The 70312-nt window shown below is 52.4% G+C and overlaps 1 protein-coding gene across 1 annotated transcript; it reads left to right on the top strand.

The window, feature by feature from the left end:
• The first annotated feature begins 31565 nt into the window (after positions 1–31565).
• On the top strand, positions 31566–63218 carry LOC145530173 (uncharacterized). Its single transcript, XM_081551072.1, has 7 exons — positions 31566–31655; positions 32456–32594; positions 34286–34401; positions 38019–38126; positions 38234–38367; positions 48109–48184; positions 62845–63218. Exons 1-7 carry the CDS (start codon positions 31566–31568, stop codon positions 62980–62982), a joined length of 801 nt encoding a protein of 266 aa, XP_081407198.1. The 3' UTR covers positions 62983–63218.
• The last annotated feature ends 7094 nt before the right edge of the window (positions 63219–70312 follow it).

Genomic DNA, 70312 nt, shown 5'->3' with positions numbered 1-70312 from the left:
GTCCAGAGAACGAAGAAACGGGATGAATGCGGAGTTCTTATTAGAAACAATGAAAACAAAAGGCCAATAGAGCAACAATCTTTAAAGAACTGAAAGAAAAGAAAACTGTCAGCCTGGAACACGGTCACTGATATACCTGGTGAAACTATCTTGCAAGAACAAAGACAAAATAAAACCTTTTTCAAGGTATACATAAGCTGAAAGAAATTCATCGCTAGCGGATCCGCACCCACAGAAATGTCAAGAGAAGTCATTCGGGCATAAAGAAAATGGGATTAGAAATGTGGGTCTACACAAATGAGAGAAACACCCCAAATGATTCCTACGTGGGTAAATAGTCAAGGTTGGTTTTTATTCTTTAAAAGAGAGTTGACAGTTAAAACTCCAATCTTAACAATGCATTGTAGGGCTTACAGTATATGTAAAAGTAAAATTTATGACAGCCATCTCATGGGGGTTGGGATTGGGGAGATGGAAGCCCAGGAGGCAAGCTTCTTACACAAGGTGCTGTGAAATGACACAATGTGAAGGCAGACAGTGCTATGTTAACTTGAGAACTGTAAACCCTAAATAATGACTAACAGAACAAAACCGAGAGTTATGGCTAATAAGCCCACAAAGCAGATAGACTGGAGTAATAAAACTAATGAGTAGTCCCAAGAACGCAGAAAAAGAGGAAAATGGGAACAAAGATCAAACTGAGAGCAAATAGCGAGAAGATGGGCTTAAACGCCAGTAAAATCCACAATGATATTAAACGTGAGTGGTCCAAGCACCCTGACTAATAGACAAGCAAGACTCAGTGTAGCTCACGACAAACACACCTCCAGTATAAAGACAGAGACAGGTTATTAAAAGGAAAAGGATGGGAGACGATATGCCATGCTGTCACTAGTCAGAAGAAATCTCAAGTGGTTATATTAATATCAGACAAGTAGATGCAGAGGAAAGGACATCACCAGAGCTAAAAAAAGATGTTCATTTCATGGTGATCATAGAGTCATGGATCAAGAGGACAGAATCATCCCAAACATTTATACCTGGAGTAACAGAGCTTCAAAATACATGAAACAGGGGCTTCCCTGTTGGCTCAGTGGTAAAGGATCCACCTGCCAATGCAGGAGATATGGGTTCAGTCCTGGATCCGGGAAGATCCCACATGCCACAGAGAAAATAAGCCCATGCGCCACAACTACTGAGCCTGTGCTCTAGAGCGTGGGAGCCACAGCTCCTGAAGCCCACGTATCCTAGAACCCACGCTCTGCAACAAGAGAAAGCGCCCCAGGGAGAAGCCCTCCAGCTGCAACTGGAGAGTGACCCCTGCTCGCTGCAACTAGGGGAAAAGCCCACACAACAGCAAAGATCCAGCACAGCCAAAGATAAATATAAATAAAAGATTTAAAAAAATACGTGAAATAAAGACTGAGAGCAATTTGTACAAGAGGAGACAGCCAGGTCTGCAATGTGAATTGGCTATTTCAATATTCTTTTCTCAGTAATTGATAGAACAATTAATAGACAGAAAGGTAGTAGGCAGAAAATCAGTACAGACAGAGTGGACTTCAACTGCACTAACAGCCAACTTGACATGACTGACATTTATAGAACATTCCAGCCAATGACCACAGATACACATTCTGTTCAAGTGGACATGGAACATTTACAAAGATAGATCATATTCTGGGTCATAAAGCAAGCACCGGTAAGTTTAAAGGGATACAAGTTGTACATAGTATATTCTCTGACTGTGGTGATATTAAATTAGAAATCAACAACAGAAAGATCTCTGGAAAATTCCTGAGTACTTTGGTAACTAAATAACACATTTCTAAATAACTCATGAGTCAAAGAGAAATAAAAAGGGAAAGTTGAAAGTATTTTGAATTGAATGAAAATTAAAATACAACTTATCAGAATTTGTGGGCTGTCTCTCAAGCAGAAATTAATAGCACCAAATGCCTATATTAAAAAGGTCTCAAATCAATGCCTCCGTTTATAAATTAATAAACTACCAAAAAAAAACTCAGCATATTAAACTCACGGCAAGCAGAAAAGGGGAAATAATTAACATCAAAACAGAAATCAGTGAACCATACAGCAGAAAATTGATAGAGAAAAATCAATGAAACCAAAAGCCGATTCTTTGGAAGATTAATAAAATTGATAAACTTCTTGCCAGGCTGACCAGGACAAAAAGAGAGAAAATAAAAATCACTAGTATCAGAAATGAAAGAAATGCTATCACTACACAGCTACCGGTATTAATATGTTAATAAGGTAATTTTTTGAACACCTCTGTGCCTATAAATTCTTCAAGTTATATGGTATGGAAAAATTCTTTGTAAGAAACAAACTTAAGAGTTCATTCAAGAAGAAATAGATAACCAAATTAGCCTTGTATATGTATTAAGGACATTGACTTTGTGGTTAAAAACTTTCCCACAGAGAAAACTCCAAGCCCAGTGACTACCAGAGAACTCCACCAAATATTTAAGGAAGAAATAACACCAGTTCTACACAAATCTTGAGAAAAATCAAAAGGAAGGAATATAGCCTACCTTATTCTATGAGGCCAGCATTAACCTGACATGTAAACTGGATAAAGATATTACAAGAATAGAGAACTGTACACTAAAATCCCTTATTAACACAGATGCAAAATATTAGCAAATTCAATCAAACAGTAAATATATAAAAAGGAAATATTCATCGCCTAATGGAGTTTATTCCAGGAATGCAGAATTTGTTTAACATTTGAAAATCAATCAGTGTTATTCACCATATTTACACACTAAAAACAGAAAAGCCATAAGAACATTTTAATAGACACAGAAAAAGCACTTAATCAAATTTAACATCCATTTATGATAAAACAACTCCCAGTAAACTAGGAATAGTAGAGAACTTCTTCAACGTGACAAAGGATCTGCTAAAATCCTACCTACAGCTAACTGGGAAAGACTGAATACTTCTCTTCAGAGGACAGGAATCAGACAAGAATGTCTGTTTTCACTGTGTGTATTAGGGGATCTCATCTTTCCACTAGTGTCTCCATTAGAAAGAAAGAAAAAGAGAGAGAAGGAAAGAGAGGAAGGGAGGGAGAGAAGGGAAAAAGAAAAAAGAAAAGGCATTCAGATTGGAAAGGAAGAAGTGAAACTCTATTTGCAGATGACATGATCATCTATGTCAGAAGCTAGTAGAATTAATAAGGACATTTAGCAAGATTGCAGATGACAAGAGCAATATAAAAAATCAAATTTTTTTTATACGCTAGCAACAATCAGAAATTGAAATGAGGAACTTGCCTGGTGCTTCTACTGCAAGGAGCACGGGTTCTATCCCCCGTCAGGAAACTAAGACCTTGCATGGCCGGCCAAAAACAAAATGAACAAAGAAACTGACATGGAAACACAATTTACAATAACATCAGGTATATTAAACACTAATAGGTGGATCTGACAAAAGATGTGAAAGATCTGTACAATGAAAACCATAAAACTGTTGACAGACATTAAAGATGTAAATAAATGAAGATATACCTTGTTCACGGACTGGAAGACTCACTGTTGTTAAGATTTTATTTCTCCCCAAATTACCTGCCAGGCCCCTCTGTCCATGGGATTTTCCAGGCAAGAAGACTGGAGTGGTTTGCCATTTCCTTCTCTAGAAATTAATTAATAGATCAAAACAATCTCAATGAAAATTCCAGTCGGATATTTAAAAATAGTAGTTGGTAAATTCATTCTAAGCTGTTCGTCAAATTCATTCAGTAATGCAAAAGATCTAGAATAGCCAAATCAACTCTGAAAAACAAGAATAAAGTTGGTAGGTTAACGTTACTTGGCTCCAAGTCTCATGATAAAGCTATAGTAATTAAAACCATGCAACGTTGCTTAAGAGAGAGACAAGATAGATCAACGGAACAAAACAAAGACTCCGGGAACAGAGCACGTGTATGGAGACCTGCTTTTGACAAAAATCTGTTCATCAATACTATTAGAAAAATGCCCATTAAAACCATAATGATAATGAGGTAGATGAGCCTAGAGTTTATTGTACAGTGATATAAGACAGAAAGAGAAAGACAAACATCATATATAATGCAAATACATGGGATCTAGAAAGACAGTACTGATGATCCTACTTGCAGGGAAGCAAAGGAGATAGAGACATAAAGAACAGACTTTTGGACCCAGTGGGGGAAGGAGAGGGTGGGATGATTTGAGAGAATAGCATTGACACATATACATCACCATATGTAAAATAGATAGCCAGTAGGAATTTGATATATGATGCAGGAACCCAAAGCCGGTGCTCTGTGACAACCTAGAGTGATGGGGTGGGGAGATCTGTGGGAGGGGGTTCAAGAGGGAGGGGACAGATGTGTGCTATGGCCGATTCATGATGATGTATGCAAAAACCTTCACAATACTGTGAAGTAATTATCCTCTGAGTAAAAATTTAAAAAAATGTTTTAAAAAAAATTACGAGATGTTACTATAAAGCTATTAAAAAGGCAAAAATTATAGCCTGATCATAACAAGTTTTAGTGAGAAACTGGAACTTCAGTACATTGCAGTGAATGTAAAATGGCTCAAACACTTTGAAAAACAGCTTGACTGTTTTAAAAAGTGAAAGACAGGCACCATAACCACTCCACTCCTACACATGCATAACCTCCAAGAAAAGGAAGCATATGTTCACTCAGAGATTTGCACATGAATGTTCATAGAAGCTTTATTTGTGTAGCCCCAAACTGGAAACAATTCATATGTCCATCAATAGGTAAATGGACAAATTGTGGGGAGAAAATTGTGTTACATTCCTACATGGAATACTACTTAGCAATAAAAAAGGAATAAGCTACTCATAGTGGCAACTACATGCGTGATTCTCAAAATAATCATGATGAATGAGAGAAGCCAGGCTCAAAAGATCACATATGGTGATTCCATCTTTAGAGAACTCTGTAAAATGCAAACTAATCTACAGAGACAGACAGCAGGCGAGGGCTTGCTGGGGGAAGAGGAGGGTGGCAGGGAGGAATAACAAAGGGGGATGTTTAGAAATTTTGTATGGTAATGGCTGCATTCATGACCTTAATTGTTCTGATAGCTTCATGGCGGTATACATGTTAAAACATTATTGTGCACAATTTAAATATATTCAGTTTATTGTATGTCACATATGCATGTATTTTTTTTTGTTGAGTCGCTAAGTTGTGTCTGACCCTTTTGTGACACCATGGACTATATAGCCCACCAGGCTCCTCTGTCCATGGGATTTCCCAGGCAGTAATTCTGGAATGAGTAGCCATTTCCTTCTCCAGGGGATCTTCCCAATCCAAGATCAAACCTGTGTCTCCTGGCATTGGCAGGTGGATTCTTTACCACTGATCCACCTGGTCACATGTACACATATTGTTACAGAGGTGAAAATATCTTGAGGGCAAGAGGAGAAAGGGGCAGCAGAGGATGAGATGGTTGGATAGCATCACTGACTCAGTGGTGCTGAGCAAACTCCGGGAGACAGTGAAGGACAGGGAAGCCTGGTGTGCTGTAATCCATGGGGTCTCAAAGAGCTGGATACAATTGAGTGACTGAACATCAAAAACAACAAAATCTTGTCTTCTTCTGTGAGATTAACTGGGGTGGAGGTGAAGGGGTCTCCAAGATTTCAGGGTGGGACGGAATCTTCTGTCAACTTAGGCTTGAAAGAGCCTTGCGTGCCTTCAGTATTTCTGTGGCAGGACTGGGAACTCTGGACCATTCTCTGTGCCCTTTCTTGCCAAGGGTGCATGGAACTGGCTAAGTGTCGGTTCACCAGGGGATGGGCCCCACTTCTGGGGAAACACCTCAGTGGGTTGAGTGATGGAGGGTCAGGATGAGGTAGTGTGTGTCTATGACACAGAAGGTCCCAGAAACACCCCACACCTTCCATCCATGTCACTTTTAAATTCAGTTTTGCCTGAAAATGCTCTGAAAGGCTTATAGACCACCTGCCCCCAGACAACCCTGAGGGTAGAGGCCATCCCAGTTGAGAAAGGGAAACTTCTAAAAAGCCCTGTGCCTGGCTCTCTAAGCTTGTCCCAAGAACCTCGAACAGATGAAAAATTGTAGGTATTTGCTGGCCCCAGAACGCCCTCCCTTTCTTCCCAGGCACAGGCCAATAAACATCTGTCACCAGCGGCCGTTATGCCTGGCACATCCCGCTTTGCAGCTATTTTCGCTTTTTACTCACCAACTTCTCCACCGTTTCAGTTTCTTACGGACACAGGACGAATGATGTTTGCAAACTGTAAATTAACATTGCATAGCTACCATGAGGCTGTTATGATGTGATTTCCTTTGTGTTATGATCCCAACCCATCTTGTGTGAAACGTATAGGATTTAAGCGACGTGACAGAGCTGAAAATGGAGTCACCGTGGCCAATGTGAACTTCGTGTTAGTTGTTTTGAAACGTCCGGTATAGGACTGCGGGTGTCTTAGGGTGATAAGAGTGTTACTTTAGATAAGGAATTCATTTGGCAGCGTCCGCGGAAAGACTTCACTGGAACAGAAGGAGTAACTGATAGCGCCACGCGGCCGAGAGCTGTTCCAGATGGACGCTCCCGAGGCTCTGTTGGAGCAGAGGGAGACTTCCCACTCAGGCTTGTCGGGGGACCGCTTGCTGGACCAGTGACCACTGCTCCTGTTGAGACGCCTCCTCCCGGCATTTCTCTCTGCGGTGTCTCATTGCTCCTTTTCTCCTTTCCCTGTGTTGACTAACCTGTGCTGTGTGCAGGTTGGATGTGGTAAGCCGCGTGACTCATGAATTGAACACTGAGCATATTTTTGGGCCCCTGCAACCCTGTGGTTCTTGCTGGCCTAGGTGGGAGATGATTCCATCCCAGGGCTGGGTCACTGTCAGCATGGCGTGGCCCTCCTTCCTTCTGGCTGGGTTGGCAGGGGGAAGGACATCGGGGATGCTCCTGCCCCAGGCAAGAAATGAATAGGGTGGGGATGCGACCTCCGTGAGCCCCAGGTGGAGGCCCCCCAAGCCAGACTCAAGCCTGTCTCTCTGCACAGGGCAGGGGTTGAAGAGGTCACAGTGGCACCTGGGCTACCCTGGGGTGTCCCCTCCGCTGGCATCTCACTGCTGGGATGGGGGTCTTCCCTTTGACAGCTGCCCCACGGCCTATTCCTATCCTGAGAAGCCCTGAACAAGTGTTCCCTCTGCTGCCTCCTTCTTTTATTCTTAGAGGATGTCGGTCAGTGATGTAGGAGGTCAGAGATTGTGTTCTGGTGTCGTCCGTGCCGCCCAGGCCAACGCTAACCCCTAGACACAGGCCCTGACCTTGGCGTCCCATTTGAAAAGCAGATGTGTCTAGATCTCTGCCATTGAGAAAGGTCAGAAGAGATGAGCCCAGGCGGGAAGCGGAGAAGCAGCTCCTATTTTTCTAGCCCGGTCCAGCCGCAGACACCTGAACGCGAAAGCGCTGGTGCTCTGCGGTCCTGGGCCCCGAGACAGCCCTCTCTGGGCTGCTGCTAGATTCCCTGGGCCACCAGGGTTCGCTGTCCAGAAGGGGATCGTCGGAGCCTGGCCTTGGCCGCAAGCCCCCCACTCCCTCCGTCCAGCCCCAGGAGGCCCAGCTCCAGGCCACCACACCGACGTCACCCAGGCCCTGAGCGACAGGCCCTGGTGGATGGGGGCAGATGAATTACGGCGGTCAGCCGGCAGCCGCCAAGCTTTCCCTAGAGACTCAGGGACCGTGGAGGGGCCGAGGCGGGGTGGGAGCCCGCCTCTGGAGGGCTCCGGGGGCACCGAGCTTCCTGCCCTGGGTCAGTAAGCAGAGCGGATGGAGGGCGGCCATCTCATTAGCTTCATCCGACACCCCCCTTCACCCTGTAACAGAGCCCTGGGAATGAGGACAGGGGTGCCTGGGACTGTCTGGGGCCCCACTTTCCCTGGGAGGGAGGGGACAAGGGAGGTGCTGGGTCTAGGGTCGGGGCGGAGGAGAGTGAAGGAGAGCTGAAAAGTGAGCCCCGGGAGGAAGGAGACATAAAGTCCAGCCGCGGACACCTGGCTGAGGGGAAGGGAAGAGCAGACTCCCCCAGGCTCTGGATCTTTGTTCAGCTGAGTGATTTCCACTGACCCCAGTTGCCTCTCATTTCCTCCTTGGTTAAAAGAGAACCTGCAAGCCTACTCCCTGGATGTTGTGAAGCTACAACCGCCCTCCCCACCCCCCACCCCCCACTAAACCGTTCCCTATAGTTCCCAGCCCAGGAGGGCCCATCAAGAATTCATCCCTCTGTTTGCATTTCTGGAGGGAGAAGGTTGCAGGAAGGAAGGGATTCCTAACTTGCATCTCCCTAAATCAGCGACGTCCCTCCCCTCCCCAATGGTTTGGGGTTCATCCTCCACCCCAAACTCCCCAAGATCGACCTTCTCAGCAGAGCTGATACTCACAAGGCACAGAGGGGCCCCCTGATCGGCCAGCATCTCCCCCTGCCCTCCTTTTGGCTCCTTCTAAAACCCAGTGTGTCCTCTGACCCTCCTGTGATGACAAGGACTCTATGGAGAATAAGCTCTTCTGTCCACATCCACCCTCCCATCCCCAGCATACCTGGAATCCCAGAAGCCCACCTGGCTTGGTGTCCCCCCCAACCCCGGGCGGCTAGGGTGAGAGTTTACCATGGGAACCAGAGTCACAGACCACTGCTTTCTTGGGTTTTTGTTTTGTGTTGTTTGTTCTTATTAAAACAAACAAAAAAAGCAACTGAGAAACAAGAATCATTCCCATAATTGTCTTAAAGGTTAAAATATTATGACAGTTCCCTGATTGGGCTGTTGGAAGAATTAAATGAGATAAGGCTCCAGGGAACATCAGAGTGGCTTTCTGGAGCTTTCCAACTGTGCAGGAAAAAGAACGGCACTTCTGCCACCAGGATGCTTTGTCTCTGCTGTCTGTGGGGAGCTGTTTGGTACCCAAAGCTTGTCACTCATCAAACTCTGGCTACTGGCATCTTGCACGTGACAGATTCTCCTACAGGTTCTCCAGGGAGGCCTTGCATCTTGCTGGTGCACTTTTGGTCTTTGAGTGGCATTTTCAGTCATAAAGAACTTTCAGGGCACAATTCTCATTAGAATATTCAACCCCTTCAGACCGGCCACACTCCCATCCAGGCTCGGATCTCCAGCCAGGGCTTGGATTCCAAAGCCAAACTTCTGGACACAGCTCCTGGCCACTGCCCGCCCCAGTCTCTGCTCCAGGATCCTGTGCTGTGGGGTGGTGTGGCGGGGGTTCAAAGGGGGTAGTTTTTCTGTGCCCCCAACTTTGCCTTCTGGGCAGGACATAGGCCTTGAGTCACAAGACTGGAATCCAACTGTTTTAGCGCAGTGAATGCAGACAGTCAGAGCCTTCACATCTGGAGTGTAGGCATCTGTAATGTAGAATAGAAAACACACCTCCAGGGACAGTCGTGAGGATTCGATCAAATAAATGCCGAGTAAAGACTCTGGAGATGGCAGTAAATTGAAGAGTAGGCAGCAACCAGACGCCTGGGGTCCCAGCAGGGAGCAAACACCTCCAGGTGGGGGGTCTTTAGAGGTTCTCCAGCTGCTCATTTAAGAAGGGAAAGAATGCCCCTTCTTCCCACCCCCCACCCCCGTGCTTCCAATAGGCAAAATCCACATTTTATGGCCCCCAACGAAGTTGTGCTAGCTTGAAAATGCCGGAGAATTAGGGGATGGGGAAGTTGAGGCGGCAGGGGGGAAGGACTGGAGACCAGTGAAGCCAAGCAAGGGGAATCAGGCCTTAGTCACCTGCAGCGGCCACCCCAGCATCACCCCAGGCCACTTGGGTGCTTCTTGGCCACATGCTTACCTCTGGAGCAAATAGAGGGGGTCCTAATGCCCAAATGTGTGGTGGGGTTTCCTGCTGGTTGAGGGGGGCGATAAATGAAAGTCACTCAGTCGTGTCCAACTCTTTGCAACCCCATGGACTTTCCAGTCCATGGAATTCTACAGGCCAGAATACTGGAGTGGGTAGCCTTTCCCCTCTCCAGGGGCTCGAAACCTGGCTTCCTGCATTGCGGGTGGATTCTTTACCAGCTGAGCCACAAGGGAAGGGTTGGGGGGTAAGGGGGTGGTAAAAGGCACTGAAGGTCCCTGGCTGCCAGCCCACGATTTCAGTTGTTAGGGAGACTGTGAAAGGGCACTACCCCTGGCAGTGCCAAGGCTTGTTGTGGTCTCTGTACGGTGGTCTCTGCTCTGGGGCATGCTGGGCTCCTGGGCCGTGGTCATGGGCCACACTGCTCAGCTCAAGGGCTGTCCTGCCACTGTTTACGGCGCTATGGCTGCCTGGCACTCCGTCACTGGCTCTCCACATGTGCCTGTGGTCCACTGTGACCTTGAACTCCTAGCAGAAGCTCCTTCTATGCATCATGAAGGCTGGGGATAGGATAGAGGGAGGGTTTGTTATGTGGAGTCTTTGCCCTAATTTCTGTTTTTAGAACTGAATTTACCTAGGATGTGGACATTTTGTTGTTGTTTAGTTGCTGAGTCGTGTCCGACTCTTTGCGACCCCATGACTGTAGCCCACCGGGTTCCTCTGTCCATGAGGTTTTCCAGGAGAGAATACTGGAGTAGGTAGCCATTTCCTTCTCCAGAGAATCTTCACGACCCAGGAATCGAACCCCGGTCTCCTGCTTGGCAGGCAGATTTTTAACCACTGAGCCACCAGAGAAGGATATGGACATGGTTGAGCCAAATAACAAAAAGAACTTTGAACTCTTAAATTGGACCAGCAAACTTTCATATAGATCTAACGTTGAACTGTCGGAGCAATGGGTGTAAATATGCACCTTTTGTTCATTTTTATAGAACTTTTGAATACTAGGATTTACTTGCAGTATGACTAGGTTTAAAAAGTGTTTGTGCTTATACAAATAAGAAGTGCCATTTTTTTCCTGTTCCTGCAGCTTTAGAAAAACAACTTTTTTTCCTTGCTAATTATATATTATGGTGTTTTTGATAGATTTTTATCCACTGTGGGAAACTAACCACAGAGCTGGTAATCTTTCTTAAAAACAACCCATAGTAAAGAAGACATACGACTTATGGAGAAATATTTTCCCAAGGAATTAGAAAAGAAAAATTGCCTGTATTCTCAAATAAGATGCAGTTGAAGCAAAAAAAAAAGTGATCCCAATGTAAAGTTTTATGAGTTTGAACTTCAACAATTTGACATTCCTCTAAATTATCTCATGGAATTTTGGCTAAAATTCAGAGATGCAAGTAGTTCACAGTCTGTTTTTGTTGTTTTAGTCGCTAAGTCATCTTCTACTCTTCTGCGACCCTAAGGACTGTAGGCCGCCAGGCTCCTCTGTCCATGTGATTTCCCAGGCAAGAATACTGGAGTGGGTGGCCATTTCTTTCTTTAGGGGATTTTCCCCACCCAGAGATCAAACCTGTGTCTCCTGCACTGCAGGCAGATTCTTTACCACCTTATTGTAAACATGAAATGTGAATATTTGCTTAGATGTTAGCGTTAACTAAATCATCGTGACCTACACTGGCCACGTCAATGCTCACTGTTGGATTTCCATGTTTCCCAGGAAAAAGAAAATTTCCTTTTTTGAAGAAACTATTTAAAATGTCACAATTTCAGTGTTACAGTTATCAATGCAAAGTGTGTTTGGTACTCACTAATTAAAATTTTGTCCTGAATCCATTCCCAGCAGAGCCTAGCTGTGATTTCTCATGGCTACTCCTAGGTTTGTGTGGTCTGGCCTTCCACAAGCCCGAGGCAGACCAGTTTGTGGTTTTACGGGTTGGCCAAAAAGTTCATTTGGGTTTTCTATAAGATGTGCCAGAAAACCTTGAACAAACTTTCTGGCCAACCCAATACAAAATTGGAAGCTAGAAGACCCGTTTCCTAGGTTTGTTGTGTTAAATAAATGCTAAGGTCCAATAAAGCACTACACATGGTAAGAGTGTGCAGGACCCTCACCCTTTAGGTTCCCCCAAATCTGATACACAGAATGGAGTGTAGGGAGGAAAATGACACTTCTAGCTTCTCCCCAGATATAAGGAAAGGACGATTTAGCCGGAATTGTTGTCAAAGGCAAGTACATGTGCTCGCTGCACAGTGAGGCCAAACAAATAGAAACTTTGGAGTTTGGAGCAAACAAAGGCTTATTGCAAGGCCGAGCAAATAGAACAGGCCTCATGGTTGAAAACCCTGAACTCTCCAGTGATCTTCAGGGAGGAATTTTTAAAGGCAAAATTTGGGGTGATGACTGCTGGTGCACTGTTTTCTTCTGAGGTAACACGGTGTTCCAGGAATCTTAACCATCAACCTTCTGGTTCTGACCAGCCTGAGGTCTCAGCAGGTAGTGACCTGGGTGGGGGCCTTAGTTCCTGCAAAACAACTCAAAGATATGTGTCAGGTTGTTTTGTCCCTTGAGGAGCAGCCAGGACTCGGCTTTATTGCTATACTTGTTTCTTGACTGCTTTCCCTTTGTTTCTGTGTTCTCTTACTTCCCTACTCAGTAATTGCTTGAATCTGTACTTTGAAACTCAGGGAAAGTCCAGGAAACGAAAGCTTTTCTCTACACAAACAAGAAACAGAGGACAAGAAAAGGCTTTTGTACCCAGGAGGGCCCTGTGAGGTTTCAGAATGACTGGCACTCCCAACATCTTTGGATACAACTCTGTGGGTCCCATCAGGGAGATAGTAGAATGAATATGTACATGCCTGCACACACACACACACACACACACACATACACACGTGCTCACACCCTGCGGCTGTCCTCTGCTCCCAGCTGAACTAGGTAATTTTCCAACTTGAACTACCCCTTTAAGCCTGCCTGGAGATCCTCTTCCCCTTTAAGAGAAGACCCACAGTGTAGGAAAAGAGGAAGGGGCCAAAGGAATTACCATATTCTCTTTCCCCGGGCTGCCCTCCTGCTGCTACGAAATGGCTCTGTCTCCCGGAGGCCTGGGCACTAGAAAGGACAAACTGCTGGAAGAGTGGGAGCAGACCCAGCCCTGGGTCAAAGCGAGCACAACTCTCTTGTTCTCAGCCCTGGGGGTTCCCGGAGCACTTTGACACCTGCCCGGTTCCCCTAGGATCTTCTAGAGCGCCCAGCCCAGGCACTGCCGGTGGCTAGGAAGTGAAGAGGATTTCCATGCCGCAGACCCTAAATAGGGGTTGCAAAATTTGCCGGGCTGTGAGAGGCAACTTCCTCTGGGCCGTGGTTCGCCAGTGGCCCGTGGTCAGGCTGCATCCGGCCCCGTAATCCTGCACAGATGCTGAGGCTCACCACGGTTCCTCTGGCCTCCCTGCTCCACCCCTGCCAGACCATGATCTGTGCCCACAGTTTACCATGATTTGCCAGGTTTCAAAACATTTGCTCAGCTCTCTGATGCTTTAAGTGGCGTGTGATTACTCCCGGGGTCTGGGGGACCAAAAGGTCTGGAGGTACACTCTGCCTCTCCTGCCCGGGGAAAAGGGATCTCAATGTAGTGGCTACAAACCTCTCTAGGACAACTTAAATGTCACCCTTTGGGCAGCTCCTGAAAGCCTGTTACGTGTGTCCTGTTTCTTTAAGAGGAAACTCAAAAGCCAACAGAATTCTGAGGGAGGCTCACACACCCCTTACTGTTTTGCAAATGGCTCACTTAGCTCGCCGTAGGGCTGCCAGTGAGACTGGCGGCATCTTTCTCTTTGAGTCCCTGGGTCTAAGGAAATGAGTCCAGGGTCTCTGGGGAGGTTTGGCACCTGCAGTATCACTCCAAAATCAGTAGCTACTCCTTCGGGCAAAAGGAGCACAGTTGAACCAGGCTCTGCCAGTTGCCCATGGCCCACAGTTGCCTGCAATCCATCAGTTGCCCCTGGCCCGCTAATTCCCCAATTCTGCCAATACTCCATGGATTGCCAGATACCCATGGCTTGCCAGTTTCCCAATGTCTGCCAGTTGTTCGCAGTCTGCCAGTTGCTCAGAACCCGCCAGATACCTGTGACCTGCCAGTTGCCCATGTCCCGCCAGTTGCCCGAGACCTGCCAGTTGCCTGGGTTCACCAGTTGCCCACCATCCTCCGGAGCCCCAAGACCCACCAGATGCCCATGACTGGCCAGATGCCCGTGACCGGCCAGAGGCCCAAGACCCACCAGTTGCCCATGATCCACCAGCTCCCCATGGTCTGCCAGTTCCGAGACCCGCCAGTTGCCCGCGGTTCACTAGTTGCCCGCGGTCCACCAGTACTCCGTGACCCGCCAGTTGCCCACGGTCCTCTGGAGGCCCGAGATCCGTCAGATGCCTGTGACCGGCCAGATGCCCAAGAGCTGCCAGTTGCCCGTGACCCGCCAGTTGCCCGCAGTCCATCAGTTGCACCCAGTCCGCCAGTTGTCCGCGGTTTGCCAGAGGCCCGAGACCTGCCAGTTGCCCGCGGTCCGCCAGTTGCCCGCGGTCCGCCAGTTGCCCGCGGTCCGCCAGTTGCCCCCAGTCAGTTAGTTGCCCGAGACCCGCCAGTGGCCCGAGGCCCACTGAACTCTCTTCCCGCAGCTTTGTAATTGCCTCATCGGATCTGCCCTGATGCCCTAGGGGTCCCAGCCTTTCTTGGCTTCTCCATATAACCGCCATTCACCCTTGTTTGGGACTTCCCGCACCTCTGTGATTCTCAGGTTCTCATTGCAAGGTACACACCACATAGCGCCAATCCCAGTGGTTCTCGGTCAACTCTGTGCATCCTCTTGAGGATGTACTGAAATTCTGCCGTGGAAATTGACCCTTCTTCCTGCTTAGGGAAACTGTTGTGGGGGGGCTCCATAGACGCTGAGAGCCTGTCTGTAACCCCGTCTCTCCCCGGATGGTTTGTGTGGTTCTGGTCCCCCACCCGGTGAATGAGAGAAGCCAGTTTGGGATTCTCCCAAACTGGAGGACAAAAGACCCATTTCCTCTCATTGTTGTGGTAAATAAATGAAATAAGGGTTGTAGTGTGGTTCCTGAAAATACTGTGAATTGTGTGAGCATGCCAGAATCAACGCCCTCAGCAACCACAACGTGTGGGTGACCACACTGGCTTCTCGCCATGTCTGGGGAAAAACAGTGTTGCCAGAAAGGCTTTGCCTGGGCTGTAGCAGCAGCCGACCTCCCGCCGAGGTGAACTCCTTATATTTCACCCTTAGAAGCTGTTCCTTGCCGCCCAACTGGGGACACCCTGCTACTTTAAGAAGAGAAAGAGGGGTAAAGTCTTACATACCTCCTGACTCCAGAGGTGGGGCGGCCCCCGACTAGCCTGCTGTTTTGCAAATGTCTCTCCCCTGCGGGGGCAGAACTACTGGAGTGGGGGCAGCCTGATGCTCCAAGAAGGAGATCGGCAGCATCCTTCTCTTTCAGGCCTGGGATCTAAGCTGTTGAGTTTTGCAGGAGATTTGGCCCCTGTGGCTCCACTCTTTGAGCAAAGAGAGCACAGCTCTGCCGCACCGAGAGGAGCTGCTGGGTGGCTCGGGGGCCAGGGCAGTATGCAAGCCCCAGACTCAATCGGGGATTGCTAAGAAGTCACGGGTCTGAGAGGAGACAGCACTTGCCGGCCTGAGCTTTGCCAGTTGCCGGCCAGAGCCCGGCAGTGCTCTAACCGGCACACCGGTCTGCCCCGACCCCCAGGCTTTCAGGCTCTTCTTTGCCCAGATGCATCTCCCTGCAGCACAGCTTCCCGTGATTCACCACCATTCGCCACGGTTGGTGATTTCACGGGTCTCGGGTCTCGGTGATTCTCCGTGCCGCGGGTTATCCACGGTCTTTGGGCCACTTTGCGCGCAGTCTCAAGTCTTTAGGGGAGAGGCTGCAGCCAAATTGCTCCAGGCCCTGGTCCTGCACCTCCCCCATCTGAAACTCTGCTTTTCAAGAAGAACTGATACTTAACTCTTAGTCCACCCACCCTCCCCCAAGGCTCTTGGTTCCCAGGGAATTATTCGCCCATGGTGGGGGATGGTCATCTCCTGCTCCCAAAAGACTTCCGCCTTCTAGGCTGTTGGGGTTGAGTCTAGAGGTGATCTAGAGGTGGTTGAGTCCTGGGGGTCCCGTAAGCACTTAGAGATGATGCCAAGCTGGGCATCACACTCCTCCAGGCATAAGTCTGAGCAACGTCATGTGCTACAACCTGCCTCACGCCCACCCCCCCACATGCACACGCATGTCTGGGCCAGCTCCATCCACAGGAGGTGGACTTAGACTGTTTCCTAGTTACAAAGGTGGGGGGCCTCCAGCCCCGTTACTCTGAGAAGCAGTAGTCTTGCTCCCTAGCACTGGGCAGAGCCCTGGGTCCTGCTTTTCCAGAAGCCTCTCCCACGACAGTGAAGAGACAGCCCTGGCTGTCGGCAGTCTGGCCCTCATCTTAGAGTTGCCAAATCAGAGCTGGGGAACTTGGATGAGGCTTCCGGGAACCTCAGCTGAGGCTTTTATGGAAGGGAAGAGTGGGCAGGATCTGGAGGCACAAATAAGAACACAGGTCATAGCATGATCCCCCAAATCATGATCCGTTGTAAGGAGGTGCCTAACTGGCTCCACGGGGACCCAGAAAGAACCCCTCACCCCCGTCCCAGGCTCTGGCTTGAAAACTGCCCACCTACGGGGTCTCTGGGTTCCCTCCTGGAGCCTGGAGTGCGGATAGTGCCGCTGAGCCCAGGAAAGGAAAGAAAACGAATTTCCCCAGGGGAGGTGGTCTTTGGTCAAGGGGCTGCTCCCAGCTGAGGATGCTCTGTTTCTTTAAGACGGGGAAGAACTCTCCTGCTGGAAGTTTCAGGGCCCCAGCCTGGTTGGGCTAGTTTGCAAATGACCGTGTCTGAATCTGCCCTTCCCCCCTCCTCCTGCTCAGGCTTGGGGACCAAGGAAAGGGCTTTAGGGTCAAGGAGTCTCAGAGGAGGCGTGACACCTGCAGGTTTCACCCGAGACTTCCGAAGCCCCTTAGGCAATTACTAGTAATATTTACCTGTGGAGTAAATGCAAACGAGACTTTGGGAAGCACCCGTGTGCGCCTGGGCTGCTTGGTGGCCTGGAAAATATGATAGTTTAAATGCTATAGGCTCCACATCAGTGGTTTTGAACTGTTTGTGTTCCCACAAGAGGCCAGGGTCCTTGGCTGGTACGTGCAGCTGGCCGGTCACCCTGTGCTGCTGTGCTTCGGCTCAGCAAGCTTCCCCCGCACCCTGCAGCCCCCGAGGTCCCCGGGGGGCGACGCACGGACACCTGCTCCCCTTGCCACGGGGCCGCCGTGTGCAGCACCACGGCTCACTTGGACGGCAGGGCAGGGACCCCCGGGATGGCGGGGCTGGGGTCCTCCTTCACCGCACTCTCTGCAGCACGTGGCACGGCGGCTTGGGCAGTGACCTCGGGGCCACTTTGTGCCTCTCGTGGTATTTGCTGGAGTCGGGGTGGGAACTGCGACAGGCCTTTCTCCCTAGTTAGGGAAGCCAGGAGGCCCAAAGACCCCAGGTTCTCTGTGGAGGGTTAGCACAAACGGGTTTCTGTGTGGCATCCCCACACCAGGGTGCCTGCCAGGTGCAGCGATGCCCTACTCCATGGGATGAATATGGGGGAGCACATGGCTCTTATGACAGCTGGAGGAGAGGCATAACCCCCAGACTGGAACGTCCTGCTCAGATAATCCCCCGGGGATTCCTTGTCACCGGCGTGGCCAAGACTGGAGTCTCGAACCTTGGTGTGTTCTGTGCCTTCCCGGTGGGCAAAGGGGGCATGGGGAAGCATGACTGCAATGCAACAGGGAGAAGCGCCTTGCGGCAGGAATCCCAGGTCCTTGCTAGCTGTCTCTCGGTGCCTCAGTTTCCATATCCGCAGACAGGCATGACGAAGTGCAAGGGTGACGGTTAAACGAGCCATTAAATAGTAAACAGGCACTCAGAGAACCCGCCGGGCAGAGGGCACGGCTGGCGTTGTTTTCCGTTTGTCTGCTGACAGCCCCATGCCGGACACCCCCGGGGCTCTGCGTCTCCGCACCCTTGCACAATCATTTCCGCGGGAATCGATTCTAGAGGAAATGGCAGGGCTCAGACTCCTGCACACTTAAATGTCTGCTCTCTTCTGCCAGAGGGCTTTCCAGAAAAGTTGTGCCCGTTTAGATGGCAGGTGTGGTAACAAGTTGATGAGGGAAACTGCGTGTGTTCATGCGCGTGTGTGTGCGCGCGCGCGCGCGCGCGTGTGTGTGTGTGTGTGTGTGTGTGTGTGTGTACGGGGTGGGTGGCATTTTATGATGAATATTCCAAATAGTTTAGTAAAAGAATGTAGATCTTAAACAAACAGAAGTCCTGTGGAGACAGTCTGCCTGGTCCAAATCAGGCATTGCCCTTTTTGCTTTGCATCCCCCCACAGGGCAATGTTGGCCTGGGACCCAGAGTCCCCGTGGCCCTGTCTCCTGGATGCAGGTGGGGGCGAGGGGTGCTGGAGAGTCACAAAGCCGACGTGGCCTCGGCACACGGTTTTGCCAGGAGCAAGTGACTCTTGGCATGGAAGGATGAGACAGGTTTTTGCACTTTTTTTAGGGGGAACGCAGGTTCAAGTGTGAATCCTGATCTAGGGGAACGTAGCTTGGCACCTGTGCTCTGCTCAGCGCGGACGGCCCCCTGGCGGGCTGCGTGGTAGCCTGAGCCCCAGTCCCTGGTTCAGAGACCCCTGCCCCAGCCTTCCGGGTCAGGCCTCCCATGACTCTGGGAGCAGACGTTCAAGTCCCTCACATCGTCTGCCTCTCCTCGGTTCAAAATGCAGTCACAGCGCTGCCTTCACCACATGGAAAGTGGCAACGACTTTTGCCAAGGGCCCAGCCCCCTCCTGGGATCTGCCGCAAGGCCGGGGGTGGTGGGGGGCAGGAGTGCTCCTGAAAGGCGGCAGGGTGAGATGCTTCCTGTGGTCCAGGGGGTGGGGCACAAGACGCCCTGCCTTTTGGGCTGCCTTCCTGGACCCCCAACCCTTCTCTTCACTCAAAGGATGTGTAAGGACCCTGGGGAAGGGCGGAGTGACCAGGGGCTGCCTCCCAGGTTCCTCCAGCTGTGTGGGTTGGGGGCTCCCCTTTCTGGGTGCCAGGACAGCCTCTTGTTGGGGTGTACGACTCCAGACTTGGGACCCCCTATGCCTCCCAGCCCACGTTGCTCGCTGGGCGGAGAGGGGCAGCGTCTCCACCAGGCTCTGGGCACCTGCTCCACCTTCTGCCTCGGTCACCACTGGGCTGTTTGTTTTGAGCCTCTGCTCTCCGGTGAGCTGGACTGCGGGAACTCAACGCGGATGTTTTATTCTGAGACTGCAGGAATAGGATGCGGGAAACAGAGGGGCTTCCCTCGGGAGTCAGGGCCTTCCTGCTGGCCCCTCGCTGTCTGTATTTCTTCTGCCACAGTTGTTCCTGGGCGGGACTGGCCAGCACATCCTTCAGATAAGGCCCTGGGACAGGGCAGGGTGGAGCCTTCTGGTTTGCTGTGGACATGCTCTTCCCCTGTGGAAACCTCACCCAGAAAGGGGACTTTGAGGGGCCTTGCCAGTGAGCACCCAGTCACCTGGACCCCCTGCGTACCCCACCCCCATCTTCCTCTCTCCTCCACATTCTGCCCCCCACCCTCCCCCCTGTATTTCAGGCTCCCTCTCCAGTTTGGTGAGAGATGGCAGTTTACACACACCCACAGTTTCTTCCTGGCACCTCCATCCCCCCTAGTCTAATTGCATTGGGGTTTCTCCCAACTAGGACTTTGAGTTGGGGTGTGGAAACCAACCTAAATCCAGGCCTGGGTCTGCACTGTCTGTTCAGGGCGTGTGTGAGGGTCCTGTGGAAACCCCCGAAGCAGGGGGCTGGGAGGTACACTGAGGCCTTTCAGGGTCAGCTCAGGCCAGGCAGCCAGACAGTTTTGCTTGGATCTCCGGGGCTGCCACGTGGCCATACATTCTACTGCTCTGAGACCTGGGTGCCTCAAGCCAGCCGGAAAGTGACTTACGGCCGAAAGCAGGATTTGAACGACTTTTGCTGTGGGGAGGCCCCTCAGAGTAAACAGGGAGAATTTCTGGGAAATGTACATGACGCCAGACTGTCGGGAAAGGACGTGGTCTCAGAATTCCTGATACTCAGACCCGGCAGAGAGATGGCAGCTTTTCCTGTGTGTCCTGGCCCCTAAGGGGCTCTCTCTTAGTTAAACGATAAAGCTGCCCCTTGCTGATTCCTCCTTCCAGGGAGGGTGGGAGGTGCTCACTTACTTTCAGGGCCTGGGCTGAGCACACCGTCCATCCGAGATGGAAGCAGGGGTGGTCAGAGCCGAGCCTGGTGCACAGTTGGTGCAGGGCTCAGCTCCGTGGGTCCCAGAGGCAGGGAGCTTGCCCATCACTGGCTGTCTTACCCCCCAGCACTTGAAACAGTGCCAGCCTTAGGCATCCAATAGGTGTTTCTTGAATGGGATGAATGAATGCATCCACAAAACTGTCTGGAATTCATCTTTCAACGTTAGCAAGGCACAGGCTAAAGATGCGGGCCCTTGGGGGTGTATCTTGGGGGCAGGCAGCGCTGGGTGTCCTGGCTCCACTGCACGTGGCCCACCTATCGGGTGACTGGCTTGGACAGTCCACCTCCCCGGCCATGCACATTGACCCTCGTGGACACTGACCCTCCTAATAAAGCGGGAGGCTTTTTTGTTCTTAGCGGTTTGTCAGTCTCATTCTGTGTTCAGGGCTGACCTGGGGTGTGAATCCTGATTTCCATATTTTTGCAGAGGAAACTGGAGCTCAATGGGGTGAGTGGGCAACACCCTCAAAGGGCCTGGGCTTCCCAGAGCCTTCCCGAAGCCCTCTGCCCCCACCGGTTCACAAAGGCGTCGCTGTCTTCAGGTTGGAGCAGGCTTTGAAAGGTGGCCTTTGTTTGCTTTTCTTTATCATCAAATGTGCAAGGGCAGCTCTATTTACCTAAAGGCAAGCGCCTTTAAGCTCATCCTTTCCGCAAACACCTAAAGGGTATGTTGAACATTTGAGCCCATGTCTCCGAGGGCCAAGCGTTTGCAAAGCCGTAAGCCTGAGCAACTGAGTAGACAAGGGCAAGGTACAGGGGCACCTGTGGTGCTCAGAGATGACCCTCTGTGACCTGTGGTCAGCCCCAGTGACCCTGGTGGTGAAGTTCCCTTTGTCGGGTGGTGGGGGGAGCTTTAGGGGGGAAACTGAGGCCTCAAGATGTTTCTACACTCCAGATCAAGGAAGAGCATGCAGCAGGGGCTGGCATAAAGTGTAACAGGTCACCCTTAGAATCAGTGCCTCTGTCCCTACCCCACAATTCCCAGGATGGAGAAGCTTACAGCTCTCATCTACCAGGCCCTGAGCTATTCCTCCTGAACCAGGAGGCTGTGGCCAAGGTTTCATGCTCTGCATCCCTGTGGGAAGGATGGCCGTGTTAGATTAAGTCTCTCTGGAACAGCATGGCTGGCTGTGTGGGGGTGGGGAGGATGCCACCTCAGTTAGTGAGGCTCCACTGGGTACTCAGGCGCTGCTCTGAGGGCTTCACACATACACCTCCTTTCTCCTTCTCAACAAGCCTGGGGAGGCTTGTATGATGGTTATCCCCATTTTACAGATAAGGAAACTGAGACACAGAGGGGCATGAGGCCTTCACTCGAGGTCAAGTTGCAACAGATGGTATCAGATTTGAACCAGGCCTGACGTCACAGCCTGCGTTCTCACCCACCTCTTCCTTGGCTGTCAAGGCTGCCTCCTTGACAAATGTTTCATGTTGACCCCAGAGGGCCTGAGTCCTACCAGGGACAGGAGAACAGGAAGAGGGGGAGGAAGCAGGCCAAGTGCTGTGGGGATATTTTTATCTGGAAGATCTCTTTCCCACTGAGCTTGTGGACTGTATCTCACATTCTCATCTTTGGGATGGGGGTCCTGTCCAGGAGGAGACCGGGCTCTTGGTGGTGGGGACGGAGGGTGCTGGTCCGGGTGGCTGCGCTAGGGTGGCCAGCCTGGTCCACAGAGAACCCACGGGGCTCAACAAAGAGGCCGAGGGTGGAGAGGCATGTTTCATTTTACTCTCCGGCTGATTGTGGGGACTTTCAGAGCCCATTCCTCACGCTTTGGGGTGTACCAGCCAAGCTCTCAGGCATTTTTGGGACAACAGCAGTCAAGGTTGTCCACCCCTGTAGGAAAGGCATGTCTATGTCCATGGCAGGGCAATGGGGCACACAGCACAGACCTTGGCTCACTTCTAGCACTTACGTTGGATTTAATTTTGGTAAAGTACAAAATAAATGCATGCTTCTTATACAGTAAATGCAAATAACATAGAAAGCAAGATTTCTTGCCATCTTCACCCCTGGTGTCATACGGATTGGAGACACATGGTGCCTACAGCATATGTTTTTTTTTTGTTTTTTGTTTTTTTCTGTCCACTTACTCTTCCCTGCCGAAGAAGACATTTACTCTCCATTCTACAGATTCTGAAAAAGAGGTTAAACAACTATTCAAGGTACGTGGGTAGCAAGCAAGTGGACTTGCCTCTGTGGTCTAAACTCAGAGCCCAAACGCTCACCCACTGGCGAGACTACTGGTCTACCCAAGAGGTGGGACCAAACACTAGCAATCGGCACCGTGATTATGGGGTCTCAGCCCTTTCATTTGGGCTTCCCTGGCGGCTCGGTGGTAAAGAATCTGCCTGCGGTGCAGGAGATGCAAGAGAGATGGGTTTGATCCCTGCGTCCGGAAGATCCCTTGGAGGACGGCATGGGCAACCAGCTCCACTATTCTTGCAGGAAAATTCTATGGACAGAGGAGCCTGGCGGGCTACAGTTCATGGGGTTGCAAAGAGTTGGACAGGACTGAAGTGACTGAGCATGCACAGCACAGCCCGCTCAGTTCAGGGGGCTGGTGTTACCACCTCAACGTAGGGCGGCCCCTGTACAGAGTGGTCCCCACGACTCACCACATTCTGCCCTCCACTGGTTTCTCATCTTCTCTCATCCCTAGGAGCACCGCGGGTGGCAGGTATATCACTCCGCTGGAGACTCTTTCAGATGAGCTTCTGAGCTTTCCTCTCAGGCAGGAGTCACATAAGCGTGGTTCCTTCTGGCTTTTTGGTGAAGGGGCTGGGGGTTCCTCTGTTTCTGGGTGATCTCTCTGGGGCCACGGACGCCAGCACACCTAGGGTCAGCCAAGGAGGATGGGGTGTGCCCTGGAAGTCAACCTCTGAGGGCACACGGGCTCCAACTACAGGGTCCCCTGGGTGCCCTTGACTCAACTAGTGAGCTAGTGGCTTCTGGGTGAGCTCATAGACTCAGGGACCAGCAGACTTGGCCCAGGGAAGCCAACTGTGGGCTTTGGAAAGATCCAGACCTTGAATATTTAAACCGAAAGTGAGTCTGCAGACGGTCCCCTTTCCTTGGCTGTTAAGGAGACAGGTCTCTGAGATGGACCTTTCTGAAATCTAGCACAGATGTCTTCTCCTGGGGCCTCTTGGGTGGGGTGGCAGTTTTTCAACTGTCAGCAACCTTTTAGCTTAAAAAAAAAAGCAAACTTTCCAGTCCTGTTCTACCTGGAATACATTTTCTCCTTGGGGGCCCCTCCCCAGACCTCTGCAGTTCTGTCAACATAGCAAAGCCAGCCCCCTCCCTAGCCGCAGGCAGTTGAATGAAGCAGTTCTTTGCTCCACCGAAGGAAATATTTCCATGGAGTTGGGCCAAAAAAACCCCTTGCTTGAATCCGGGCTGGCCCACACCCAGAGCCAGGGGGGTTGGGGGGGGGCGTGGCTAGGCAACGTGGCCACCTTCTCCTGGTGTCAGGATGTGACTTCTAAAATCCACCTTGTGGTGGTGAGCTTCCTCGCCAAGACCCCATTCTTGGTCTGCCTCGTCCCCTAGTAAATGGATTTCCTTAGGTCCCTCTGTGCACGGGCACCCACTGACGTTCAGGTTCTTTTGCTGTTATCAGCTTGGAATTTGTTCACCTCTGTGATGGGATCAAGAGAGACTTTCCAGATATCAAGTGCGGCTGTGGGGCTGCTCCTGGACAGTGCCTTGAACTACTCAGGAGGGGAGTCCTGAGTCTCGTGATTTTTATTTACTTACTAGAAAAATATTTCCTATTTGAGGCCCATCAGAAAGAGGCTCAAATGGTCCGTCTTCTTGGATTGCTGCATTTTCAAAGAAAAATAAAAGCAATACATGTCAGTAGAGAAATCCATAAAAGTGGAAAGAAGACAAACCACTCAGAATTTATTTGCCCAGAACAGCTAATGGTTTGGGGGCAATTTGGAGGTATTACCTTCCAGCTCCTTTTCATTGGCTCTAATCATGAAAAGGATCTCTAAAGAGCAGTGCCCACCCTCTCTCCCCCACACTACACGCCCCAGAGTCAAATACATAACACACTGCCTGGAAGGCCAGCAGTCTATTGGGAAGTTAGCTTTATCCGTGGCCTTTCATGAAAGGCGCTGCATTTTATTTGTCTTTTAATATCTACAGTTTGGCAAACTCTTCTATGCAAAGGTTGGGGCTGTACCCGGAGCTCAGGTTTCCAGAGAGCAGCATGCTCCTGACATTGGGGTCCTGGGTAGAAAATCCACATGTGATCAAGAAGCTGTGAGGCTCCCTGCTTACCAACCCCAGGATCACAACACACCACAGGGACCACCAAGACTCTAACTTGCAGGGCGTGTGCGTAGGAATTGTGTTTGGATAAGTGAGAGCAGAAAGAAAAAAGGGAATCCCTCCTGTAAGTCCTTCAATGCCAAGCTCAAGTGTTTAGGCTTTGTGTTGAGGGCAAAATCAAGTTCTTAAAAGGTGGTTAGTGTAGGAGTCACAGATGAGTGTGTGTTCCAGAAGTGAGTGATAGTCGCTCAGTCGTGTCTGACTCTTTGGGATCCCATGGACTATAGCCTGCCAGGCTCCTTTGTCCATGGATTTCTCCAGGCAAGAATACTGGAGTGGGTTGCCATTGTTCTAGAAGAGTTATCATCAGTTCCAGCATCCCAGAAGACAGGATTGTGTTAGATCATTCTCCCTGAATCCCTGATGCCCAGTTTTATACTTTATAGGAGGCACAGAGGTGGTACCTGATAATTCCAGTCTCCTCCACCACAAAGCAGGTTCCCAGGAAGACCCTCTGTGTGCCCTTCTGCTTCTTTGGCTTGGGATAAGGTCTAGGGGGAGTGAGGGTGGTTCAGGGGTGTGTGATTTTGGGGGTTTTGAATTGCCAGAGGCTGGCACTGGAACTAGGCATCAAGAAGGCAGAAGCATCAGCCATCACTGTGGCCAGCCCCGGGATGTGTAGAAGGAAGACGGCCCAGGGGCAAGATCTCTGGGGAACACGAGCATTTTACCTGGAAGACTGAAAAGGTCCGCTTAGAGGGGCAGGCGCTCAGAGGTCGCTGAGCAGTAGAAGCCTGAGCGTGGTTTTGAATAAGGGAACACATTTACCCACGCCTGGAAGATGGCTATGGGAGGAGCTTGTCTTCATATCCTGGCTGAATCTTAGGACGTTTGTCTACTTGCCCACAAGTATGTACATGTGGATGGGAGACTGCTCACATGTCTTTTGAGGGCTCCCAAGAATGAATTTAAAAAAGAAGAAAAATGTATGCTTTGAATTAGATCTACGTGAAAAAAGAGAAAGAAAAAGAGGCAGCAGCTAAGCCGTGTGTCTGGGCCACTGGCTCTCCTCCAGGGATCTTCAGGAGAGTTGGGTTTTAGCATGTACAGAAAGAAAGTGAGCCGTTTCTCAAACTTGGATTTCCTTGTCTGTTTTGCCCTATCGATATGAATCTGAGCCCTCATATGTCTTTTTTCCAGCAAGTAAAGCTTGCATGACATTGTTCAGATTGAGAAGCAGTTTGGATCTGAATATTACCATAGAGTTAGCTCTTTCAAGTTCTTTTTTTTTTTTTTTTTTTTGCTTTGGACCAACAAATATTTAAAAAGTTAGGTTCTGAGCTCCAGAAAAGCCAGCAAAAACATTTAAACATATGGACTCTGCGTGTGTGTGTGTGTGTGTGTGTGTGTGTGTGTGTGTGTGCCTGTGTGGTTAAACCAAGCTCAGTAGAGATTAGTTTACAGCAGCCTGTCTTTCTCTCTTTGCCTTTCCCCCCCTCTATCTTTTTCTTTCTTTCTTTTAGGAAGCCAGAAGGATAAACATGTTGCCATGGAGTTCTGTTTAAAATAAAATACAATGGAAAGAAAAGCAGCATGATGAAGTAACCACATGGACGGCAGGATACACCTGATACTAATTACTGTCATGCCGAATGTTCTGGAAGACATTTGACTCGCCTGATGTATACATTCAAATCAAGCAGAGCAGGACTGGAAGGCTCCTTGGGGACCATCTTGTCCAACTCTTTCCTTTTTCCAGATGAGGAAATAGGGGCCCAGAGTGAAAGGCCTGGACAGCAGCCTCCCGGTTAAACAACGAGCAGAGCTAGGATTCAAACCCGCAGCGCTTTTGTCGGAAACACAGGCTTCCAGGGCCTTTTACCTTGGCCTGTCACTGAGACCTTGAAAAAGAGGAGTGGGATTTACTGTGAAGCTCTGAGCAGCAGGCCGAGGAGCCAAGGAGCCCAGAAAAAAAGCAGAGAGGCGGATTCTACGCCGGGAGGCCCACCTCTCCTCCCAGGGGCCAGGCCTCGAGGGCGGAGATGCGCATTGGCCATCTGGAGTTTCTCTTTCCAGGGCCTCTCGGAGGCACCCCAACCAAAGCCGGGGGCTCCTCCCAGAGCATCGCTCATGTCCTTTCGGGGCTGCAGGAATGACGCCAGGAGGCCGTCTCTGGAACAGCCTCCAGGGACCCCGAGTGCGTAACTACTGACGCTCTCTGGTGGCCGCCTCTGCTCCCACGCAGACTTCCCACGCACGGAGGGCGAGCTGGCGCCCCCATAACAATGCGCACCCCTCGCCTCTGCCCCCGAGAGGCTAGCAACCGGGCCTGCGGGTGTCTGATTGGCCACGCCGGCTTGACGACAGGGGCTCCTGGCCGCTGATTGGTCCCCGCTGGCTCCGGCTGTTTCCTAGCTATTAATATCGTGGCTAATAAACGCTCTCCTGTTGACGAAGATGCTCGGAGCCATGATTTTTTGAAGCTTTCTTGACACTCGTGGTTGGTGCGGGCCTTTCTGTTTTGCAAGTCCTGCGACCGGGGCTCTAGTCTCTGGGGCACGTTGCATGCTCTCAGCCAGGCTGTAAATGGGGTTCTCGTCCCCCTCTTACGTTATCTGACACTTTAAGGTAGCTCCTCGCCATGGACCCCAAAGGCCACTTTATCTTCATCTGCCCAACAGCCCATCTATAAATGAGCCCCCTGCCCAAAGCTCGATGTCTCGTGCGACCGGGTGGTCCATTTTCACTTCCCTGTCTCTAGTGGTGGGCTTACAAATAGCTCAATCCCTTCTTTTCTGCCCAGCAATCTCCCGACAATTTTATAGTCACCTACAGGATCGCCGGCCACGGCGCGGGGCGAGGGCGGGGGTGGGGGGTGTTGTTGGCTCTGAAGCTCCTTTGAAGCTTCCCAGAAGTGCATGGGAGCTCTTCTAACTTGATACCTCCTGCGGGGCCCCTCTGTCTTTCCCCTTAGGGACCCATCACTCACTCTTACCCCTCTTCTGTCACCAGGCGCTTCATCCTTGTCCTCCCGGCTGCCACCCACCTGTCGCCCTAAGATAGATCCTTAGTCCCTTTCAACAGCATTTTGACCTTTGCGAGAGGACATTTGATTGACGGTTCTGCCCACTCTGCCACTCGGTGCCCGGCAGAGCTGCCGAAGGCGGCACCTGTTAAGGATTAAATCTCATGTGCCAAGTCCCGGAGCCCGAGGCCGTGAAGCTCTGGTCTGAGGCAACATGTGTCGCTGCCTGTTTCCCCGGGGGCGGAGGGGGGGCTTTTCAAAGTTGTATGTGTGGGGAAGTGATCTCAAATTTGGAGGGGGGTTCCCTATGGATCTCCCGGTGGGACACGGAACTCCTCGAAAAGTACTTTCCCTATAGGGACACATCTCGTGTCTAGATTACCACAACTCCCTTTCTTAGAGGTACCCCCGCTTTTCTTTAAACGGACCTTCTGGCAGAGGAGCGGGGACATTGCCGGGTTCTGGGTACCCAGGCTGTGCGCGGCAGAGCCGGGAACTCACACCCCGGTTTTTCTGACTCGGAGGCGCACTATGGAGTCTCCTGATCAGAAAAGGACGGTTAGGCTAGAAGGGGGTGACAACCGCCGACTTACGTTTGGGAGCCGCTTGTCTTGCTTAGGGCATTTTATTTCCCAGGACAATAAGCAGAAAGCATCATTTTCGTTCCCTAAGCTGCATCCTCTGATAGAGGTTCCGAAATAGCCAGGTGTGTGATCTGCCGCCCCCAGCACCCCAGCTTTGCCCTCCGCCCGACGCCTGAGGACAACCACCCCTTGTCCAGGTCTCCCAGCAAATCATGCACAGAAATCTCCCCCGCTTGGCGCGCAGGGCTCTTGGAGGGAAAAACACCAGCGAGCTCAGGGTGTTGGTCATGGCGGCGAGGGGCACTGCGGCAGAATTTTTTCCTCCCTTCTTTGCTGCAATCTGGGTGCGGCTAGAGCAATTTGTCATAGAATCTGGGGGGCTCATTTTTCCGGCCAATCACTTTTGGAGAAATGAGCGCATTGCAGCAGAATGCGCTGACGTCAGAGACCACCCCTTCTGCGCCTCCATATAAACCCCACCCAGCCAGCCCCTAGCGCAGACGGCGGAGAGCTGGGATGGAGCGCGCCTTGGCCCGCTGGCCTGGGCCGCGGCTCCTCCGGAGAGCCCGAGCGCCCACGCGAGAACCTCCCTACCCGGTGAGTGGTTGGCCATCCTTTGCCCGAAAGGATGTGCAAAAGGAAGACGACACCCCCTTCTGGGCTGGGCTCCGTCCTACTGGACCTGCCGCGAGATAGATACCCGAGACCGTCTCCTGAAGGCGACCACTTCGCCTGGTCCCCGACCATCGGCGACGGAATCGTGTCGAGAAAGAAAGTCTCGAGGCACATTTTCCTGGAGGACGGGGAAAAAAAAAAGAATCACAGGGCCCCTTTCCAGTGTGGTCACTGAGGGCAGACTGGGTGGTCGCGGCTTCAGTTACGAAGAGTGGGAGGAATCTGATCAACCCTCTGTCAGAGGCCAGTGTGCCGCGGTCACTGCGGTCCAAAACCGAGATTTTCTGGGTTTGAAGCCACCTTGAGAATCGCGAGCGGTGGGAGACGTGGCGGTGGATGCATTCTGCATTCCCTAAGAAATGGGGGGGAAGCACCCCAAAAGCCAGAGTCTCTTGGGCATATTTTCCCGCTAGTTTTGGCCAGGTTCTTGGTGGCCGTAGGCGTCAGGAGTTGAGGTACTTATCCGCTAGGGGTTCCGAATCCAAGTACACAGGTATAGTGCAAAGCCTACTCCAGTCAAAATTCAGACAGTAGCATTGCTACCTGATATCATCTGGTTTATTAAAATAGTGGAGAGATATGGCGCCCAAGTGCAAGCCTTCCAGAAGCCCCCCCGAGGACGGGTTCCGTGCAGAAGGACGGCTGGTGGTGGTGGTGGGGCGGGTCAAGTGATTAGGGGCGCATGCAGAAGAGAGGCAAGGGTGGGTTGAGGTGGAGGGAAGGCTATGTCTTTGGGTCTGGAAGGGGCTGGTCAAAAGGGAAGAGAGAAATACAGAAAAAGGGGGCGTGTTGGGGGAGTTCTTGGCTCTGGGAGCGGAGAGCTGGGGGATCGGGGGGTCTTCTCGGTGTTGCGCGATGGTCCCTGGAAGATTCTGACGTGTTGTGGGCTTTTGATTTTTGATAGAGCCGCCTCTTGCCGTTTCCTTTGTCCCTGTCAAGCACCCCCCCACGCCGCCCCCTCCCCACGGTGGGCCGGCGGTCTTGGGGAGGGGGAGCGCGAGCGGGTTGCTACGTGGCAGGTTTCTGGAAGGTTTTCTCGCTGGCCGCCAGAGGGCGCCCGCGGCACTGCGGAATTTTGGGGGGCGGGGTGGGGAGGGAGGTGGCCTTTGTTCTCCTGCTGGAGGGGGTCGGGCGCGGGATTTCCTGGAGAGTTCTGGGTGCATCTACCTAGGGGAGAAGTGTTTTAAGACCCCCTGGTTCCCTGGGGGAGCGGTTGCAGGATTTCGCGCTGGGTCGCGATGCCGTGGTCGGCACTGATTGCGTGACCTAGGGCGTCGTGGAAGAGCGTGGACACAGATGAGTTTATTTCGGCCGGTTTGGGTTTTGAGGGTCTGAGAAGGTGTGGCTCATCTGGGTAGGATGGAGAAGCTGTGAAACAGCTAATTAGGCGCCATCGTGCGGGGGTCTTGAGATTCTTACTGTGGCGGAGAAAACGAGATGAGATTGGGGTGGGGTGGGGGGCTCGGTGGTGGTCTGGGTAATTTTAGGCGGTTTTGGCTGCCTTTGTTTTATTTCCTACTGGTACCGTATTTTGTATCATGTGTCCAGAGACACATAAGTGTGGGAAAATAGTGTATTGAAAACTGGGCCTTTATCATTTTAATTAATGGATGTGTAATTGCATTTTCTGGAGGTTGGCGCCAAGATTTCGGTGTTTTTACCCATCAAAAGTGGAATCTTGCTCTGGAAAGATCCCTATGGCGACTGTCCCTTTGAAATGCTCAGCTCTGTCTGGTGCCAGATTGACCCCCGCAGTTGGGGGGCGCAGAAGGACCTCAGGACCTATATGGGGCGGGGGGCGAGCTGCCTGATCCACAGGTGGATTCTGGCTGGTGTCGGCAGGCCTGAAGTTTAGGGGACCCAGGGCCCTGCGTGATTGGCTGGGGTGGGCTCTGCCCCCCCACTTCCTTAGGCCTGAGACCTGTTGGGCGCCCCCTCCACCTTATGCCAGCTGTGCCCCTGGCAGCTGCGGGCCGGGCGCGGGCGGGGGGTGGGGGTGCGCGCAGGTGTCTGGTCTGGGCTTCTGGGTGCTGGCCGCGCGCCCCCTAGCGGTCTGTGCCTGCAAGCGGCTCTCGGCCCGCCAACCCAGGCTTCAGATTGCGCATGCGCACACCGCGACCACTTGTGCCCTGTCAATCAAATCTTCTTTACCCCCTCCCACTTCTCTCCCTCCTCCCCCTCCCCCGCCCCTCCCTCCTCCCCCTCCCCTCTTCCTCTCCCTCCTCCCCCTCCCCCTCTCCCTCCTCCCCCTCCCATTCTTTCTCCCCTCCCATTTGCCTCCCCCCTCCTTTCCCCTCTCCTTCCTCTCATCCCCTCCTCCCCCTCCTCCCCTCCCCTCCCCCTCCTTCCCACCTCCCCCTCCTTCCCCCTCCCCCTCCTTCCCCCCCCCCTCTTCCCCCTGCCCCTCCTCCCCTTCCCTCCCCCTCCTCCCCCTCCCCTTCCCCCTCCCCCTTCCCCCTCCCCCTCTTCCCCCTCCCCCTTCCCCCTTCCCCCTCCTCCCTCCTCCTCCTTCCCCCTCCTCCCCCTCCCCTTCCTTCCTCCTCCCCTTTGCTCACTTCCTCCTCCCTCTCCCTCGGACTGCCCCCTCACTCCCTCTGCTGTTCCTGTGCCGGCCGTTAGAGGTCATCAAGACGGTTTCTAATTGTGCCCCCCTTCCCCTACCCCAGGGTCTGTCTTCAAGGATGACAGCTTCCGTCTGCCTCCCTGCCTCCAAGGACCACCTGTGGATGAAGAGCTATGCCCGGGTGCTTGCCGCTCACCTCCGACTAATGGTACCTCAACCCATCCTGGGGGCAACTGAAACCCAACACGGTGGGCAGAACCCCCCCACCCTTGCCACCCTGCGTGCACCACCCCCAGGCCCATTAGCAATTAAAAGGCAATTTAAACTTTTAATGAATTAGTTTTAGTTGTAATTAATTCATTTCAATTTTAACTAATACCTAGACTTGGCCTTCTAACCTTTGATCTGTTGCAGAGGATGCTAGAAGCAGGGGTTCCTGGATCCCACCAGCAAACAAAGCAACCACTGGGCAGTGACCGCCCCACCCGCCCCCACCCCAGGACGCCAAAGGATGAAGAGGACCCGAACTGACCAGCCAGATGTCCCTCTTGGCTAAGTGTTGAAACCAATGCCCTAGTGAGGGGGCACTGGTTAACCTCGGACTTTCGATGTGCTTCTGCCTTGATGCTTTGCTTTTCTATGTGCGTCTGCTTCTGTTAACCTTCCATCAACCTGGAGGTTTCACCATCCCCAGGGAGGTGTCAGTCTTTCTCAATCCACCCCGTTATTACCCCCAGGATGATCTGAATGGAAGAGTCCCTTTGGGAACTTCTCAGGAGGGAGACCTGGGCCACGGGCTCGACCAGCATCTCACTGGCAATTCCAAGGCCCAGGGTGGGCTTCTGGAAGGAGCATGTGCCCCGAGGCCATGCTACCGAACTGCCAGGGGCATCCCCACCTCCTCTGAGATCTCCTCGTCCTTTCTGGGGGACGGGATCGAGAAAAGCAACCTCCCAGGGTGTTGTGAGTGTTGGTCCGATTCTGGGAAGCCGGTAAGGCCAGGCATAGAAGAGGCGGTCAGTAAATGTTTTCCCAAACAGGTTGGTCGACCACGTCCCCCTCACCCCTCTCACCCATCTCACACTTCTCGTTTATTCTCCCACAGCACTCCGGACAACCCCAGTCCGCAGGGCTCTCGGCGCACCAGGTAGGGGCTGTATTCAGCCAGGTGTCGAGCTGACCTGAGTCAGGACATGCACGGCGCCTGTGGTCATCCCTGGAGCACTGTCTGCTCTGTGCCTATGTCATTGCTGTGTCAGATGTCCGTGTGAGCGAGGCCACTTCATTTACAAATGAGAATGAACGTGGCCTGGATTTGAGTAATTTTAAAAGGTGGAGGGCAAGAAGACCGAACTGAGCGCCCCTCCCCGTGGGATGGGAGTGACACACACGTAGAGTGAGGTCGCTGGGGCCGGAGGAGTGTGAGCGTTTCGTCACGTTCCTGGCAAGAGAAGGGGTCAGAGTTGGACCCTGGGTGCCATCGGGGGCTGCCCCTTACCCCCCACCCCTGGCCCAGAGTTACACTGAGAGTCTTTTGATTTCCACTCCAACGTTTGACAATGGGACAGCCTGTTTGAAATCCCAGCTGCCCGGGGTGGTCTTAGGGGTCTTGGGTGGCCCCAATGCTGGTACCATGTGCTGGTCCCACCTCTCAATAACGGTGTGACCTTAAATGCGTTGCTTAACTTCTCTGAGTCTCAGTTCTTTTCATGGCCTAAATGGGGATTAGGGGGGGAAAAAAAGCAACACAAAAAAACACCCGCATTTATCTACCCCACATGGTGCTTTTGAACAGCAAATGATGTAACCACTATGAAAGTGCTTTGTAAATTGCTGTGGAAATTTCGAGATACTTAACACCAGGAGGCTGTCCCTCATTATCACATGCCCAGCCTTGTCCCCCCCACACACCCCCCCCGCAGTAATAACAGCTAGCACCCACTAGGTGCTGTGTGTTTGCACTCAATAAATAAATTCCAGAAGAAATAAAAACAGAATTAATTCAACAAACATTTTCTGGACTGCCTACAATATGCCCCTCACACCAGGCCTGGAATGTGATACAAAGATGATGAAAACAAGTCTCTTGGAAGCTAATTGGGGTCCTCGTTTGGCCAGCACTTTCTTTCGTCCCCTTTTAAGCCAACCAGTTTTGTCCGGACGAGACAAAAACAACCCCGGGCCGCTTTAGAGAAACCCTTTAGAGAAACCCGGCTTGGTGTAGACAATAGCTCCCGGGCTTCTGAAAGGGGCTGATTGGATTATGTGGCAAATGAAGGTGGAAAGATGACTTGGGAGGTGGCAAATGAAGTGGGCGGAGATCTGCTGTGAGTTAATCCAGGCTATTAGGAGGGACCTTTTGTCTTCCAAAGGCTGGCAGGAGCTTTCACCACTGGGTTTTACATCCTTAATGTAAGGACGCATAATTTATGGTCAGTGAAAACCCAGGCCCCAGTGAGATTTGAGTAGGCTGTAAAATTGAGCGTCCTGCTACCAGTGAGTAATTACAGGGGACATTTATGTCTCCCTTTGCAGTTGGCAAAGGCCTTTTTGCAACCATCAATTCATTTGAACCTCACAACTCCCTGTCCGGACCCCGGGCTGGCCTGCACCTCCTAGGGGAACAGAGGCTGTCAAGCGGCCTTCAGATGAGGGCATCTGAGGTGTCTGCCATGGTAAAGGGAGAGGAGGACCCCCGCCCCGGGCCCTCCAGTCTCAGACCTGGCCCTTCGGCCGCAAGCGAGTCCCTCCAAATTCCTAACTTTGCTTTCTCAGCAGCTTCTGAGCCTCCGGGCCTCTGCTGGCCTCCTTTCCAGCCTCTCTCTCTTCCCTCCGCAGCCCCGCCTCCTGTAAAGCCTATCTACATACGCTGTCTTCCTTCCTCACCTTCCGTTTCCTCTCCAACCCACCGCTTCGTGGTCTCCTCTGGCCTGTTGAACTCCAACAGCTCTAAGGTAATGACTTTTCTGGAGCTTAACTCCGGACACATTTCCGGTTCCCGGACGCACGGACACGTATTCAGTGTTTCTCTCACGGTCTTCCCAGCTCCTGGTCCCTGGTGTTGACAGACAACCCTCTCCCCTCCACCCTCTGATCTGTAGATGGTACAGAGTCACCTGCTCCTGGCCCTCCTCCTTCTTAACCTCTCCTAGAAGAGTATCCAGCCCTTCCAGAACCTTCCAGAACCTGCCTCTTGGCATCTTCTCTGGGTCGGAGTCCAAACCACCTAGATCTGAGGCCTCCAGGTAGCTCAGTTTTTCCAAGGGTTTCCACCTTTCTCTCAGTTGCAGAGTAGTTATCTTTACCAGGCAGGTCAGGTGGACTATCCTGCAGGTAAAACCTCAAGTCCCACTATTCGAGGAACTTGAAATCAATTCAGTCAAGTGTTCATGAGAAAGTACAGCGAAGGTCGCCATCCGATTTTCTTGTAGGTTAAGTTCCCACAGGAAGGAGCAAAAGGGAGAAGAAAGAAGTGGGGGGAGGGGGGACGAGAAAGAAGCAAAGACTAGAAAAAGGCCCCCAAGGCAAAAAAATGGAGCAAAGGGAGACTTAGAAAATACGAAAACCCACCCCAAAAAAACACATCTCGAGAAAGGTTCCTTCTTGGGCTAGGTGAAAAGAAAGTAAACAGGAAAAAGGTTTTCAATTGATTATCCCAGTGACAAGTCCCAGGAAGCTTTCAAATCAAATTGCCCCATTTTAGGTTTTTAACTCCTTCTATCGGGTTTAACCTCTTTACCTCCCGCATCCTGGTTAAACCCTCCTCCTGGCCCCCTTGGCTGGTGATTAAATCCCAAAGGTGCATGGAGCCTTTCAGTCAATGAATGACCAGCAGAAAGAGCCCTCCCCCTCCCCCCAGCTGTGTTTTTCAGTTTTATTCCACTTTCTGCCCTTTTCCCTTAATGAACACAGGGCTAATCTTGGGCCTTGTCAAGGAAGAGGCTGTAGACCTTAATGAGGTAGCTGCTGGATTCCAATATTCATCTCATAAGGAGTCTTCTTTGTCTGAGAAGGAAAGACACACTGATTATCATAATGAGGTGAACTGCGGCTGCAGGGTAGGGGCGAAGAGGGTCTGAAGCCACACTTCTAATTTTGGTGCTGGAGCCCAGGGACTCATTTTGCTCCCCATTCAAGTTTTTGCCTCTGTCCCAGCTCGCGGTGCATGGAGCAAGGTTGAAAGTTGCAGGCAGCTTTGGGCCAGAGATGAGGGCTGCTCTGCAGAAGAGTTCCTTTGTTCGACCCTGTGTGCAGACCAGCCATGGGCCAGGGCAACTCAGGCCTCTGGGATCGGTTTTCCAGGAGCAGAGAGACGGAGATGCGGGTCTGGCTTGCCCCACACTCGTTCTTAGGGCTCCCCGGGGTTAAACATGGATTTAGACACTTCCCGAGTCAGAAAAACCACCTCCCATCCAGCCCACTAGATGACAATGTGGACGGCTGCCCAGATGGCCAGCTGCGGCCACTCCATCGCTTTCGGTGGTGGTGACCCCAGGTGTTGCCCGGACTTGGGGACTGGATGGGGTGAGCACTTCTGAGAATAGGGGGTCCTACGAAAACCTGCCCTCTTCTGTGCAGTTTGTGGAGAGTAAACTTACAGAGGAGCTCCTGGTGTTTCTGGAAGGATTTAAGTAGGAAAAAGAAAATCCATAGAACTCTTCACACCCTCAAATACATACCAATCATTAAAATATGTGCCCGGGAGTCGTTAACATTTTAGCATTTGAGAACCCAGAGAGGAGGTGGAAGGCAACTGAACTCATCTTCTGAGGCCACTGACAGGGAGGTGTCTGCACTGGACTGTGTTAACCTGTGTCCTTGTTTCTGTGCCCCCCCTTCTGCACCTGAACTGACACAGCTCCCAGCTCCTTGTGCGCACGGGACACCTGCCCCTCACACTTCCAGCCCGGGGGTCCTGCCCGTCTTCCTGTGTGGGCCCCCTGACTCGGGCCCCAGCCGTCTCAGCCACCATTGAGTCAATCCCGGAGGCTCCCCCCAGTTCTTCTGATTCTCCCGTTTTTTTCTGCTTCCACTGCCTGCTTCTGTAGTCCGTCCGTCTTCTCTTCCCGACTCCCATCTCCTCATCTGGTCCTCGGGGGTGTCCTAGGCCAGCCCACTCCTCCTTTGGGTGTCCCAGCACCAGCCTGGCACAAAGTGGGGCTCAGTAAGAGTATGTGGGATGTATGTTTGGACAGGTGAGTCAATGAAGGAACTTGACTGTCAAACCTGAGCTGCTGGATGGGAGTCATTGGGAGTGCAGCAAGTGTTAGTCTAAAGGGTAGAGGGTGGACCTCCTTTAACAGAGGGGTGGGTGTCGCCCCATCCCCAGCCCCTTTTGAGTGGGGGCCTCAGCAGTCTCACCCCTTCATGGACTCACGCATCCATCCCGTCATCCAACAGTTGATCCTTACTCAGCAAGCCCATGGCTCGGTCCCGGGCTGGGCACCTGCCACCCTAGCACGTCCCTTGATGGCCTCTGCCTCCCCGGGGTAGGGGGCCGGGGGGTTGCTTCTGCCCAGGGTGCCCTCTCGGCTCCCGGGCGCTGGAGCAGCATGCTCCTGCTTTGTAGAGAAGGCAGGCCGGGGGGTGCGAGGGGCAGGCCTGCTTTGCCTTGCTGTGGTCGGTTGGCCCCCTTTGAATTCAAAGCCTGGGAGGGGGCCCCGAACCTGCCCTTCTCCAGGGCTCAGATGCAGGTCCCAGCCAGCCAGCCCCTCCTGCCCTCCTGGCCTCCCAGCCTGTCTCGTAGCTGAGTGCTCATGGCTGTCCTGGACCCCCAGCCCTGAAGTTCAGGACTGAGGAGGGGGACTGGGGCAGCTGTGGTGTGTGTCCCCTTGGGCTCTGGCCGCACAAGGTCTCCCTCTTGAGTTGGGGGTCCTTGGGCTGGACCCCTCCCTCCAGGATTCCCTCCTCCTCCTGGGACTACATCCAGCTTCCCCTGCCCCACTTTGTGGGCGGGAGCCTGCCCACTACGAAGGGCCCCTGGCTGGGAACCTCCAGGGGACCTGCAGGCCTCACCTCTGCCTGGCTGCCCACCTGGCTCCTCTGTCTGGCGGCTCCTCCTCTGGCTTCCCCCCCACCCCCTGCTAGGTTGACTGCCCCCTCTGGGGCTCTGCTTGCTGGATCTGACCTGTGTGCCCGTCTCTGTGCCCCGTTCTCTGGGTTCAGGACCCTCTGGGTCTCAGCCATCTGACTCTCTGCTTAATGCGTTGGTTTTCCTCGCTGAGCCCACAGCTGTGGTTACCTGCGTGCTGCCCTGCCCACCTCCCACCTGCGTGCCTTTTCCCTGTCTCCCCAGTGCAAGGAGGCCTGCCTCCAGTGGGTCTCTAGTGCCTGGGGTGCGAGCCCCCCACCCCAGCAGGCCACCTCCCCCTGGCATCCTCAGGTACCTCTTCCCGTGGGCCTGGCCTCCTGGGCTCTGAGTGACCCTGGGCTGTAGCCAGGCTTTTGCCCTGTTCCCTTCTCCCCACCCTAATCCCCCCAGACCCCTTGTCATCATGTCCTGCCAGGCCTGCCCGTCCGAGCACCGTGTCCCCGTGAGTCCCAGGCTTGGCGCCCCTGCCCACCCCCGCAGGCCGTGTGGCCCATCTGGGGACTGCCCCCTGGCCTGTCGCTTCTCACACCTCTTCCCGTCCTTGGCGCCCTCACGAGCCACCTCCCTGCATTGAAAACCAGACGGCAGGTGAGAGACTGGGCTCTGTGCCTTTTCTGGGCCATGTGTGTGTGGCTTTTCTGGGGGGCTCGCCTTGCCATCCTTCTTACCTTCTGCCTGTTCCCCCCCCCACCAAGGAGCCCCGGCGGCCTCGGATTGTGAACGCGTGGACAGAGGAGGTGGAGGAACTGCCCTGGAGCAGCGCGTCTTCCGGAGGGTCACCCAGCGTCTCGCGCCCGCCCCGAGCCGCGACACTGCTGCCTGGATTGGGGTGAGTTGCGTGCTTGTTTGAGACACCACGATTTCATCAGGCTTACTCAAACATGTCTCAGTTCGAGGAGGTACACTGCAAACCTGGGAGGGGGTCACTTCCAAGGGCACGTTCTCTGCCACCCCGACCGTGGGGCTGGGCATTCTGGAAGCTGCCGGGAGCTGAGACCCTCGTGCACCAGTACGGTAAGTGGGAGCATTCCCTCAGGTCTGGGCTCCTGAGAGCCAGCGCGGGCCAGGCACACACATAGTAGGTCCTCACAGAGCTTTGCTGAGCGTGGTGATGAAATGAATAGCAGGACGTTTGCCCTCCGCCTAAAGCCCAGCTACGGGCCCCTCTGGAGACGCGAAAACAGTTGTGCTTGTCCGCCCTGGAGCTGGAAAGGCGTTTCTGCCCACACGCCATGGAAACGTCAGTGGCTGTGAGAATGCTGGTTTCTCACGCAGGAGGCTTTGATAATGTCCTTTAATCAAACAGTGGTTTTTCAGGGAGTTCTTCCCTTGGCCTCGTCTCCTCACCCTTGAAATTGCAGCGGGATGGGAATGTTTTTGTTTGTTTAAATAAAATCAGTAATGGTGGAGCACAAGAAAGCTGGGGTTACAGCTCCACGAGGCTCCCTGGGCCCGACATTTGTTTATGGGACCTTCATTTATTCAAGAAGCCTTAACGGAGCCTCGGGGCCCAGGGGTGGGGGTCTTCTCTGGGCGCCCGAGGCCAGGTTTACCTTAAGGGCCAGAGGGTCTAGTCGGATGCCCGGGCGGGTCCCATATGGTGCTGTGGCCCATGTGGCATCTAGGCCAGGTGGACGGGGGCGGGGGACTCCCCCGAGGGCATCTTGCTTTCTGTGGTCACGGCAGCGGAGCCCGCAGCAGGGCTCCTGGAGGGCCCTTGGGGTGGAAGAGTGAGCAGCTCAGTGGAAGATGCCTGGCTCTGTTGCATGTCTGAGACATTTGGGGTAACCACTGGGGTGAATGAATGAAGGCACTTAAATGGCCAGGATGGTCTGGGGGGGATGATGGGAAGGGCTTGGATATGGGGTCAAAGTTAACTCAACTCCCCAGATGTTTATGGAGGCTCAAGTGGGCTCAGCTCTGTCCCAGTCCTAGTGCCTTGATGCTCCACACAGGGTCTCTGTGAGAGGAAACAGGGACCACGTCAGAGCTGGGGGCCCTGTCTTGGGGTGCACCTGCCTATATGAGCCCTGCAGCCCAGTGAGCAGAGTGGCTGGACCCCCATACTCCCCAAGGGTCTCCAGTTTCCATCGCAGCTTCTGTAAGGCTCTTTCATCAACCAGATTTTGGGGACAACTCTTCCGCAGTCCTGCCCTCCTGCCCTGAATGGGGAGCGGGCTGGGGATGTTATTTTGAGCAGGCGAGAAAGGTAGACGTATCCATACAGGGGGCTGAACCCTTTGTCTGCTTGTTTCTACTCCCCAGAGAGGTTGCAGAGAGGTGGGGAGCATGTGCCCGGGCCTAATTCCAGGAAGGGGGCACCAGGCGGGCTCCACCCCATGACATTTACTCCGAGGCTGGCATTTGCCACCTGCAAACATGATGATGTGGAACAGAGCCCGGGAGGGGATCTTTACAAAGGGCAGGGTGCAGGCTCCGGGATGTTGTATCCGGAGCTTGCCAGAAAGATCTGTGTGATTCGTCGGAGCCAAATGCCCACGGTTCCTGGACGCCTCCCTGCTCAGGAACGTCTCGGGAGCCCCTCCAGGTGGGCTGGGCTGATGGGCAGAGTCAGGATGGAGGCCCATCTGCAGCCAGTCCCGGACTTTGCCAGCCCCCCGCCCCTTCTCCTCCTCGAATGCCGAGGAGGAGAAGGGGCGGGGGGCTGGCAGTCTTTGGACTGTTTGAATTTTAGAGGCTTTGGTGAATGCTCAGTCTCAGGCAAACATATATTTTGGATTTTGTGTGTCATTGTGCAGAAAATAGGGGCTTCCCTGAGAGCTCAGTTGGCAAAGGATCTGCCTGCAATGATCCTGGTTTGATTCCTGGCTCAGGAAGATCTGCTGGAGAAGGGATAGGCTACCCACTCCAGTATTCTTGGGCTTTCCTTGTGGCTCAGCTGGTAAAGAATCCGCCCACAGTGCAGGAGACCTGGGTTTGATCCCTGGGTTGGGAAGATCCCCTGGAGAAGGGAAAGGCTACCCACTCCAGTATTCTGGCCTGGAGAATTCCGGGCACTGTAGAGTCCATGACCCGCAAAGAGTCGGACACAACTGAGTGACTTTCACTTTTCACGCAGAAAATAGAGAGTAATAGGTATAATAGGTCAAGTTCTTCGTTTAAAGAAGTTGAAACGTAGCATCATCCATCTGCCATTGTCCAGTGTTGAAAGAAAGGATCATTTTCAGGAAAATTCTTTTTTGGTGGATTGGCCCATGCCTGAGCAGTAAGGGGTGGAAATGAGACCCTGGCCAGCCAGCCAGACAGGTGGGAGGGTTCCTGGCCGTTTGTCCTTGGGCTGAGCCAGTCCCCAGGGCCCCCTCTAGCCGAATGACTCCGGTGCCCACAGGTATCGGGAAGAGACGGTGGTCTTGCTGGAAAGCTGGTCCTCGGGCCCCACCTGCTTCTCCCACGGTGGAGGGGGGATGGGGAAGGGGGCTGAGAGCATAGCTCAACCTCTGCGTGTCTGGAAAGGAAGAAAATGCCCCTTTTCTCACCCTCAGTTTCCCACCTGCAGGTTGCTTGTGGGACTGATGGCAGCTTTCAAGGCCCCTGACCTAGTGCCTCCTGACTCATGACTCAAACCCCAAACGTATTTCCAAGCACATTTCTCCAAATAATGTCAAAAACTGGCAAGACTTAAGGGCAACCGGAGGCATGTGTTTCTTATTCATTCATTTACATGAAGGAACTTAAATGTGTTTTTTTTTTTTATGACCAATCTGACTTCCAGAAAGAAAAAAAAAATCACCCATCTTTAATGAGCTTGCTAATGAATTTTTCCTTGAAAAGAGGAAGGCAGCTTTACACAGAAGGGGGTGTGGAGGGAAACAAATTAAGGCTCCAAAGGGTTAAAGGGCAGTGGACAATGTAGAAACCGCCATTGTGAGCTGAATCAGAAGGTCTGGGGTGCTGGGAGCATTTTCTTTTTAGAAGACTGACGTTTAACAAGTTGCAAATGAGCCCCAAGAACTAGTTCCTTTTTCCATCTGCGGCTTTGAGCTCTGCCCTCTGTCCTAAAGAAGGACTTAAAGGAGTCTGACTAGCCTGGTCTCCCATTCCCGGTTTGAACAGATGGAAAATTCTAGAAAAGAGTTACTTACAGCTTTCCAAATGAGGCCATCTAAAGCATGGGTTCCCCATGTTGAAGGAAAGAGACTGTTCTGGTAGTGGAAGGAGTGGAGGCTTTCACTCTGGGTTTCAAACTGCCCCCCCAGTTTCCATGCGGAGCCCCAAGTCCCAGCTGCCTGCCTGTGGCTTCGGGAAGCCGGGCCATTTTTTTGGGGAGGGTGTCTAAGGCAAGGGTTATGCTGAGGTAGCCCCCAATCATCAGCAGGCATAAGTCAGTGTTTTGGGGCCAGGAGAGAAAGGAAATGAGGGGACCCTTGGAAATCCACCGGGAGGATGTCAGCCCCCAACAGTGTCCACTGCCAGGCACCCCCCGCACAGGCTGCAGCAGCAGCGGGAGGGGTCTCAAGTTTACTTGGATCCAGCAGAGGTTGACGGTCCCCTTCTCTGTGCCCAGGCGACCTGCTTGCAGTGCCCAAGAGGCTCATTTCTGAATGCCCACACATCCTCGAATTCCTGGTGCCTTCCAGATTTTAGATTCTTGGCCCCTTATCCCTGTCTTTGGGGAGCTCACTGAGGGCCTCGGCGGTTGTGAGGGCCCGGCAGGCAGAGCAGGTGCGGGGCGGCCGAGGCCGGGGCAGGCCCTGACTTGGGAAGGGTGTGTTTGCGTGTGTGTGTGTGTGTGTGTGTGTGTGTGTGTGAGAGAGAGAGAGAGAGAGAGAGAGAGAGAGAGAGAGAAGGAGAGGGGAATTAATTAAGGGAGAGGAGAGTGGTGGAGGGTGTAGTCATGACTCTCCTAATTGCTCTCCAATTTCTTTGGGCTTCAACAAAAATCCAGATGGAGGGTTCTTAAGTCCTCCTTCCTGGGAGTCGGGGGGCCGGGGTGGTGGGGGAGGAAGGCTGCCCACCACCTTCTGCCGGGCGTCTCTTTGCAGAGTGAATAGGGTCTTTGGCAGGGGTTTAAGGAGGGGACTTAGCCTGGGAGCTCCCAGGGCGGTGCAGATGGAAACAAAGGCCCCGCAGAAGGAATGTGGGGAGCCCCCCACGGAGAACAGCCACCTGGGGATAATTGGGAGGCCCAGTGCAGATGAGTTTTCCCAGGTTCTGTGAATACATTCTCTCAATAGAAGGTGCCCTTTCTTCACATGAAAAGAGGAAACCTCAATTACCTCCCCCTGAAACAGAGCGGGTGTGTGTGTGTGTGTGTGTGTGTGTGTGTGTGTGTGTGTGTGTTCCCTCCAGGGGCTGCGGCGGGCCCCTCGCCCCTGTGTGCGTGGCGGGGGCCCCAAGGCGCACAGACGAGAGGCTGCACAATGCACGTCCAACCAGCCGCCCCGTCGGCGCGACCCCGGACCAGCCTGGGCTCCCCCGATCCAGGGCTTTCTCTTTGCAAGTTTCTCAGGAGGGGGAATCAGGGTTGCTGTGCCCGTAAACAAGAATCTGATCAAACCGGGCCCAGTGCCCGAGAAACAGCCAAAGGAGACAGAAGTCCAGGGTGGAAAGTTGGGGAGGAGGCCGGTCAGGGGGGGCCAGAGACTGACCACACGTCTGTGCTGGCCGCCAGACTCACAGCTGCGCTGGTCCTTCCGGCCCTTTCTCTAGGCCATTTCGTGGGGAGGGGATCGAGTCATTCCTTCGGGTTAGGAAACTGGGGCTTCCGGGGCTCTGTGATCCATGGGGCTGATGCTTGCACTTAGGAAAGGTGAGAGACGGGGGCAGTTGGCAGGGGCCACAGGGTCGGGGCCACCCTGAGCAAGGGGACCCTCTGAGCTGGAGGGAATCAAGTTGGCATCCTCACTGCCCCCAACTGTCCCGAGGACTCAGGCCCCTCTAGAGGAACACAGGGCAGAGTCCCCGCCATGAGATGAAAGCTTCCTGGTTCTGAGTCTTGGCTCGTGTCTTTGTTGCTGCTGGCTTCTGGGCCTCGGTTTCCCCATCTGTAAAATGAGTCAGTGGCCTTTCAGTTCTCTGCATTCTGTGAGGCAGAAGAAGCCAGGGATGTCAGCACTAGACAGACAAGGGCTCTTTCACCAGAGGAGGGGATGGAGGTCCCCAGGTGTTCAAGTTGGGCCCCCACTGGCCTCCTGGCTGGGGGCAGGGACACCCTGCTACTCAGGCCTGGTCAGAGGAGAGAGTTCAGATTGGGCACTTTGGGTGCCCCAGGGTCAGGCAGCAAGCAGCTCTGCATTGGTCCTTTGGGGACCTGGTTCCAGCCTATGCTCAGCTCCCACTGTGACTATGACCTTGGTCCCCAGTGGGCCTCAGTTTTCCCATCTATGAAATAGGAGCAGTGCAGGATCATGGTCACCTCAGGGTCCGTGGGGCCCTTGGTTCCTTCCAGCTGCTCGGGGGTTTGTTTGCTGAGTCTTGAGAGTCAGAGGGCTGGAGATCACTGGTCTTCTGTGTCCCCACCCTCTTTTACTTCCAAGACAAGGAAAGCAGAGACCCGAGGGCGCCGGGTGTGAAGCCTATCGCCCTTGGCCAGGTAGCGGGGTTGGCAGTCGTCAGACAGTCCTCTCGGTCAGCTCTTTGTGAACATGGATCCTAATAAGGCTCGTGGCCCAGAGCAGCTCGGTGGACTATTCTTCCACGCAGGTGGGCCGCCGGCCAGCCCTGGAACACCTTTCTGGGCCGTGTAATGAGCCTGGCCGGTGGCTGCCATCCCAGGAGGGTGTGCCAGGCCGCACCCTCCCCTGCGACTTGCCCCGGGGCCTTTTGGTCACGAGACCCTCTGCAGCACCTCCATGGGCACCTTGGCCCACTCCGTGGAGAACTTCCTGAAAAAGCCATCAGGCAGAGAGACAAGTTCTGGAAAAGTGATCAGTCGCCGGGCCTGCCCCAGCTGCCCATCCCAGACTCGGTTTTACAAACATCTCTAGCTGTCTCTTTGTGCTTCGGTGCGGGGTAATACAGAGCACAGAAAACCCGCGTCAGGCCTGCACCCGGTGATTACCACGGTGAGCTGCAGCCTTTGTTTGCTGACCTTGGTTGTTACAATACCTGCAAGCTGAAATGAGGGATCGAGAAATTGCCAGCTTCAATTAGACCGGCAGCCTGCCTTCCCAAGTGCCTCTGCCACTCTATCCATTAACGGTAAACATACGCCAAATAGGCCTTAATTCTCTCTAATTGCCCACTCCTGAAGCAAAGAGTGAAATTCCAGGAAGAGGCGTATGTAAACATCCCTCATCCCCCGGCCAGCTGAAATTAGAGGACTGATGGGGGCCGGCAAGAGACTGGTGGGGGGACGGACATGATTTCAAAAGCTGTCCCAATTACCTCTCCTATTTTCATAAATGAGCCCGTAATGTTCAGGGCCCTGGCCTTCACAAAGGTACAGGAAATGAGGTCCGCCAAGAGCTTGCATCTGTTGGGGAAAGTTGTGAGGGGGGTGATCTCTCCTCAACAGGTAGGAGGGTGAGGCTGATGACTGTTTGGATAAGCTGCAGGCTTTTATTTCTGAGAATCACCATTTTATGAAAAATCATCCTTTTCCATCTTTCCCCTGCACTCAACACCCACAAATGATATATATATATTTTCAATTTCAATACAGTATCTATTGTATAGAAGAAAAATAGATTAATTAGTAAATAGGTTTTGGGGGAGAAATATATCACAGTAGGAAAAATTCTTTAAAAATTTTATTTCTTTAAATTTATTTTTTAATTGCAGGAAAATTGCTTTACAGTGTTGCGTTGGTTTCTGCCCTACAACACAAGTCAGTCATAGTCATATATATACACACACACACGTATAATTATGACTGATCCACAAATGATTTGTACTAGACATGCCAGATCAAGGAGGTCCCATTTGCCCCTAGATTAGAGGAACTTTAAAAATCTTGAGAGGCAGTATACGTGTAGCTGACTTATGATGCTGAACAGCAGAAACTAACACAACATTGTAAAGCAGATATCCTCCGATTAAAAAAGATATATCGTATGGTAAACCATAGTGGAAAAGAATATTAAGAAAAGAACGTAAATATATGTATCACTTTGCTGTACTACAGGAAGTAGCAGTGTTGCTAATCAACTATACTTCAGTAAAAAGAAAAAGAAAGAAAATGTCTCCTGAGAAGCAGAGCTAGGATTTGCTAACCCTCGTAAGCCCCGGAGGATGATTTTGGTGTAGTTAGCAGGGCTTCCTGCGTGGATCGTGAGCGCAGCACGTGTGTTTATGAGGTCCCTGGTCAGTTGCTTGCGACAAGTGTTCCTCTGGACCCTAGAAGGAGGCTTGTGTTTCCCTTTGGTTCCAGACACTGACTCATCTCTGCAGTGTCTTCGTCGGTTACAATTGCGGTTCCAATTGTTGCGGAACCAGCATCGCAGTGCTAGTACATCACCGCGGCCGCAGGGCTGGGACACGCAGAGCTCAGAAACCAAGGCATGACTTTTCCGGGGCAGTGTCTTCAGTCGCAGCCTGGGGGTCTGCGTGAAAGTTAATTGTGAACAACCAGGAATCCCTGAGGGCTCCCGGGGTCCCTGGGGAGGAAGAAGCAGGAAAAAACCCCGATGTCCTGAGCTGCTTTGGATTTCCCCAGTCCTATTAAAAGACACCAAAGAGAACCAAACTGGAAAGACACAGCAAAGCCCTTTCCTACCTCTTTGTCCTGCGGGAAGGGGGCGGTGACTGTGGTCTTGCCGTGTGTTCCAGGAGCCTGTTCGTCCTCTTAGGACTGTGGTGATGATGACAGGCCCACCCCTGGGTGCTCATGGGTCTCTGGGGAAGGGCTGGAAACTCTCCCGGGCGGGGCGGGGGGGCAGGGTCCCACAATATGGCACCCAGGGCGCCCTTAGATAACCAGTCTACCCTGGTCACCCATGGGCTGATGACTGCTTAATTAACACTGATTTTTTTAAAAAGACTTCCTGTTTCTTGCTTATAAAATCAACCAGTTAGGGGAATAGAGTGTTTGGGAACCTCAAGGTTAGGGTAGGAATTCTTAGGAGGCTTGGAAGCAAGAGGTGAGCCCCCTGGGCCCCTGGCCAAGTCTTGGGCACCTCAGTGAGTGAACCATGGGCATGGAGGTTGCAGCACCCAAATGGCTTAAGTCAGGGCAGGGGGCTTGGAGAGGACCTCTTCCTTCCTCAGGTTTCCTTGGAGGGCTACCGGACTCTCCTTGTTCTTTCTTCCTTTTCTCAAGTTTTTATTTCTCATTCTTGCCTCAATTTGGCTCCCTCCTCCCCTTACAGTGCTGATCAAACCTCAGTCATCAGATAAAAGGATTAACAGGGACCTACTGTATAGCATAAGAGAACTCTGTTCAATACCCTCTGATAACCTATCATGGAAAAGAATCTGAAAAAGGATACATACATGTATTTGCATCACTGAGTCACTTTGCGGTACACTTGAAACTAACACAACATTGTAAACATCAACCATGCTTCAGTATAAAATAAAAAACTAAAAAAAAAACCCACACCAAACCTCCCTCAGTCATCACAGACCATCTGTTGGTCACACTTAGCTACCAGAGCCTCCTGGGTACATGTTCCACATCAACTCCCTTAAAATATTTTTAAAAATGACTAACCTTTTTTTTTTTTTCTGAGCAGTTTTAGATTTATAGAAAAAGTGAGTGGCAAGTACAGGGAACACCATCACCTGCCCTCCCATTTCCCCCAAGGTTAACATCTGGCATCAGCGTGGCGCACTTGTTGCCATTGACGGGCTGACCGTGATAACGTAGCTGTTAACTGAAGTCCATGGCTTCTATTGTTCAGGGTTGCTTTTTGTATCCTACAGTCTGTGGGTTTTGACAGATGTATAATGACACGTGTCTGCCACTGTTCAGCTCATTCTTTTTAAACTTTAAGGCAAATACTTGACGTCAAAGATTTGACATGCCTGGTCAGGGCTTTTTATTTGGGGCTGGTGAAAACTTGTAGGTAGTTGTTCAGGTGAAGCTGTCTGTCCAGGCAGCCCTGTGCTTCACCTTCCATCGCATGGTTTTAGGACATGCTGCTCATTCAGGACCGCACAACCCTGGCGTGGCCCACAGCGCGCTTCCCGAGTCTCAGCCAGGGCCCGATGACCTCACCCTCAATCATGCACATGCTACCCTGCACACGCTACCGTGAACACGCTACCCCTGGCTCAGCTGTGCCCCGCAGCGCCCTTCTTCCTGGTGGAATGCGCTTCCAGGAAGCCATCTATGCAGCCTTTCAGTGTGTCCGGCTCCAGCGCTCACTCATGCAGTGACCCCGAGCCTTCAGGTTCCGTGAAAAAGCGTCTAGCATCACTGATGGCATCAGCCCACCCTGAGGGCCCTGGGGGCAGGAGCCACATCCACGCCGCCACACCAGCCCCTGTCAGCTCCAAATACACCTGGAGCTGGAAAAGGGGGCACTTGGCAGTTGAGAGCGCTTGTGAGTGAGTGTAAAGAAAAGAGAAAGGCTTGGTTTCCTCACTTCCACCCTTGAAGTTGGGGGCATCTCTGCTTCTGTTGGGTGAGATTCTCTTTGAGTGACCCAGTGCTTTCTCGTTCCAGCCGAAGCCATCATCTGGAATCCTCCGTGGCCCAGGACCTCGAACCCACCACCCCAGCACCCTCTAGCTCCATAATCGTAAGTTGGGGTGTGGGGGCCACATCTGAGGCTGGTCACCAAGGGAGGTGGGCTGCCGCCCCGACAGCCTCGTGGGGAGGGATGGGTGAGCACTGGTCGGTGGTCCCCTCCCAGGGAGGGGGTGCCCAGGGAGCCAAGCTGAGTGTGGACCTCGGGGGCTCACGTTCAGCGGCACACCCCCACCCTCCTCACGACATCTCTGTGGCAAAGGGATTCTACAGGCGGCCTCAAGTGCCGGACCCCCAAAGAATTCCTCCTCTTTCACAAAGGAAGTGAACGGCCCTTTCATGACCGAGCCCCACTCTGGCTCTTGTGTGGCAGGGCAAACTAGGATGGAAGTGGCCTAGCTGGGGGCCCCTTCGACGGGCCAAGGAGAAAATGCGGGCAGTGGCACCAGCCTCTGAAACCGTCTCCGAGCTCCAATAATCTTCACTCGCCTCCCCCCTTGAAATGTCCGAACGGACAGATTTTCTGTCTTCAAAGCTTCCGGCCAAACCTTTTCAAGCTTTTTATTGTTTGGGACTGGGACGCTTAGCAATACTGATGGGTAGTTCCTTTTTTATTTGCCTTGAAAGGCCAAAATATTTTCTTGTGTGTGTGGCCATAGACAAAGCCGTCTGCTTTCAGATGAACTCTATGTCCGTCGGCTCCCACCAGGGAGGTTGTATATACCATGTGTGTCTCTGTGTACTCTTGGGTCTTGAAACAGGTTTCTCATAGGGATGACCATTCAAAGGGGTCCTTGGGGAAGCGCCTGCCCCACCAAAGGCCTGGGGAATCTGACTCCTGTCTGTACAGGGTGTGAGCCCCGGGGTGGGGGTCTGGCTGCACTAACATGTTTTCTGCCTGTGCCTGCATCTGCCATGCTTATGTGTCAAGGACTGTGGGTTGTGTGCACCTTGGTGGTCAACTGGATGAGAGGGAGTGGGAGGTCAGAGATACTGTGAATGTCCTGTTGTTCTGGTTGGGAAGTCATTTTGCTGGGCTCTGTTACTTGATCCAAAGAAGTGAGTGGATGAATAAATGAATGCAGGCATGAAAGAATGAATAAACAAATAAATAGTGTAAAGAAGTGTACCTTGAATGAGATCCAGTTGGATACATAGGAGATCAACAGATAAGTCGATGAAGCATGGAATCAATATGTAAATAGGGCCATGCAGAAACCAGTATCAGGTTATCCTGAACTAAGGCACATGAGCAATGCAAATACATAGCACCTATAGTTTGTCCATAAAAGAAGAAAAACCTACATGACAGAAAGAAAGAATAAGGAGTCTGGATGTGTAAACCAGGGGTGAGGCTGGGATGGTGGGGCCCGTCAAAGTGAAAAGATGCGAGAGAGGGCACCAGGGATTGAATGTGACAAGGAAGATGGAAAGATGCAAAACAACACATAAAAAATAAGGAAGGGAACTTTTAAAATTAGGGGGTGAGAAAAATACTCACCAGAAGGAGGACTATGTCAGGTTATTACAAGCCAAGCATTAGGATTAATCCAAATACGTGCTCTTGGCAGTAGAAAAAAAGAAAAAAAAAAAAAAAACCACCAGAGGAAGAGCTCAAAGAATAGTTAAAAATGAAAAAAGACCTAGGGGACCAGAGATGAGATTCAACTTTAACCCGAAGTTTTCTAATTCTGGGGACACATAAATAAATGCTGAAATGAAAGAAAGTGAAAAAAAAAAAAGAAGGGAAGGATGAGTGAGCAGTGGACATACCTGGATCCAGAAGGGAGCATGACAGAAAGGGTTTTGAGTCATCCAATTCTGCGAACTGAGGTCTGTTCCATGAAAGGATTAACAAAGAGTATAAAATATCTAAATAAAAATCTAGAAATGTGGAAGAAAAAGTAACGGGTGTGAAGTCCAGAAAAACATTAGTGGGTGAATAGATAAACATACAAAAAAAGGCAGTGCTGGGAGCTGGGAGTTGAGTAATAGACGGTCATGAATCGAGAGTTGTGGTTAGTCTGACCCTGAAAGCCACAGGACTATCAAAAAATAATAAGTATCTCAATAAACAAGTGAGCGAGCATCTAAAGAAACAAAGATGGCATGGAGTGAGGTGGGGGAGAGGCTGTGGTCACACCAAAGCTCCAGGAAAATCAAAGAAGACAAGTGAGAAAAAGTGAGAAAGGAGATGTGGAAAGTTGCAATGAAAGAGAGAAAGAATAACAAAAGGTGATAAATGAGTAGATCCTTGGAAGAAGGCGAGGCTAGGAATCCAAACTGTGGATCAAAATGGGTCAAAATCTGAACATGCACTCCATTAATAGAGGAGTAAATACCTAATAAAAAGAAAAAAACAGGAAAGAAGAATGGTGTGAGTGAATGAATGAAGGAAAGCAAGAAGGAATGAATGACTTGGAGGTGGAGCTGAAGGGCCTGGGGATGCTGTTTGCAGGTGACATTAGGCTCCATCAGGTCGTGGCACCTGAGCTCCAGAGAATGCAAGAAAGAGAGAGAGTAAAAGAGAGAAACAGTGAAACTGAAAATGGGAAAGAAATGACAAGTCAGAAGTCAAATTAGAAATGCAAAAAGAAAAAGGAATATACTAATAGGTAGATAAATGCATACATAAGAGAGAGTTGTTCTAGGAATAAGAATGGGAGGAGGCGTGAACCACGCACATGGATGGATTCATGTCTGGGCTTCTGAGATGGGTCACCACCCACCCAACCAGGAGGCAGGTCAAAGCTGAAATCCGTAAGGGAGGACCTCAGAGAGGCCAGGGAGGGGAGGACCCATTCCCTGTAGATTATCATGTATCCAATTAGGTACCCTGCCATCTAGAAGTGTGAAAACAATTACTAAAGAGAAAGGAAGCCTGAATGGGTGCATGAATGCATGAATGAATGCGAAAAAAAATTTGCAGTGACCAGTGAGGCCGATGTTGCAAGGGGTGTTAGGGTTCATCCACTTCCTGGTGCCCAATCTCCAAAAGAAAGGCAGTAACAAAAAAGCCTGAAAGACTGGTAGAAGAGAACAATTAATTAAGATGGGAGAAAAAAAAATAAAAAGTTTTTATAAAGGAGTAGAAAATGGTAAGTACATCGGTGAAGTCTGTGAGAGGGGACTGGTTTAGCACAGATCATCCACATTCATTCAGATCTCTGGCCCCAAAGTTGATAAATAATAAAAAGAACGATAGCATAAATAAAAGCCTGAAGGAATAAATGCATGTGTTCCATGAGAAGGCAAGGAAAGGAGTTTGAAAAATTGAAGGGGAGACTGGGAGAAAGAAAGATATAGGAGAAGAAATGAAAATAGATGGATAGAAGGAAAAAGGCACTTCCTGGATAAGTACTTAATAAACATATTATTCATTAAATATAAAAACTAGTAAAAGCTGAGTTCATCAGAAAGAAAGAATAAATAAGGGGATGGCTATGTGGACGAATGAATGAGAAAAGGGACTTTGATGAATTTGCCTCTGCACCTGAGGCTCTTGAGAATAAAAGAATGCCAAAAGAGCCAGTGAGAAAGGAGGAGGGGCATAGACAATTATGACAAGACGGATATCAGCAATAAGAACACTGAATGAATAAATAAATATGTACATAAATTACGAGAGAGAGGGCCATGCTAGAACAAAAAGATGAGAAGGCACCATGCACCAGGAATTATGAGTGATTCAAAACTGGGCTCCTGAGAGTTAAACAAGTCCTCCTGCAAATCACCGGTATGAGGAATTAATGAACCAAAGGGGCCCTACATGGACCGGTGCCGAGAAGGCTCCAGGAACTACAGATGATGGTTAATCCAATTCTGTGCACCTGAGGCCCATAAACAAAAGAATAAATGTTGAAATAGAAGAGTGACAGAAAGAATGAATGGCGCCGTGAAGGACTGAGTTAGAAATGGAGACGCCTGAGACGGCCCAGGGGATCGTCACCCATCCACCCCGGACACCTGGGGCTCCTGAGAGTGAAAGAGAAGCAGAGGAAGAGACGAGGCAAAATGAAACTTCAGTGAAAGAGAAAGGTGGGGGACCCAACAGGAAGGTAGTGAACATGTGGGTGTGTCCAAGAGAAGGGTCTGTTAGGATTAGGGGTGAGGTGTCATCAATCCTAATGATGGATAAGGTCATCCAGTCCCCTTTTCTAGAGCGAAGGAGGATGGAGAGATAAAAAAAGAAGAAGCAAAAAAAAAAAAACCAGAAAGGAAAGATGGTAAACCAACCACCAAAGTGATAAATGGTTCGTTAAGAGAGGTTGTCTGAACAGGAATGATAATTAGTTTACATATTGCTCCTTAAATAGATAAACGCATTACACTTTTCCGAGAATAAATGAAAAATAGAGCAAATATCCAGCCCCAAGACAAGGCTGCACCTCCAGCCTTTTATTATCTTTATATCATAAAATATAGGCAATGGAGGTGCATAAATAAAAGAATAAATGGCAAAATGTAAAAGGTGATTAGTGGCGAGGAAGAAAGATTGCAAAGGCAAGTAAGCACATGGGCCGATGGTGGTTATTTTGCACGTGGAGTTTTGACTGCTATGATGATTTCCCAGGATAAGAATGAAAGGAAGGGCAAATGCGAGACTGCATGAATGAATGAATGAATGAATGAATGAAAGAGGTGGTGTTGCATGTGGGATCCTGACTCATCTTTCTTCACCTGAGTTTGTAAGAATGAAGGAACGAAAGGAAGCGTGAGAGAATAAGAAAGCAGGAATGGAAATAATGTATAAACAAATAAATAGGAGAAGGGAGACCTTCATGAACCAAGGGCTATGATTAAAGTCATGCTGTTGAAGTCAGTAAATGAAGGCATCCAATCTAAATGGATGAGTGAATGAGTGGAAGAAATGGATGCATGGAAGGAAGGGAGGAAAGAAGGCAAAGGAAGAAGGGAAATGGAAGGAAGAGAGGGAGGAAGGGCTTCCTGTTTGGGGCCCCCGGGTTCCCGCCAGCTGGATGGAGTGGGTGGCCCTTGGCATGCGGTGTGCTTGTGACGTGCACTTCCCTGGCGGGGAGGAGCTGGCTCAGGGGGACCTTTGCCTGGAGCATCACTGTCAAATCTTGGCTGTGGGGGCCATTTCACCTCATTGCTCTCATTCCGTTTTCCCCATGTGTAGACGTGGAATGGCATCGGCTCCCCGCTTGGGTGGATCGTGGGGGCAGATGCTGCCCTGCTTGTTGGCAGCGCCCCGTCTAGAGCCCGGGAGAGGCAGAAGGGCTCGGGCCCCGGGAGCCTGCAGAAGGTTGCGGGAACAAGGGGTGTTGGGTCAGGTGGGTGTCCGGGCCCCTCCCTGGGCGTGGGTCAGCTGCGAGGGAGGCTTTTCCCGCCAGGGGGCAGCAGAGGGTCAAGGAGCAAGGGGCCCTGGGTGGTACGTCGTCCTGGGAGGGGTGCCCCTTGCCTCCAGGGCCCGCTGCGCTGTCCTGGGACGGGGTCGGGGGGCCCCCTCACCTCCAGGACCTGTGCAGGGGAGAGGCGGGCGGGAAGGGGGCCGGCTCGGCCGCATCACAGAAACCTTGTTCCCGCAGCTTTCTGAAACATGTCCGGGAGCCCTCCAGCCGGGTCTTCCGTGGGTGGGCTGCTCTCCCTTCCCAACTTGGGGGGTCCTGGGGCAGGTGCATCTCAACCCGGGGTTGGCAGAAGTGGTCCCAGGACCCCATCCCCTCCCCCCTGGCATCCCCGGAGCCCGTTTCAAGGCCTTGCTACCTTCTCAACTGTTTTGCGATGTACTCTGTATTTCGGCAAAAAAAAAAAAAATGGCGTTTGCATGGTGTGTTGTTGAACTTGTCTTCTCTCCTCCTGACCCGCCCCCGCCCCGCCCCTTCCCGGGGCTGTTTGTATGGATAGTTTCTAATCCCAGGGACTCCCTGGGTCTGTGTAGTCTCTCTTCTCTGTATTGGTAGGATTTGTGCACCTGTGTGTGCTGTGCCTGTGTCTGTCTATTAATCCAAGGATCAAAGTCCTTCTCGACTTCTCGATTCCAGTCTGGGACATTAAACAAAAAAAGTAAAATTGGATTCCTAACCAGTGCCCTGAACGCGAGGAGCCCACTTGGCTGGACCCAGGATTCGTGGCTGGGAGCACGGGGGAGCCCTGGGAGCAGGGGGGAGTCTGGTGTAGGTGGGGCTGGAGCATTGCCTGGTGGGCCGGGCTGAGGGGATGGTTACCCTAGGAGTGATTCTGGGCCCTGGGTGGGGACAGGCAGTGGCCGTCACAGGTATGGGGTCTGGGTGGGGTGGGGTGGGGTCGGTAGTTCTAGTCCAGGCCAGCGATGCCGCAGGCGTGCTTGGATGTCCGGTGGCAGGGAGGCGGAGAAGCAGGAACCACAGCTACAGACAGGGTGCAGGGAGGGAGCCAGGGGCCCAGTGGCAACCTCTGTGCTCTTGGCGCCGGCCCTGAATGGACGCAGGCGGCCTTTAGGAGACGGAGGATGTGGAGTCATGTGTCAGGAGCCACCCTTCCCTGCCTCCAGCGCCACGTGTCCGGGCCACGTGAGCAGGGCTTCGTGGGCCTGAGGTGGCACTGGGGCTTCAGGGCTCTGCTCTCTTCTCTTTTGGAATCTGGGGGCCCCGGGTTCTGCCTGAAGCCTGGGGTAGGGGGGCGCACTTATTAACCCCAAAGACAGCTACTCAGAGAAGGGTCCCCAAAGAGTCCCCCAACCAGCCCAGGTGTCATCACGTGGGCCAGAGTGGGGGTGGGAGGGGCTTGGGGCAGGAAGAGCCTGGGAGGGTCTTTTTGAAGAACCCGTGTGTGGTTGTTTTAAAAGGCAGCTGAGGGTCAAGAAGATGGAGAAAGTACTAGGTGTAGAATGGGAGGGGGTCACAGCCAAGTTTGCAGAGGACACGGGGAGGGACAGAAGCAGACCCCTAAGGAGGGGGCCCTTCTCCCCAGGACCACGGGGCTGTCCAGGGTCACGTGGGTGGAAACAGGCAGGTAGGGGAATGTCCCGGGGGAGGGAGGGTTGGGATTGGATGAGTTCTGTCCTTCCAGGAATGCTGGGGGGCTGAGGGTCACTGGGTCAGGCTCTCTGAAGGTCTCCAGTTCTGGGACGTTGGGTTTCAGCCCAGGGCTCCGAGGGCCGCAGAAGCCGGGGGTGGAAGTTCCACATGGTCCTGTCCGTGCCCGACCCACGAGGTCCAAGGCTGGGTTCCAGCGCTCCTCTCTAATCACGGCCTGTCTCAAGTGCGTGCTTCCTCTTTCTCCTTTTCAAAGAAAGAACAAATTTTGTCTGTTGACTTTGACCTTTGCATGCACCCCTTGCACAAATCCTTCCCTTGAAGGCACCAGGAGCTACAAGTCTCCTTGGATTTCTGTATGACTCCCAACTCAGGGAGGCTGGCCTTGGCGCTGGCCTGCCAGCGGGTGGAGGGTGCAGATGGGTCAGCGGCCCTGTTGTGATCTTACTGTAAATGGTGTGGATAGCACATGACCTGGAGCAGATCACCCATCACTTGGCATATCACTCATCTTTATTTCTCCCCTTCAGATTCTGTTTATAAGCACACTATTTTTTAATGGACATCTAATTTTTTAAAATGAGCATCCATTTTTTAAACCCAATTGCTATTCTTCACCACATACACTTTTTTTTTTTCTTTTTGCATCCCACCTTTTCCATTTAATATTCTGCTGTCAACATTTTCCTTTCTTCCATATACTTCATCACCTCACTGGCTGCCTTGTGTCTCATTGAGCGGCTGTGTCAGTCATTCACCACATCAACCTGCTATTATCACTCTTGCTATGCATAATTCATCTTTTTTAATGTTACAAATTATGCCACAGCTAATAACTGAGCACACCCACTTTTTTTTCATTCTTATGAATTATTTTCCCACACCTAGAAATGATCTTTGCTTTGTGGTATGTCAATTTCTCCTGCTAGGCTGTGAACCCTTAAGGGCAAGGAGCTTGTTGCATTGATCTTTGTATCTCTAATGCCTGAAATGTTGTAGATACTAAATGTTAGATGAGAGGACAGAAGGGAAGATGAAGATGTGAGTGAGTGCCTGATTGGCTGTTGGAGGAGAGGATGGGAGAATGGATGAATAAATGGTGTGGTGAATGAACAAATGAATTTTCTGGTATTGAGTTTATTGATGAAAGGCCAGGAATTTTTGTATGACTACCAATTTCAGAAGGCTTGTAGCATTTTATGATGTCCAGCAATGTATTAGCATTTTGTTAAGATGTTGCTAATTTATCTCTGTTAAAAAGTGTTTTTCTGTCATTTTGACTTGCACTGCTTTGATGACTAATGATGGTTGAACATTTTACTGTGTTTGTGAAAAAAAATTGCATCTTCTGTGAACTGTTTGTCCAAGTCCACTGGGTCATGGCTTTGTGATGAGACTGGCCAAGGATGGAATGAGGGTCCTTGGGATGTAGTGAGCCCTTCATCACTGGAGTCATTCAAGGGACAGGACAGGCAGATACTCAATGAGGGTAGCTTTAAGGAGATTCAATTAGTAGGGGTGGGGTTGGCCTAGATGACCCTTCAGGTCTCTTTGACTCTTCCTGGGAAATGGGCATTGGGATGATATCCTCCCTTTGGCAGCCTAGTGACGTTTAAGGCTGCTTCTCTTGGGTGGGTTTGTGCATTTATGATTTATAAACTCTCAGCTCACCCTCTGTAACTCTTGTGGTACAGGAATCTCTTTGACCCTCCAAGGTCCAGACAACTGTGCCGCCATCTTGAATAGTTAAATGGTGGCCTTCTTGCCTGCCCCCCGCCCCCATTTCAGTTTGAGGAAGACAAGCCCTTGGATCACCATCTGCTGCCTCTCAGAGCAATCAGCTGAGGCAGTCTGCTGCCCTTCACGTTTCTAGTGTCCTCTGATGTGTGAGCAAATGTCCCGTTGGCCTCCTTGGTGGTCTTTGGGGTTTAATTAAGTATGTCAGATCAGGTCAGATAGTGAATCTGCCTTCAGAAATGGGGCAGCTCAATTCCATGAGCCAAGGAGTAGAATGACCCCCATGTTCTCCTTGGGCTTCCCTCATGCTCCACCCCAGTGGTAGCCAGGTCTCAGAGGTCATCATGGCCATTTGGGAAGGGCATGTGACCCAAGCAGGGCCCACCCCAGCTTTCCAGAACACCCTCGGCTCACAGCCGTGGGCCGCGTCTTCCCACCGACCATCTACTATAGCACTGAGCACTGTTTGCCTGTGTCAGAATTTCTCACCCACATGTTTGGGAGGCCAGCGACGATTCCCAACATTACTTGGATCCGTTCATCCATCCATCCATCTGTCCATCCATCCATCCGTCCATCCATCCATCCGTCCATCCATTGCATTTGGCCTCTTGACCTGGTGCTTTGGCCCTTCCCTCTCCTGAAAGCAAACCTTTTCCTTGTGGGCAGGCTGTGTAGCGCCATGGGCTGTGGTTATGAAGTGAACGCCCTTACTTGTGGCTTCTTCCTCCGGGGTCACTGCTCTGAGCATGTCCCAGCTGGATGTCATCTGCCACCATCACCCACACGGCTTCCTTCCCCATGGCGCCTTCCCATGCATCACACACTACGAGGGATCCAGGGCCAGGGGCCCAGGGTGGCCCCCCTCTCCCACCCGTGAGTGGAGATGTCCCCCCAGGCCACCTTGCCTGGTGCATGGTCCCTGCCATGAGCTTTGCCCTCAGCCTCTCCGCTTCCTCTACCAGATGACAGCGGTTGTAACTCATCCTTTCATCCCTTCCTTTACTCACCCCCAGCCCACAAACATTCGAAAAGGTCAGCTGGTGCTATACTAGAGTTGGGTCACAAGGTTGCATTCTGACACCCCCTCTCGAAAGAAAAGATGAGCGTGTTTGCTGGGGGCCAGTCACAAGGCAGGATCCTTGATTTGGTGCCCATCCCTTGGCCAGAGTTCTGTCGAAATTTTGATTGCCCTCTCCAACTTCGTTCCTCCGCAAACTGGGTTGATTAGTAATCAGCAAGCTGTGTTCCCTGGGTGCTCAGAAATCATAGCCCAGAGTCTCAAGAGGCCAGAATGATAGCTGGAGTTGGGGGGGGTGTCTGAAACAAACAGCTGATTCTGGCCATGAGCAGGATTTCGAGTCATTAGGACACCCTCATCTTGCACAAAGGGCGAGTTTCAAAGTCCTTCCTGTCCCTTGGAGATTAGTTCATTCTGGGCTCTATTTAGAGAAAATTGGGGGAGACGATTGCTGGTTTGGATGGTGAGGGTGATGCCCCCCTGTGAGGTCCGCACAGAACAATCTATTGGCACAACAGGGCATCCGGGCTGCATGGCGCTTGGCAAACCCGGGATGCATCCGTGAGCATCCATCCAGGTTCCCAGCCAGGCGGGGCTTCCCACCTTAGATCTTGGGGGCTCGCCTGGGAATTCTGCATTTGACTTACTGCCTTGGACAGCGGGTGTAGTGGACAAAGCCAGGACCCTGGAGCTGGACAAGCGTGTGGTTTAAACTCATGGGCACAGCTGAGCCTGTCTTCTGGACAGAGCATGGCACCCACCTCGCAGGGCTGTTGTGAGGATCCGCTGTAACCAGGGTTTTGAACTGTGATCCTGTAGGGCGGTGTGCGTGCCCCCGGGAGTAGGCGGCGGGTGGTAGGATGACAGGCCAGGAGGGGCAGCCTGATTCAGGCAGCTTAGTGGGGAATCTTTCTAGCAAGCACACAGTGGGTATCATGGGATCGAATGCTGAATTCATATGGCATTTGAAAGGGAGGTAGGAGTAATTTTGGGGTTAGGGTTAGGCTGGGGAATGGAGATCGCTCTGGGCAATGCCCTGAACCCCTGGGGTACGCGTTCGCACCCACCTCTGGAATAGGTTGTGTCTTGCCTACCACTGTGTCTGGCCTGTGGGCGGCATTTACCCTCCACAAGAGACCCCTCCCAGCAGTATCCTCCACCCAAAATATTAGGCGCCAGTTGTCAAAGACACTACCCCCCACTGCTCAATGTCCCCTCTCCCCATCTTCAACATTTGGGCTCAAATGTCAGCAGCCTGGGTGCCTAACACAGTACCAGGCCAGTGGTAAGTGTCGCCTTCCATTTCTGTCGGAAGGATGGATGAGTAGATGGTCAAATAACACAACTGTAACCCAATGTAAGCAGCGATTGTTTATAACTTTGACTAAGAGATTGTCCTCTGCTCCTGATTAACCTGTTACCAGTTACTGTATCTTATGGACCTTTGTATGATACATGTTGTTGGAAAACCAGGACTCTGGTTTCAGATGTCACTTGGTGGAACTTTCACTGTCCGACGAGCGGGTCGATGTTTTGTGTTAGAAATGAGAATCTGGCTAATGTGTAACTAACTGTGCAGTGTCGGTCAAGGCATTTCTCCTCTCTGACCATCGGGCTCCTTTTGTTCTCCTTTTTTCTAAGCCGTGGGTCACCGGAAAGCTTACCTCACAGGGTTGTCGTGAGGGCTCAGGGTTGGGTGAACGTTAACAGCGTTCATTAAATGCTGGCCGTCACTGAAAGTGATCATGTGTTGGGGGCTGTCTGGAAGGGAACAGGGAAGCTTTGGCTAGTTCTAAATGAATAAAAAGTTGGTCTTGACCTTATACTAAGATTGTATTTCCGACAGTCACTGGGACACGTGAGACAGAGGTCAAGTGGCCTGAGAGTGTTCAGTGATGCAGGTCCAGGGTAAATATTGGCTCAGTTAATGAGTGATGGCTTTTCTCCTTCCTTGGAGGCTCCGTTCCTCTCCCCCCACCCCACCCTGGGCGCCTGTTTGTGACGTGCAGGTGACTGTTCCTGCCAGGTCTGCGGAGGGACTTCCATGAGTCCCCCGAGGGTATTTGTCAGGGGGAAAGAGCAAGGACAGTTTCGAGAGAACCCAAGGAGGGGTTTCTGGGTAACATCTTAGGGACCAAAATGCCCTCTTCTGCTCTTTAGGGGAAAGGCTCCTGCTTGATTGGCATGTGGGCCCATTTCACAGATGAGCGAGTTGTGTCCGAGCCAGGATTGAACAGTCTTCCATGAGAAGCCGGAGGGTGCTCTCTCACCTCAGGCGAGCAAACCCTCCTGGCTCCGTGGCTGGTCTGTGCCAGCCCAGATGTGCCCCAGTGTGTCCCTGTCCCCACCACGTGCCAGGCAGTGCACCCGTGGAGCTTCAGCGGGACCTGGAAACTTGGCCGAATTAGATATTGCCCCTCTTCCTGCTCAGGAGACAGGCCCTTGGGGTCACCGTGGATCAGGGGGTCTCCACGGGTCCACAGAACTCCTTCCGTGGCCCTTGTCTTGCATGTGGACCGCAGGGTTCTGCAGAACACCCCCCAGATTCCATTCCAGGTGGGCTGGAGTTGGGGGCCTCTTGTGGCCCCTCCCCCGGCCCCTCCCCCTGCAGACCTCCCTGGCCTCCTCATTTGGCCTCTGGCTTGCGCAGCCTCAGCGGGCTGTGTCCACACATGGCTCTGTCTCCCTGTGTCCTTGAGAATGTTTCTGAAGCTCCCGAGGGGATAGACGGGTAGAGACAGGTATCCACCTCCCAGGAGTCTGTGTGTAGGTGTCTGCTCCCGGACGGTCCTCAGGCCTGTGTGCCCAGGGGTGAGGAGTGTTTTCAGGGCCTTGTCCTTCTGAGCAGGGCAGGCCTGTGTCCCCATCTCCAGAGGGCGGGTAGAAAGCTGAGGCTCAGCGAGGGTTAGGGTTTCGAGTCAGGGTCAGGGTTCTCAGACCCTCTCCCTGACTCCGAGACTTAGGCTTCTCTGACCCTGATGGCCCTGCTGCCTGCGTAGTAGGTGCCTAATAGATGCTCACTGATGGACAAGCATGGTTTTAGTGGATGTGAAAAGCTGAACTGACTGTTGTCTGATGGAGACATTGACTCTGCGTGCATCTCTATGAGAGGAAAGAGGGTGTTTTCTTGGCAAAGACTCTTCAGGGCCCCTGAGGGTCTCTGTCTGCAATGGGGGCTCATCCTGGGGAACCTTCTGGATGCAAATAGCTGTCTTCTGACTGTTTCTGGAAGTGTTTATGTCTAGAATAAAACTTTATTTGGGCTAAAATGTACTCCTATGTGTTGTGATCCAAGTGATTTTTTAAAAACTTTGTTGACATATAGTTGACACACCATATTGTGTTATTTTCTTCTGTACAGCAAAGTGACTTGGTGATACATATATATTCTTTTTTCATATTATTTTCCACTATATTTTATCACAGGATATTGAATTTGGTTCCTTGTGTTATGCAGTGGGTGGTCCAGGCAATGCTGCTAATGTGGCGTTTGGCAGTTCCCCAGTGGCAGAGGTGTTCTGGCCATGCCCTTGCCCTCTCTGGGTCTCAGGAGCCCTCGCTCTGGGGAGGGGGGAGGGGAGGTCTTTAACCTGAGAAGTCTTTATCCTCACAATTGGTGACCATTCACCTTCGCCTGTGAGGTCCATGCCTGGTCTGAGATGCCACCTGGTCACCCAGCAAATGAAGGGGGATTGGACCTCGGACATTGGTTCCTTTCTTTCACTCTCTCCCATCTCCCCAAGCTGAGGTGTGGGGCTCTGGAGGGGTGGGGATCTTACCCATTGGAGTTCTGGTTGTGGCAATACCATTTGCCAATGCAGTGACCTTGAGGGGTTACTTGAACCACCTCCAAGCCTGGTTCCCCTCTCTGTAGAATAGGTACATAATGACAGTGTCTGCTTGGGGGGTGCTGGCTACCTGTCTCGATGGACCCCATACACTGGTCCCAAGAATCAAGATCTGAAGTTCAAAGCTATCTAAGCATCTATATGTGTGTGGCCTGGATGAGTTTGTCCACTTGTAATCTGAAAATAGTCATGTCTGCCTGGCGTGGTTATTGTCGGGTTCAAGGAGGTTGTTTATGTGAAAATCAGTGCTTTGTTACCTGGCCCCCTGTTTGGGGTTGGCCACAGCGCCCTGCAGCCTGTGGGTCCTGATCACAGAAACCCTGTGCTTTCTGGGACTCTGGTGGCCCCAGAAACTGCTGGGCCGAGTGGAGGGTGTCAGGGGAGCACCCAGCCAGCCTGGGGTAGGCAGTGAGGGGAGGAAAGCTTTGCTCTTCAATACAGAGATGTAACAGGTTCAGAGGGGAGGAGATTGAGGTCCAGGTGGGCAGAATCAGGGAGAATTTTCAGAAACCCCCAGAGGAGGAGTAGGTTCCCAGGGGGCTCAGATGGTAAAGAATCTGCCTGCAGTGCAGGAGACCTGGGCTCGATCCCTGGGTCGGGAAGATCCCCTGGAGAAGGGCATGGCAACCCACTCCAATATTCTTGCCTGGAGAATCCCATGGACCGAGGAACCTGGCGGGCTACAGTCCGTGAGTTTGCAGAGTCGGACACGACTGAGTGACTGACACTTTCTCTTTCAGAGGGGGAGGAAGCTGGTAGTTTAGAAAATGCCCCGGTCTAATTGGTAACGGCTTGCACAGGAGAGGTGGGGTGGTTTCTCCCAAGGCCAAGAGTTCTAGATTTCGGTTGGTTAGGTGAGGACCATCGGAGTTACTGGTGCAGGAGCGTGTGATGCTTCTGGAAATTACAGGAGGAAAAGACCAGGGAGGGGGTGATGTGAAGGGTGCCAGGTAGAGGGCAGGAGCTGGTGGCTGGGTGCTCCCCTCTCTCTGTGTGGTCCAGGCCCCAGGTGTCCCTTCTCCTAACTGTGTCTGCCCCTTGCCTCCCGCCTGCCTGTGTGCATAAGAACTCTTGTCAGCCTGTGAGCCCAGGAGCGGATGGCCTTCATCTGCGCCTGTGTCTCTCTCAGCCTCCACAGCCACAGGGGACTCCTGCACGCGTTCCCACGGGACAGGCTGGACCCAAAGACTCTGGACCTGGGCCGCCCCCTGCGTGGAGGGGCGTGTCCTCTCCGCCTCCCTGCCCTCTGACTGATGGACTTCACTGATCTGAGTGTCAGACACACGGGCCGGACCCCCTCCCCGCCCCTCATGAACCCTGAGACTTGGGGGCACGCCGGGCCTCGCTGTCCGCATCTGAGAAATGGGCTCGGACACCTACCTCACAGGGCTGTTGTGAGGAGCCTGTGCCATGGTCGGACAGCACCCTCCCCCAGTGTGTGTGTGGGGGGCTTGGCACAGCCCATTGTGCTCTCAATAAATGTGTTTCTTGTCTTAACAAAAATTCAGCGATGGATGTGCTACTAATCTGAGGTGGGGTGAATGTCGGGATGCTGTCTGGCTGGGGGCTTCCCGTCACCTTGGGGCCTTGTGATGTGGGGGGGGTGGGGGAGCCAGCTCCAGTCCCAGGAAGCCACCTGTCCCCTGCCTGTTCGGTACTCAGAGGTGATGGGAGGCCCGGAAGCAAAGCTGCCCTGCTGGGCTTCTGAGGCAGATGCATGTTGGGATGAACTAACCTGGGCCGGTCCCCTTCTCCTGCTGGTTTTAGGATGCCAGGTTTCTTTCCAGAAAGGCATGTAGACAGAAGGTGGAGGAAGTCTGTGCGGGTCCCTGGAGCCCCGGAGGTGCCACTTCAGGGCTGTGATTCTTCCTCCCATTTCTCACACATCCCCAGGGCCCTGGCAAGGGCCTGGTAGAACACTTCTAATGCTTAAACCAATGGTGAGTGGACTGCCATGCGGTCCAGCCGGGCTGTGACCCAGGGCCAACGTTCATCCCACCAGTTGGCTTCTGAGCAGGTCTCAAGGGCCCGAAAAAGTAGCTCCTGAGTTGCAGTCCCTGCCCTCTGGCAGGGGGGCACCCCCTGTACCCCCGTGGCTCAGCTCAGGAAGGTCAGACCACTGACCAGCAGCGTATGGCTGGAGCCGAATGGGGACAGAGGGGGACAAGTGCTAGGGCGCTTCAGACCTGAGTCCACGAGGAATCCTGAGGGCAGCACACTTGACTTCACTGGAGCAGATGAACTGGACACTCACCCAGTGGGAAAGAGAGGCTGACCACTGCCACTGCCTCCTCAACGCCGAAACCACCAGCACTGCCGCCTCCTCCTTCCCCATTTCTCCCTCTGCTCCATCCGCCTTTTCCTCCCTCTCCCCTCCCCTCCTCGTAGGGAAGTGCCTCAAGAGAACTACAGGCAAGTCCAACCATGATTGCACGGGGCTGAGAGTGGCCCCTTTGCAGAGACAAAGGACCACCTCTGGACCGTGGCCATATCTCAGCCAAGGAGGCTTGACCCCAGTCCCTGAAGGAGATGGAGATGTGGACAGTCCAGGCAACACTGAGATGAGTAGAAGACTGCCTCTCAGCGTGCCCACCAGATGAGTCCTTGCCCGGGCGAGGGAAAGCTGAGAGTCCAGGAGAGTCTTGCTTGCGGTGGGCAGAGTCTCAGCCCCTGATGAAGCTCGCACATCCAGAAGGAGGGTCCCCTTGATGTTCCAGAGCTGAGAGCCCAGCTCCACCCTCCGATGAAGCTCAGCTGTGCGTGATGAGGGACCTCTTTGATGTTCCAGAGCTGAGACCTTATCTCTGGCCTCCAGTGAACCTTGGTCATCCAGAGTGAGGGCCTGTGTGATGTCTAGAGCTGAGACCCCAGCTCCAGCCTCTGACGAACTCCAGATGTCCGTGATGAACTGCCTCCCTCTATGTTCCAGCACTGAGACTCCAGCTCTGGCCTCCAGTGAACCTTGCACACCCAGAATGGGGGCCACCTTGATATTTCAGAACCGAGACCCTAGCTCCAGCTTCCAACGAAGCTCAGATGGGTGGAACTGAGAAAGTCTCGAGGCCGTGGGCTTGCCTGGGCAGGACTTGGTGTGGCCAAGGTTTGACTGGACTGGAGGCAGCAGAGGGGACTCTGCTCTCCATGTGTGGCCTGCAGACTCCTCACTAGCAGCTCCGGAGGTAGCCTTTGCATCCTGTAGGAAGCTGGGTTCCAGATGCGTAAGGAAAGAGGTGCAGCAGGGACTGCTGGCTGGAGAAGGAGGAGAGGATGAGCCCAGCAGCAGAAGTCATGGACCGTGGGTGGGCCCTGCTGCTGAAGCCCGCCCCTGAGGGTGTCTCTCGGCAGCAAAGTGCTGTCCAGTCGCGATGGACTCATGGCTGGCTGTGCACCAGACTTGACCCACGGGGCTGCCAAGTTGGCCGGACCCTGGAATGTAACCCAAGCTTGTTTCCCTGACTTAGCTCCTCTCCCAGGGGAAGGTGCTAAACGCCCACTAGCCAGTCCAGCGTGAAGCCGAGACCTCGGGGCTGGTCAGATCTGGTTGCCTATTTCCAGCAACGGAAGCTCATGATTGAGGTTGGGGCTGAGAGGGGGCCAGGCCATCGCCATGGGTGGTGAAGATGGCATGGACAGCAGAGGAGGCCCCCAGACAGCACGGGGACATGATGGCGGCATGTGCCGCTGTGTTTTGAGCTGGGACCCTGCCCCCAGCACCTGGATGGTCGCCGAGCTCCCTCGGACGCTGGCTTGACCCCAGTCTGTCCACTAAACTGGAGAGAGGTGGCAATGAATGAAATGAGGCCAGAAACACTGCCTTGCTCAGAAACCCTAAGAACGTTGTGGGTTGACATAGTCGAAGTGATGAAAAGTGTCAACATTGCGGGGAGAGAATGCTGAGTGTTATTCTGCATGTGCTGACTTTGAAATCTGTAGACTGGGAGGTTCTGAGAATCCGATATCATCATTTATGCCATTCAGACATAGCTACAATGATATATCCTAGAAACTTGACTTATTTGCTGCAGTTGGAGTCTGCAGGAAAAGGGAACAGCTAGCAAGCATTCTTGAAAAACACATCCTAACGATGCCAACATCGTTTTGGTGATGTTTCCTGGAAATTCATTCAAATCTGGAACTGTGCACACAAGAGCTTCTTTTATGAGTAATTGGAACTCGAGACCTGGGTTGGAATGGAGGAGACATGTTGTCTTAGAGGACTGTCCCACCCCCCATGGCCATTGGGCCAAGTTATTTTAGGAGATTTCCAAGAACAGGCAATTATTAGAATCACTCCTTGCTGACTTCCTAGAAGTCTCCACAACAATCTCTTAAGCCAAATGTGAAACGGGTGCGCCAGCGGGCTCATAATGTTTGTGAAAAAAAAATGTGAAATTGCCCTGTGACATCATCAGCTGCAGGGAGCAAGGCTCAAAGTCGAACCGCGGTAGTGGAAATGAGGACAGATGGAGCTTCTGGATCGTGGGGCAGAGCCTCCAGACTTAATGCAGGTCAGCGATGATGATACAGCCCCTCCCAGGAAGACCGTCGAGTTGTCGAAGATTTTCTGGAGTGTGCTAGGCATTGTGCTGAGACTCTGGGAGAACAGATGGCTTTGATTCAGTCCCCACCCTCCAAGTGCAGAAGACTAAATTCCAGGTGCTGTTGCTGCTGTGGTCTCAGCGTAGAGGGCTCCCCTTTGGTCAGGCCTGGATGGTCCATGGTGGTCTCCCAAGCAGCTCCCATTTTACAGATGGAAACACTGAGGCTGAGAGAAAGATTGATTACTTGATGTCCATTTATACCAGACCTCTCTCTCTTGAGGTCAGTGTTCCATACAACAGGCTGCCTCTGACTGTACTGAGATTCAGGAAGAACCCGGAAGGATGAGCAGGTTGCCCACAGACGCCCATCAAGAGAGCAGAAGTAGGAAGACTTGGCACCAGAGCTCCTGTCTCCTCGGGCAGATTGACTGTGATGGTACCCGTGCTCCAGGATCCCAGCCCCTGTGCCATGCTGGAAGACCAGGCCAGAGGGAGTGAGGCTGCTCGGCGGGATGGAGTGATGGGACAGGAACACCCCCTTCTGGGGGTCTAGGGAGCCGGGCTCAGCCACTGTTCGTCTCCGACTCTCCCGTGGGGCTCTAGTTTCCCCCGTCAGTCACTCTGTCCTCCTCCCTCTTTTTGGAGGAATGTTCTCTGATGGGAGCCCCCACTTTTGCTTAGTGAGTAGTGGCCACTTGGTGAAATGGATTCACGGTGAGGAGGCAGGCAGTTCCCGAGGGAGATGAAAATCACGGACTTCTTCCTTCCCAGGAGGGGTCGACTTGTGCCCCAGATTTCACGGATACTGCCAGCTCCGCTCTTAGAGGAAGCAGTAACCCAGAAGATGCCCTGGGCTGCCATTTTCCCCCAGATGACTGTAATCTTCCCTTCTTATCCACACTGGCAGCCACCATCTTATTACCTAATTTCAAGTTGACCTGGGCGTCCTCTATGTTCTGTGGCAACCCTATGTGTGTGTGCTAAGTCACTTCAGTCGTGTCCGACTCTCTGTGACCCTGTGGACCCTCGTCCACCAGGCTCCGCTGTCCAAGGGATTCTCCAGGCAAGAATACTGAAGAAGGCTGCCATGGACTCCACCGGGGGGTCTTCCTGACCCAGGGACTGAACTCGTGCCTCTTAAGTCTCCTGCACTGGCAAGGGGGTTCTTTACCACTAGTGCCACCTGGGAAGCCCTGGTGGCCTCGGAAGCCAAGGAGCTGAGGGGCTGGAGTGAGACAGGGGCCAGCAGCCTGTGGAAAGCTTTCTCTCAAGCCCCCTTCACATGGAGGGGTGTCCCCCACACAGGCTGGTGGGAGGCAGGACACACACCCCCACTCCCCAGCACTTCTCAGGAGAAAGTTTGGCTTCTACCCTCAGCCCTGCACCCTGCATTCAAGTTGAGCCTTCAGGGAAGTCAGTCCCGGGAGCCGCAAAGACTCTGCAGAGGCCGGGCCCACTCATGGGTGGGCGGAGGCAGGTTGGGAGGACAGATGGGCAGGGCAGTGAGGGGCAAGATGGCAGCCAACTGGTTGAGAGTCAGACCAAATTCTAGCCAAGTGTTACTCAAGTGATTGGCAGAGGAGGGGGAGCCCCACCCCAGGGAGATGTCTATCAGGCTGATTTGATAGCCGGTGCTTCCCAGAAGCCCGTAGTCCGCTGCCTCCCCACGGCTATGGGGCCTCCAAGGCCAGAGCTTCTCTGGATTCCAAGTGGCCCTGGGAGTGGGGGTGGGTGGGGGCCGGGAGGGGGCTGGCAGGGTGTTGTGGAACGTTACCTATATACCTGCACTTCACAAAGCACTTTATCTGTCTGCTTGGTGGTGGTTGATGGTGGCAGGAGTGGATGGATGTGTGCCTGTGGGGGGCTGGGTACCCTTTGGGCCCCCCACGCCACAGGGGAGACCTTAGGGCTCAGAGACAGGATACTCATGTGTCCATAGGGCGCTGGGCCCAGGAGCGGCCATTTCTGAGGTGCCCTGGCTGAATCAGGCCACACTGCTAGGAGAAAAGCCCCCAGGGCACCCCTGCCTGGTCATCTGGGGTTAATGACCCAAGCTGGAACTTGCCTCTTTAGAATTGGATATGACCTGGAAGGGTCTTAGCTAACGATCCCCATGCAGCCCAGATTCATGCCACCTGCATCAGGGCTGTTTCTGAAGGTTTCTGCCACCTGGGACCCCTGACTCAGGGGTCAGTCTGCACCCCTTCACCCCAGCACTGTCCCTAGCACCAGATAGGTGCTTGGGTAGCTGCCCCAGATTAGGCTCCAGTGCTGTCCCGACCCCGGGGGATGGTGCTCATGGGGCAGGGAGGCCCTAGCCTCAGCTGGGAGATGGATGTGTTTGATGTTTGAGCCTGCCTGTGTGTGCATGGGTGTGTGCACGTGTGCAATTGTGTGTGGGTCTGTGTGTATGCATGTGTGTGTGAGAGAGCAAGAGAGACAGTGGAGAGTGACTGGGAATGAGAGACCGTGGGTCTCTCCCTAACCTCAGATGCCCTGACAGATGCCCTGACTGTGAACTCCACATCCATTCCCCCACAGACCCACTCTCTGCAGTACCCCCTGCCACGAGCCCCCTGTAGCTTCCCACCAGCTCATCTGTCGTCCAGTTCTGCCACCATGAACAGGAGAGTGGCAGCTTCAGCCCTCATCCCTTATCCTTCCCTGCCTCCGCAGCCCCCACCCAGTGCAATGCCTCTCCTTGGCAGTCTTGCTCCCAAGAGCTGTTGACGCCCCCTCTCACCAGCTGTGCCCAGTATTTCTGTGTGGCGCCTTCCCCGCCCACAGGCCCCCAGTTCCTCCTCCCTCAACCTGGGACTCTGATCAGCTCCCCAAGGCCAGCCCCCAGACCCCAGCTTCCCCAGCAGCTCACAGTATTTGTCCAGCCACCTCCTGGATGGAGGGATAGGGTGTTGAGCTGGACATGTTGGGTCCCGCTCAGTCTCTGCAGCCTGCCCAGCCTCCCTGGCCACTGCCTGGGGTGTCTGCCACCCATGGGCGCTGGCCAGTACCTCTGGACCCAGACGTTGGCCACCGCACTGCGGCCTCAACAGAGCCTCGGACCTGGAGGATGCCTGCAACCCCACGGCACTCAGCCCAGAAGCTGCTCCATCCAGGTCAGTTCCCATCTGGTGGTCCCAGGTGCCCCATCCCCTTCTCATCTAGGGGATGCGTCCACCTGAGATTCAGAATCCAGAAGGGTAATGTTTGTCTTTGCAATGCTTAGGGTTGCATTGGTCTGGATTGAAGGTACTAAAAATGCCCGACTTTGGTGATCAAAGTCTGTTTTGTCTGATTGATTTGCCAGTGAGGTTGAGAGTGGATGAATCCAATGAGCTCTTTGCTTTTGACAGATACATATCTACATATTGTATATGTATATATCTCACATAAATATTATGTGATAACCAGGAAGTTACATAACTGCAACGCTGTAATCTTGACATGAAAGGTTTGTTGCCAGTTTAAAAGTGGGCTGGGGGAAGGGAGGATTAGGTGGCTTTTCAAAATTCCTTCATGGGGAATATGCCCCCACTCTAGGGCATCCACTGTTCCTCACTGGCAAGTTTCTCAGCTTGGTGGTAGTTCTCTGAGCTTTGTACAAGATGGGTATTATGTTAATGCAAGTGGGCAGGGGTGTTAGCTGGTGCTCCAGGTCCCCTCTTGAGCCTCAGAGGTTTCTAGGCCCAGTTTGTGGGTCCTGGATTCCTCTTCTACCCACCACTAGTATTTGGGGTCCATCTCATGCATGTCTGTTAACATGGGCTCCCTCATCCTGGCTCCCCTCACCCAGCACTGCTTTACCGTACACCCCAAGTCCTGGGTGCTGGCCCATCCTTCCCCGTGGGCCGGTCAGCTCGGGCTCTCATCACCACCACGTGGCCTCTGTCATCCTGAGCACAGCATCTCATCTCACTGTGGACCTGGCCATCACCCATCCATCATCTGCCTCACTCCATCATCCTCGCTTCGGGGCTCCCTCTGGCCCCCAGGGCCTTGTACATGGTAGGCTTTCATTCATTCGTTTGCACATTCGGTGAAGGTCTACTGTGTGCC

Source organism: Giraffa tippelskirchi, chromosome 12 (assembly GCF_054371585.1).
Source record: "Giraffa tippelskirchi isolate mGirTip1 chromosome 12, T2T-mGirTip1v1.2.pri, whole genome shotgun sequence".
Taxonomy (NCBI): domain Eukaryota; kingdom Metazoa; phylum Chordata; class Mammalia; order Artiodactyla; family Giraffidae; genus Giraffa; species Giraffa tippelskirchi.
Note: the sequence above shows the minus strand (reverse complement) of the source record. Positions and strands in the feature narration are given on the sequence as shown.

Coding starts and splice junctions, on each gene's coding strand:
- LOC145530173 (XM_081551072.1), top strand. CDS start 31,566: ATGACAGCTTCCGTCTGCCTCCCTGCCTCCAAGGACCACCTGTGGATG. Junction 31,656..32,455: donor CCGCTCACCTCCGACTAATG/GTACCTCAACCC, acceptor GGCCAGGCATAG/AAGAGGCGGTCAGTAAATGT. Junction 38,127..38,233: donor CATTGAAAACCAGACGGCAG/GTGAGAGACTGG, acceptor CCCCCCACCAAG/GAGCCCCGGCGGCCTCGGAT.